Source organism: Leptodactylus fuscus, chromosome 2 (assembly GCF_031893055.1).
Source record: "Leptodactylus fuscus isolate aLepFus1 chromosome 2, aLepFus1.hap2, whole genome shotgun sequence".
Lineage (NCBI taxonomy): Eukaryota > Metazoa > Chordata > Amphibia > Anura > Leptodactylidae > Leptodactylus > Leptodactylus fuscus.
The window spans coordinates 69,681,488-69,753,576 of NC_134266.1; the positions used below are offsets into that span (position 1 = coordinate 69,681,488).

General features: G+C 43.3%; 1 protein-coding gene across 1 annotated transcript; it reads left to right on the forward strand.

Moving 5' to 3' along the window:
• Positions 1-304: 304 nt before the first annotated feature.
• On the forward strand, positions 305-40,173 carry CLCN4 (chloride voltage-gated channel 4). Its single transcript, XM_075263961.1, has 13 exons — positions 305-419; positions 2,778-2,913; positions 3,786-3,937; positions 5,031-5,130; positions 7,424-7,611; positions 9,969-10,091; positions 12,225-12,431; positions 12,520-12,600; positions 15,645-16,190; positions 26,678-26,864; positions 30,701-31,099; positions 37,441-37,657; positions 39,941-40,173. Exons 3-13 carry the CDS (start codon positions 3,794-3,796, stop codon positions 40,029-40,031), a joined length of 2,283 nt encoding a protein of 760 aa, XP_075120062.1. The 5' UTR covers positions 305-419; positions 2,778-2,913; positions 3,786-3,793; the 3' UTR covers positions 40,032-40,173.
• Positions 40,174-72,089: the final 31,916 nt, after the last annotated feature.

Consider the following 72,089-nt stretch of genomic DNA (forward strand, 5'->3'; position numbering starts at 1 on the left):
AATGTAATAACATCATTGACCATTTGTTTTGTAGAAAAAAGAGCCATTGCATTGTAAATAAATATACTTATGATAAGTTTTATATATTATGGAATAAGTGAAGATACTAAACAGCTTCTAGTTGTGTTCATGAATGAAAGGCGACAGAAGCTGCGGATCTGCTTGTACATGCATCTGATATTTCACTTGCAGTAAGAATCACACAAGCATATCAACACTTCAGAGAATAGGACATTGTCCCTTTAAATCAGCTCTTGATGGATGGAGCCAGGTTGCCTTCTGAATAAGGAGATTTAGGTCACATGATTTCTGCTTCCTCTGCCTGACATCATTGCTTCTGCAGCTTTAGTCCCCACAGGAAGGATGCTGTTCTCTTCTATGGGCCTTGGCTGAGTGATGTTGCAGTGCAGGCTTTACAGGTAAGTGCATCTTCTATAGAAATCCTCAGTCGGGCTGTTTCCAATAATAACAGTGCTGCATTTCTACAAGCGACGGACCTCACGGATGCTGCCATATGGGGCTAGGAAGCTGAAGGCCTATTGTCCAAGTATGAGGATAACAGCCCTTTGTTACTGGATGCTTGGCTGCATACATAATATATGTACAGTCATTGGAATGCAGCAAACAAAGGGACACACACCCTTCTAATCTGAAATCAGTGACCACGTAACATGACAGCAGGATCATTAACAGTCTTGTGTCTCGTATAGAGTTAGAGATCAGCGATAGTGAAAATGTTGGTAGAAATGTATGTAAATATATATGTAGTGAAAATGTAAATATATAGATAGCACCTTCCAAATGCTAAAACTGTGTATTACACACATGTACGACCCTATAACGTATATAAGGAGCAGTCAAATGTCAAATAAAATGTCAAATGAGGGAGACTAAAGCAAGGGAAAGGATGAGAAGGTGAAAGCATACAAGCCCCCTTCACTATAGTAGGTACCAGTGGCGTAACTACCGCCATAGCAGCAGTGGCAGCTGCCACAGGGCCCGGGACATTAGGGGCCCGGTGACAGCCGCTACCGCTGCTATCATTATACTCGGGGGTCCGAAAAGATCGGCGGCCCGGGAGAGGTAAGAAACATAAAAAACACTGTTACTTACCTTTCCACGATCCGGGCAGGCTTCGGCCTAGTCGTCTGACATCTCATGACCCCGGCATGCGTCCCGGGTCATGTGACGTCTGATGTCATTGAAGATGGACTACTTCGGAGGCCGACATCGTAGGAGCCGGGAGATCGGTGACACAGAGTTTTTTTTAATGTTTTTCTCAACCTGTGGGTGTCCACAGTGGGACATAATACTGTGTGCAGGGGCCATTATGGGGTATAATACTAGGAATGCGTAGGAGGGGGTCGGTCAAGGGTTTCGGTGTCGGTCGGGGGGGGGGTCATGTCAAAGGTTCGCCACAGGGTCCCGCCATTCCTAGTTAAGCCACTGGTAGGTACCCCTGAGTACTAGAAGCTGAAATCTTACTGGTAATGTGTAACACCTCCACCATTCCATACATGATATATGTTAATGTTAGGGCTCAGGTTCTAGATCTTTATTTAGTGGCACCTATCACATAGTGACTTCTGCTGCCTGGAACCTCCTAGAAAGATTCATTATAGTAACGTCAGGGTATAATAATTGCCCCATTGTCAACATGTCCCTAATATGTTAAGCCAATTCTGAATATTTTAAACAATCCTGGCAAATTCACGCCCTAAAAGGGAGCAAAGGCTATATAATCCCCTGCCCATAAGGTGACACTCAATTTGGGGGGTCCCAGGGGCAGACAGGATATAAACATCCTTGTTTTACCTATGTAAATATTGGCAATATGTAAATATATTATTAATAAGCTTGCTTATTCATTCAGAATACAAGGGCTGTAAAATAATAAGTATTTAGTAAACTAAATCTCCCTCTCTGCAGCGTCCATTGTCACTGCATGTAAAGACTATATTGTACACTGCAGAAGCTATACAGCTGCTGCAGAGATCACATAAAGGATGTAAGGGACAATCTATTTTTCTTAAATGTAACAATCCACTATAAGGGTAAGTTCAGATGCAGATTTTTGGACCGGAACCTGAGGCGGAGGCCACCTCAGGTTCTGGTCCAAAAGCTGGGTAGCTGCGACTGAAAACCGGTGCAGTGCATCGGCATCCAGTCACGCACTCCGCTCCGGATTAGGTCCAATGAATGGGCCTAGTCTGGAGGAGGGTGTGTGTTCAGGCAGAATCGCGAGGCGAAACAGCCTGAAGAATGAGCATCTTGCTCCTGAGCGGCTCCCATTTATTTCAATGGGAGTGTTTTTTTTCGTCAGGATTTTGAGGCAGATTCGGCCTCAGAATCCTGACCAAAAAAACTCTGTGTGAACTTACCCTAAGGGTCCATTCATTGAAGTCAATGGTAGGCTTTTTTTTCAGCGTGAAAAATTCAGCGCCAAATAAAGCGGCATTTTCCTTCATGTGAATGGACCCTAAAGCCATCTTTACACCTGTCTATCATAATGTGGGAATTGGGAGCTCTATAGGAAGAAACTGCTACAAGTGGCTTATGCTTTGTCATTTGGTACAGTTTTAAGAAATGTCACATAGAAACAATTGTTGTATGAATTGTCAAATACAACGACAGCTATGGAAACCACAGTCGGGGTCTTTACATGGAGTTTTCCATACAGCAATTCAGCTATTGGGGAAAATGGAGAAAGCTACAACTAAACTGAACAGCATGCTATCCAATGGCACTGTATGATATGTTCTGTTTTTTTTCCACAGCCCAATCCTCCGTGATATGGGAACACGAGCCATATCTGTGCTGCAGCTCTTCATATACATTCTTGTATCTTTGTAACTACAGCGAGTATTTCACCAACAACAAGAAGAAAACCTTACGACAGGTCACCAAGAAAAGGTAAAGTTCTTCTCCTCAGACCACCTGTAAAAGGAAAGAATATACACTAGGTAATACCCCCTACACCACAGTCTTAGCCAAGGATGCATATGGATATATGGTATGGATCGGTCAGTATGAAGAACACTGGGGATCCTTTCTAGATATTCCCGCTATGCACTCTAGTCTTGCAGAGAGATATATGTCAGACCGGTCAGGTTCCGTTTCTCTGTCCAGATTTGGATGCTGGTGGAACACATAACCCTGTCATTGCCTCTTTGCACTCCTTTTATATGGCAAGTGTGACCTGTGACCACTGAAGGTGAGCGATTGATAGAGATCAGATGCCTTGTAGGAAATATAGCCCTATTGGCAGCCATTTTCATTATGCTTACATTTTTCATACATAGAGTAGATCATTCTAGTCTAGGACATTGTGACTGCCATTTTATACTTGTTGTCTAGTGAGTCTCCTTTTAGTGTATCAAATACACTATAATACATAAATATAAAATACATAAATACGCTATAATACACTATAATATTAATTGTAATAAAACGCTGGCTTTAGGCCTGTCCTATAGACTGACAACATGCAGAAATTCTTACATTGACTTTTGACACACCCCAGGACTCCTTTATATATTATGCTATTATAAAGTACTACTCAGAATCCAGAATACTCATTTATTATATATAATGTATTTCATGTGCTTGGCTTCATTGTCTTCCAATAATTATTTCCAAGATTTCTTTCTTATGGTCAAGATGTTTTATCTAGGCCTGGAATGTATGCCACTAACTACACATCAAAGGATGTACATATAATAATACTAATATACATGGAAGAGCGCTGCTTATATGGGGATATTGATAATCTTGTTTTATTATAGAAGCCAGCATGGTTAATACTGGAGAGATAAATGGTTCCAGCAACCTGATGGATTTCCTTGATGAACCCATTCCAGATGTTGGGACGTATGAGGATTTCCACACCATTGACTGGTTAAGGGAGAAGTCACGGGATACTGACAGACATAGAAAGGCAAGGATGCATTATACATATGCATGATGAATTGTATATCTAATTTTAAATATAGAACTGGTGGTCGTCCCCATCTCTACCGGTAACACCAAACTAGCAACATCAGCAAGAAGAAGAAAGTGATTGGTTAGACTGCTAAGGATTTAGTGTTGCATTACATACATTACATTACATTACTATACAAATCCACAATCTAAGAACAACTGATCCAGCCCTGCAGAGTTTATGGATATATATTTTGATATGTGAGGATTGCTATACAGTTCAGACTTAGTTACAAAGGAGTACACAGTTTACAGATACATCTCCAGGTATCTATATATGTATCCTTTTATATGTGGGAGACTTCCGGGGCTGGCTTTAGGTTTCAAGGTGCCCAGTGACCCCTCACTTATGGTATATGATGTACCATGTAGTGTCTACATAATACATACCGTGTGCATGATTACTGCAGTGTAGCAGGGCCCAAATAACACCGCCAGGTAGTTCTCTAAGGCTGGAGCTATATGATAACATTTGTCGCACATCAATAAGACACACAAAAGTTGCTTGACAGGTTGCAAGTCATATAACTTGTATTTATCATGGATCTTAATGAAGATTGCATGCGACTGCGACTCATATGTAACATGTCTGTGACTTGAGAGTGTTTTTACAGCCAAATCTGTAAAGAAAATAAAAAAAGTTCCAGTTTCCCAAAACGTTTGGGCAGTTTGTCTATGACAGTAAGTCACACATAAGCTACATGCTGTATATGGCTTCTGGCAGCCATATCAGGTGATCAGTTTGGGGACTGGGCATTGGACCCCCCCCCCCCCCACTGATCAGTATGCAATATTCTTGAATCCTGGACAACCCCTTTAAGCACTTAGTGATAGCTCCATTGACACTCATATAATTTACAACTGCAGCTCAGAATCATGACAGATCCAAACTAAGAGATGGATATAGATACATTGTGACGTTAATCTACATGGATTAAAAACAGACTACTAGGTAGATTAAGCAACCTGGGATAATATGGTTTCCTTCTAGACAATCCAGTAATTCTTATTGTATATTGACTAATGTTACATTTTATCACATTTGCCAGATTACCAGCAAAAGCAAAGAATCAGTTTGGGAATTCATCAAAGGCCTCCTGGATGCCTGGTCAGGATGGGTTGTCATGCTGCTTATTGGACTGCTGGCAGGTATGGTAGTTCTCATTGCACACTGTCATTACCACTCATACCCGGAGCATGGAGACATAGGGGAATCTATTAAAATAGTTCTGCCAGTTGAAAGTTGCAATTTTTGGCGCATGAAGGATTTTGCACCAAAAACTCTAATTTTTTTTGTGCGCCCAGGATACCACTTTTTCGAAACAATGACCGCGTCAGGTGCTGAGATTTCCAGGAGGCCTAGCAGATTTTTTTTATCATTTATGCCAGACATTGGCATAAATATAACTAAAACCTACACTAGCTCATACCTGGAATAGAGATAAGTTTATGGTACAGTGGTAGGCAATGGATTCTCCTAATTTATTCAGACTTCTATTAAATTAGGCGTATCTTCACTTCTGGACACTAGAGAGAGATTTTTCCGGATGTATCTTCACTACCTTTATTCCTCAGGGTCGTATCTATGATCACAGTCTTAGCTTGTCTATACGCAGATTCGTAAGTGTAGTTTTTACAGTTGTCTTGTGTGTGTTTAGAATGTGGATGCCATACATAATATAGAAGTTCAAACAAAATTTAATGAGCGACACTATATGTATATATATATATATATATATATATATATATATATATATATATATATATATACCGTGTATAAGATACATGTAGTGGCCCTGAATGTACTACTATTGCCTTCCATGCAGAAAGAAGAAAACATTTTGACAGAGTCTGTTTAAGATTAGGATACCCCTTTGCAACATGACATAACAATACTATTATATATGGGGTAATATAGAGTAAGGAAGACATGTTATTCTAACCTTACTATTGTAGACAGTTATTGTTCTCTACAAATGAGTATAAAATGGATCATAAGCAGTGCAATGAAATTGAACAAATGAAAGTGACAATGGATTTCCACTAGGACCAGGGAGTTTTAAGGTGCATGTCTATACATTGCAATACCTGTACTCAATCCAAAAAAACACATTAATGCCTAATTCACAACTGCTATACCAGCACAACAACTCAGGTTTTAAGTTACTGTATCATAGACCTTAATCCATTTAAACAGAATTTGTACTGTGACCATTAACCATAACCACCACTAGATGTCAGTGTTGTCTACACTATTTCCAGTCTCCCACGCATTTGACATGCTACGTGTTTTTATGCTTCATCATTCGCTGAATATTCGCATACGGTCACATCGTGTTTCTTTGTCTTGTCCAAGGTCTATTAAAAATAACTAAATTTTAAAAATCATGCAAACTATTACCTGCCTGGTAGAAGAAAGCAGAATATGTAACATAATGCAGTACATATAATTTACAAACACATAAATCAGATTTTTTTTTCTAAAAGATTAGCCAAAAGTCTAAATAAATTGCATTTACTAGATAGCTCCTGAATATTTTGATGCGTGTAATAAAGCGCCAGGGGTCATTCATATGGCTTTGTTACCGAATCTGAGAGAATTAAAAAAAAAAAATTCTGCTCCATTAGATGCCGTATTATGAAGATATTCCTCCTGGTAGCATTGCTTCTAGGACAGTATCCCGGTTCTTCCCGCAGCACTTTGAACAGCACTCTGACTGTTTCTGTTACAATTATATCTATGGGAAAGCCGCCGGTGTTATTAATTATATAATTGACATGCTGTGATTTTCAAAACCGCAATGGTTTTAGAAATTGCAGTATGTCCGTGCTGCAATTTTTTTCGCAAAGTGGGCATGGGTTTCGCATGAATCCCCTCCACTTTGCAAGTACTGTAAGATGCAGCGATTTTTTACCACGGTGTCTCCAGGTGTCATACTGACCAATAACAAAGTCAATTGGCAGCTGGCAAGATTGTTCTGCTTTAACTGAAGAACACATTGAGCAGAAAATGGACGGATGGTTTTTGTATGGTGATTTGATATGGTCATTTGTTATTTAATATGGTAATTTGTTGTTATAATTGATGGAAAAAGGTTTTTTCTGGGGGGGGGGGAATGGTCTTGAAAAATAATATTCACATCATTGAGCCTCAGGGATTCCTGTTATTTTAGTTACTTATATAGCACCACTATATTGCACAGTCTGAAGTCTCCAGTGGGGCCCAGCTCACCTAGTATTTGGCTAGTGTTACTAGTGCATTGAAAGGGACTAGTCGGTAAAAACTAATGGGGGACCCAGGAAGATTTGTGAAGTGACTATAGCTTTTTTATTTGTCATCCCATTGTGAGGTTATAATATTAAAAAAAACAAAAAAAACACCACCCCGATGTCTATGGTTTATTGCCTCCTTGTAGAGTATGTCTTTTTGTCTCCTTCTTAGGTACTTTAGCAGGTGTTATAGACTTGGCTGTGGACTGGATGACTGATCTAAAAGAGGGAATATGTCTTAAGGGGTTCTGGTACAGTCATGAGCAATGCTGCTGGAAATCCACTGAAACCACCTTTGATGACCGGGATAAGTGTCCTCAATGGCAGAAATGGTCAGAACTGATGATTAATAAAACAGAGGTAAAATATTCACGTTCTTGTTATATTTCATTCTAATGCCTAGCGCGGGTCCCACAGGGGGTGTCACTGTAACCCAACAAGTGGCCACTGAGGCCAATGATTCAATGGTCACCTGAGTCTCTGGGCAGTCCGTGAACCGGAGGGAATGAGGTAGGCGGCGCCTATACCGAGGATCATGGGTAGGTATAGCTTCTTTGTTATTTACCACCCCTGGCCTCCAGCAAGTTTTGCATTTATACTGGAAGACATGAAACTAATTCAGACCAGCACATAAAAAGTTAATAAAAGATTGTTGATTTCTTTATCAGTTAATGACAAATTACTGATACAGCTAAAGGCAGTATATGGAGAAGTAGACATTGAAGGTCATTACCGCTTGTTGTATCCAGAGACCTCAGCTGAAGGAGAGGTGTAAAGTACTTGGCTTGATACAGAGCAAACAGCATTTTGGGTTTTGAGCCAATGTGTTTTCCTCTCTGAAGACTTTGGGAAAATAACACAAGTTTCTCTTAATTTGCCTTGGCAAGTCAATGCATTCCTGCAACACTATATAACACTTTGGTTCACTTTATAGTGTGCAAACTTTTTGGATATGCCTCAGGTATACAGAATGCAGAAAAACCAGACTCCATGACTGATAAGGGCATAGCTATGTGACATTTGGTGTCTGATCCTGCTATTTACCCAGTGCAATGACAACATACATAGTATGTCACATACATGCACAAAGTGTATAGTGAATAGTACAGTATGTTGAGCCTATTAAGGATATAGGTACTACTGGTGACTTAGAAGCTTGTTAGTATTAAAGAAAAACTTACATGTGGTCATGAGTTGCAACTATAGATGCCATTTTGCACATTGCGGAGATTGCGGAGACCTGTCTATGGTGCCTACAAGTTTACCAAAGCGTTTTCTATCCTGAGTATATCTCTCTAACTGTTGCTGTATAGTTTGTGCTACTTGGATAAGGGGAAGGTTTTCCTATAGTGAGGTGAAAATAAACAAGACAAGCTAATGGTTAGAATATCCATCTTTTGGTCGCCATGATTCCAGTGGATGGTACTACATAGGCCAACCAGCTATCATAACACACTTCATTTTTTTAATCTATTTTTCCTTTTACTCTGAGGCCTGAGACTCTGCATTGGTTTCCTTTTGGGGAATCCAGTTGGGGACCCACCCCAAATAAAAACGTATTCCGCATAAAAAAGCGGTTATCTTGGGAAACCCGCAGACCCCATAGACTATAATGGGGTCCGTGTGGTTTCCACACAAGAAATGCGGAGAGAAAAGTGCTGCTTACTGCATGCGGAGAGGGGAACGGAATGGCCCGAGTACAGATGTGAACCAGGTATCTTTTTTCCAAAAAAATAACTTTTCGTCATTTTTTATGCTGAATTGCGGACTATACTTTTTCAGCCTGTGAAGACCTATATGCTTTAAGGACATTACGACATATGTTTGCTCTATACCAAGGCTTAGCTTTGTCACAGGATACACATTTTTATAAATTAAACATATCTTTTAGTTGTTAAATAAGTCGGGGTCGGACAAACTGTACCACTGGTGCGACAACTGCAGAGGTCCTATTACCCTCACTGCAGATTTCTACCATCTATTAGTCACTTACCATGGAATATGTTTATGAATATGTCAGTAATAGTTATGGATTTATTCTCTAGATTTTTCTGTTTCACAATTGCCACAGTACATATACATAATCCACAAATTATTATGGTATCCCCACCATTTGCAGTGTTCTATATTATTAGTGGATGGATTCTACCTACAAGTTCAACTTATATTGTAAATGTAACATCTCTTATTATTGTCAGTGAATGTGAGATGAGCGTATATGAAGATGCTGCTGTACTGTGTATAACACACAATTATTCACATATGTAGACAACATACAGTCCATTAATTATTCAGAATCAGAGACCTCGCAGTGTTCACAGTCTCAAGTATCACATTATGCAGAGTCTGATTATAGAAGGACGAACAGATGGTTTCATTAACAGTTTTAATAGATGATCACAAGCCTATGAGCACTTGTCTCCTGCTCAGTCAACCCTTTCATGGACACTTTATATGTAGGTGGAATGATCTGGATACTTAGTGACACTAGAATTCCACACTCATGTTTTTGTCATATATTTCCTTCTCCCGGTCCCTTCAACCTCCTCCTACGGCGATACGTCATATGTTTGGAACACAAACTCTTACCGTAGTTTTTAGCGTAATTGGCCTATGTTGCCTATTTTAGTCATATCTGTCATACGTTTGCTTTATAAACACCTTATTAAAATGTCTTTTTATATTTTATTTTTGACACATTGTGTGATCTTTTCCAGGGTGCCAGCGCATATATCCTGAACTATTTCCTTTATATTATGTGGGCTTTGACCTTTGCCTTTCTGGCTGTCTCCTTGGTGCGAGTCTTCGCTCCTTATGCATGTGGTTCTGGAATCCCTGAGGTAAGATGTTAGGACGGTTTATCATTTTACAACCATTCTTCTATGATACAGTGTGTAAGGCCTCGTTCACATCTGTGTTGGATTCTGCATGAGGACCATCCGCGAACAGAATACTGAACGCAACTGCACGCAGTGCGCCAGTAAAAGCACATGGACCCCATAGACTATAATGGGGTTCGTATGCTTGCCGCCAGTTCTCCACAGGGATCATGCGGACAGGAAAGTAGTTCACAACCTACTTTCCTGTCCGGATGATTCATGCGGGCAGTGCGCGACAAGCACACGGACCCCATTTTATTTATGGGGTCCTGTGCTTTTACTGCACAGTGCCTGCAATTGCGTTTGGTATTCCGTTTGGGGGGGGGGGGGTCCCATGCGGACTCCCCAGACGGAATATCAACCCACATGTGAACCAAGCATATGTAGTCAGTGCCAACTGTCCCAGACTTACCTGGAGAGTCCCAAAGTTTACAAATCAGGCATGTCCTAGTAGAATCTGTGCAATAATGCTCATAGGGATCTCAATGAAATATGCAGTAAAGATATAAGCATATATTCCAAACACTCAGAAGCCATGGTTTCCAAAATTAGAAAGTGGCCACCGAATATTATATAAAGGTAATGTCTCCGGATATGTGATCACTTCAAGTTCTATAATATATTTTACAGACGTTAAAAAAAGAAATCTAATTCTGGACAGGCACATCTAATACTTACTTTCTCCACCAGTCACGGAAATTACATTTTATTTAAGGAACGGGAAACTTTGGAGCGAGATGGAAGTCTTGACACCTGTGTATATGAAGACGTTGGCTTAGAGAAAATGTAACTTTAAATGGTGTCATGTGTGCTACAAAATTCCAGTTTTATAGTGAAACGAAGCGCAGCTCTATGATTTCTTGCCCATTATAGCTGGAGCAGATCTTCTTGTTTATTTGCACATGCTGCTTGTCTTTAGATACAAGACTCTATAGATTTGTGACTTGGGTGGCTGTGACAGAACTACCTATTATGAGCTCAAGCCACACTTGCTGTACAGATAACTTTTATTGTACCATATGTTAGTGGTAGTCTTCCTCAACTCAAGATGCCTCCTGTAAGAAAAAGGAGTTTTTTTCCCAAGAAACATCTCCACATTTGTCTATGGGCTGTGTTTGGTGTTTCCCCATAGCCTTATTTTTATTAATCACGAACCAACCCTTTAACACCAAAGGTTGAATTTCTAGTTCTGCTACTCTCCAGATTAGCATTTTGTGTACATGGACCCTAAACGTTGACATTGTGACCCAGTAGATAATGCATGTGTCACAATATGGTGCCTTTCTCTGCAGAAAAATAAAAATGACACACATAAAGGTAAGGTATGACCCACTGTACACTATGTATGTGACATAATACGGAATCTGTTTAGGGCATAGGGCCACTTTAACCATTGGGCAAACGGTGCACTTGCATGGGCCCTATGATAGTGGGCGCCCCCTTTAGACAATGGGAAAATCCTGCATTTAGAGTGCTCTCCTGCTTTTCTGGGTTACCCTATGTCCATACTTCTTTGTTTGTACAGTGGGCATCAGGAGGGGCATGAAATTATAGGGCACACTGGAGGAGGGACATGAAACTGTGGGGTCAACTAAAGGGGGATATTATACAATGAGTTCACAAGGAGAGGATCATTATATTGTGAAGGCAACTGGAGGGGGATATTATACTATGAGGGCAACCAGAGGGCTACAGCTTAATGTGTTATGAGCCATTATATTATATGGGGCTACTGCAGGGGCATTATATTGTGTGAGGGCCATTGACAGGGCGTTATAATTTGGGTGGGTCAGTTATGTGTAAGTGGTGGTGATAGGGGTCACTCATCAAACCTTTGCTTTGGGCACACTGATGTGTTAAAAAGACCCTGCATGTTCTGTTAGGCCCTGCAAGTGAATTTATGGCTCTTTACTTTATGGCCAACACTACAGTTATCCCTTTCAATTCATAGATGTAAACATGGTTAGTATAGCAAATGATGATCCTATTGGGTTATGTATGTTGTCATCTTCCAAAAAGATTGAAGTGTATGACCAAATGGGACAGTCTTTTCTCAAAGTAACATTCTAAAACCTTTCCTTTTTTATGTTCTAGATAAAAACCATCCTCAGCGGTTTTATAATAAGGGGCTATCTTGGAAAGTGGACACTGTTGATAAAAACAGTGACGTTAGTGCTGGTGGTTTCTTCAGGATTGAGTCTTGGAAAAGAAGGACCGTCAGTCCATGTCGCGTGTTGCTGCGGCAACCTTTTTAGCAGCCTGTTGTCCAAGTACAGTAAGAATGAAGGGAAGAGGAGGGAAGTAAGTAAAGCAGGTTGAAAAATAAAATAGACAACTTAATGCATTGACCAATATGTGTCTACTTTACCCTGCAATGTTTATGTTACAGGTGCTTTCAGCAGCCGCTGCAGTTGGAGTCTCTGTGGCTTTTGGAGCCCCAATTGGTGGGGTGCTATTCAGTTTGGAAGAGGTACTCTGCTTTATATATAAAGTTTAATCCATTGTGAGAATGTTTGTGATGATATATATTCGCTTCCATTGTTATTACACCATGATTCTTTTACCAATATTAACTGCAACCATTTATATAATTTATTAGTATCAAATAATATAACAAGTATTGAAGGGCAATCAGTGAAATGAATAGACAAGAATTACATTTTTATTAATTAATTAATTAATATTAATTTATTAATATTTAATAAAAGCAATTTATTAACTTACAATTTAATGTTTATTTAAATATTATATATTCATTTTGTTCAAATTGGTTCTTGCACCAATGTAGACAGCGCCAAGAGTTTATCCTCAACCCTTACACTCCCAGTCTCACCTTTGTTTGCCATGAGATTGCCAGAATAGGGTATTCTCTGGATAGATCATCAGTATGGGAACTCCGTTTGAGACTGGAAACCCACTTTAAGCTTAAATAAAGGTATAAAGATATGTAGAAGTTTATTATAAGATTAAGTCTAAGGAGGAATGATCTTTAACCTACATAACATAACTTACTAATGCCAATAACTTTTCGGAAGTACTGTTTTGTACATTGATCTGCAGAATCAATCAGCTTTACTTACTATATAGAAACTAAGGAAAAGATTAACAAATAATTAATAGCCAGAGTCAAAAAAGGTCAAAAAACTAAACTGCCAATACCAGTTCAACAATTGTCGACTGAGATATTGCTGGTAAAACCACAAGAACTTTTATAGCTTGAAATTCCCCCTTCAGACAGAGAAAGGAAATTAAAATATTGAAAAAATGGTTTTTGGTATCATAGCATATATGTATAGTTATGTATATTTCCTTATGTATCACATGGTTCTTGGTTATGGGTTTGATTTCTTCTTGGCCCATCAGGACTCCTGACACTATGTTATTCCAGTTCAATATAAAGTACTTAGTGCACAGTTTTCTAGACCAATGATAAAATCTTTAAAGATTTTATAGTTATTATCTGTCTTGGCCTACGATGAACAAAATAAAAATTTTACAACAGTACTGCATAGGCACATGGTAAGCAATGTGTATTTATATCTTCATTACTTAAGTCTTCATTACTGAATTATCCTTAGTATGTACCGGTATGTGGTCTGCATTGCCAAAACATGCTAAGTTTCTAATCTCCCTTTATTATTATTATTATTATTATTATTTATTTATATAGCACCATTAATTCCATGGTGCTTTACATTTGGGGGTTACATACAATTCACAAAATATACAGGTACATATCATACTAACAGTGATCGGCTGGCACAGTGGGGTAGAGGGCCCTGCCCGCGAGGGCTTACAATCTATGAGGGAAGGGGGTAGAGACAGAAGGAGAGGGGGAGACTGTACAGATGGCAGTGCGGTGATAGTGTTATTGGAGGTTGTAGGCCTTCCTGAATAGGTGAGTCTTCAGGGCCTTCTTGAATCCTGTGATTGTGGGGGGTTAGAAATGCCAATCTTGTAACATCAGTTTGTATTTCCTGGAGTTATCCAAGACTCTAATATTAATGACCCATTCCTTAGGACATGTAATTAATATGAAATCGGTTGGGGTCTCACGCCTGCAACCCTTACTGATCAGCTATTCTCTGTAATGTGTACATTGGAGGCAGATGCTTGGAGCCAGACCCCCACATATTTAATATCAATGACCTATACTAAGAATAAGTAATTAATATTGCATCAGAGTCCATTCCTGAAGATGGTCACCAATGACATTCCATTTTTGAGATGTTTTCTAATCTCAAGATTTCAGCTGCCCTCCTCTCTTACCTCCTTTCCACTTGCTGGTTTTCAGCTCATTCAAGCATGGGGCTTGCACAGTTATGTCTGGACTTACTTACACAGATAACAGCCCTTCAAGCCCGTATCAGTTCTCAAAGAAGAAATCCATATGTAGAGAGAGGGAGAGACAGGAATCTAAGGAGCCAGGAGCAGGGAACGTGTCATCATGCTGACCTGTGAGCAGGTCTATAACCCCAGGCAGCCAGCTGTAAACGCTAAGTAGAGAAATTTAGTTGTATCTTGCACACACATTTGCACAGTTTTCATATACCTGCTTTAGGCTGGGGCCCCACAAGGCGCAAATGCAGCTGTTTGGCCGTGGCGGTTTACAGTCTCTGTAAAGTTGATGGGATTCTACCGAATCTCATCCACACAATGGGGGAAAGTGCAAACATGCTGCGATTTCCTAAGCCGTTGCAGTTTTGGAAATCGCAGCATATCAATTACACCTACAGATATACGCCAGCGGTTTTCGTATAAATTGAAGCAGAAAGCAGTTTTTCCCACAGCACATTTTGCTTAGCGATAGGCAAATACATTATTACAACATGGTCTTCATTATTTATGCAGCATGAATTACAGACCGATCTGTCCGCCCGCACATTTTTTGACTGGAGATGTCCAGAGATGGTTACCACAAAATGACCAGATTTCTAAACAACATAATTATTAGAGATGAGCGAGTACTGTTCGGATCAGCCGATCCAAACAGCACGCTCCATAGAAATGAATGGATGCACCTGGTACTTTCGCTTTGACGTTGGCCGGTCGCTTAACCCCCCACGTGCCGGCTACGTCCATTCATTTCTATGCGAGCGTGCTGTTCGGATCGGCTGATCCGAACAGTACTCGCTCATCTCTAATAATTATGTGATACTCTGATGTCCAATGGGACTATGTGTGGCCCCCTATTGGTAGTGTTGCAAATTGCAAGCTTGCAAGACTCTTTCTTACATGTTGAAATATTGTATTGAATTGGGTCCATGAGAAATTGACGTCCTTATGCAAATTCAAGGGTGGACACATCTATATTTCAGATTGTCAAATTATGATCACTCAATCCATTTAATTAAATCTGTAAAAGATGAATAATGCCGACTCATTTCTCTCTATTCCTAGTGAAATCTAGTTTCCAGTTATAGTGCATGAGGAAATGTATAAGCTATCTCTAATTTGTCTAATTAGATAAATGTTTGTCCGTATATGTTCATTAATCATTTTATTTTTTTGTAGGTCAGTTACTATTTTCCTCTAAAAACCCTATGGCGTTCCTTTTTTGCTGCTCTTGTGGCCGCATTTACTCTGAGATCAATTAACCCATTTGGGAACAGTCGTTTGGTTCTCTTTTATGTGGAATATCATACACCTTGGTACATGGCTGAGCTATTTCCTTTCATTCTCCTGGGAGTTTTTGGAGGACTTTGGGGAACTCTATTTATTCGTTGCAACATTGCTTGGTGCCGTAGACGCAAGACCACCAGCCTTGGCAAGTACCCAGTACTGGAAGTTATTGTGGTCACAGCAATAACAGCCATTATAGCATACCCAAACCCTTACACACGGAGAAGCACTAGTGAACTTATCTCTGAGCTTTTCAATGACTGCGGAGCTCTTGAGTCTTCTCAACTTTGTGACTACATTAATGATGTTAACATGACCAGACCTGTGGATGACATCCCGGATCGCCCAGCCGGTCCAGGAGTTTACACTGCTATGTGGCAATTGGCCTTAGCTCTTGTTTTTAAGATTATAATCACTATTTTTACATTTGGAATGAAGGTAAGTGCACAAGATAAAGTTGTTATACTAAAATATAACACATTGCTTTCTCTCCTATTCTAGTTCTAGGGTAGTGAACTCTGGGTCAGGATAAATCCATCCACATAAGATTAACCATTTCACGATGGGAACATTTTCCTTGGTACAGGAGTGGATACCACGTCTTTCACATTTTCATGTATTTTTAATAAAATGCTACAAAAGTGTTATAAAATAGATTTCCCTCTCCATTCTGGTTATGTTTTTGTAGGTGACACATATTGTTGTGTCATCAGGGACCAGGGAACCTGAATTTTAAGACACTCTATCATCAGAACAATTGAAATAAGGTAATGACAGAACAATAAAATTGCTGGTTTATTCATATGCAGATAAGGTGAAAAGTGCTTTTGGGGTATTACTTCCCCAGGATTTACTCTGCACCATAGACAACCTCCCCTAACTGCTGCTCAGATGTCCCAAGGGGAGAGCAATCAATCATAGAAGGGTGGGTGGACCTGGGAGACAGGGGAAAGTAATCTATAGCATAGAGTGAAGCCTGCGGAGGATAAGAAATGCTCCAGAAGCACTACAATTTTCTCAGCAATGTTGAATAACAAAGGCATATTTGGAAAGTATGTAAAGATCACTACAAGGTACTGTCATTACTTTATGATTTTACAGATGATAGACTCTCTTTAACATTACTTTTTCCCCAATTTCCACTGATACATTAGCTCAGTTATAGAAAGAATACAGCCCCTGAGCAACACCACAGCTCTCGGGAGATGTGTCCAGCAGCGGGTTAATCCTTTCTTCCCAGTGAGTACACATACACTTAGCTGATCTCACAGAGCGTGTGCTTTTGACCAGCAGTTACTGAAAATGTATGGGCCCCATTTAGCGACATTTAATGGGATTTGTAAAGGTACAGGACAAAACATGGGCATTCTCAGTTTGAGATGACTTGAATTAAGCCCCACCCCCTTGTATATTATCTAATTAATTCAGGAAAATATTGTGTGATTGGTTTTCAACTTTACACCCTCAAGATACCTGACCAGAGTGCACATATAAGTAGACCAATGAACTTAACCAACTATACATTGTTCTAAGAGTCTTGTGATCTAGATGGAAAAACTTCACATACAATAAAACGTAACAGTTTTATATAAAAGACAAAAAGCTTCCTTGCTCATTAGCACTTTGTGAACAGAAACGACCACCTTGGAGAATTAATACAAACACTAAAGTTTTTTTTATAATGATGTCTCCTGTTCAGAGTCTTCAGATCTTGCCATGGTAAAAACCACGCTGCAATGAAAAATACATCAAGCTCTAAAGATATACCCAGAGAAACTCCGGAGATGACAATGAATAATGTAACGTGAAATGTATAATATATCAGTATCACGTTCCTTTTAACCCTATAGACAGCACATCACTATCTGTTCAGCTAAACAAGTCCTTCAAATGGAATGTCTGACTGGTCTAGTCTTTTAAGAAGAGCTGCGGCCCAATGGTATTAAAGGGATTCTACCACTAAACCAACATTTTTTCTAATTACCACGTCGGAATAGCCTTAAGAAAGGCTTTTCGTCTCTTATCTTTAGACATGGTCTCCGCGGCGCCGTTCCTTAGAAATACCGGTTTTAACCGGTATGAAAATGAGTTTTCCACAGGAATGAGGGTGGGCCCCAGCGCTCAAACGGCGACGGCTATTTTTGGGAGGCTGCTCATGCTCTTGTAGTTCGATACAGGAGCGTACTGCGCAGGCATGGACCGAGACGGAAGACAGAAGAGGTGGGGTTGCAGCTGAAAATGGAGGTGTCGCTGGAGTGAGCTCTCGGGCAGCAGTAGGGACGCCCCCATCGCTGTTTGAGCGCTGGGGCCCGCCCTCATTGCTGCGGAGAACTCATTTGAATACCAGTTAAAACCGGTATTTTTAAGGAACGGCGCCGCGGAGACCACGTCTAAAGCTAAGAGACGAATAGCCTTTCTTAAGGCTATTCCGACGTGGTAATTAAAAAAAATGTTGGTTTAGTGGTAGAATCCCTTTAAGAGCTGTGTACAATGGTATTCGCTTGGTGTCTTTATATATAGAAACATATGAGAGTTTCTGATCACAGAGAAGATATAGGTTGGCACCTGGGACTCTCCTAACTGCTTATTACTACAGTATTGGCACAAGGTGCATTTCAGATGCCAGCAGTTTACCCCTGCCACTTTCACAGATATTTTATTAAAGCACTATTAACATCTGGAGAGCTGTACACATGAAATATAGGAGGGTTTAAGTATACAACATGAACACATGATACATGCAAGTACAATAAACATGAATTTATTAATTTAGAAACTGGCACAGGAGGTAAGAGGGTTCTGCCTGCCGGGGCCAACAGTCTATAAGGAGAATGACACGATAAGGGCGAAGCTGCTTATATAGTTGTGTAGTGGAGTGCTGGGTGTCCGTTTTTGTGTTTGAAGAGGTTAGACGGATAGTCGGATATGTCATGGTACAAAATTGAATAAGATTAGGACAGAGATATGTGAAGGAGACACTGTGGGCTCTCTTGTATATCATTGTTAGGCCCGGTTCACATCAGCTTTCGGGTTTCCGTTTGGAGAGTCCGCAAGCGGCACAGGTTTCATGTGGAAACCATGCGGACCTCATTATAGTCTATGGGTTCTGTGTGAGTTCTTAGATAACCTCTTTTTAATTTGTAAAGGTTTTCGTTTGGGAGGTCCCCAAGAGGACTCCCCGAACTGAAACTCGAATGCTGATGTAAACTGGGCCTTAGCACTGAAGGGACAGGGGAGTGAGCAAAGAGGAGCAAGTGGATTAAGGGGAAATGTGGATTAAAGGGTTATCTAGTTTCTAATATTGATGGCCTATTCTTAGGATATTAGATCTGTGAGGGTCCAACTGCCAAGACCCCTGCAGATCATCTGTTCGGGGACAGCAAGGCTCCCTATATTGTCTATGCTCACTCACCATACGATTTGTAGTACCAGGAACACCTACTGATGTCTATTGGGCAGCACTGCAATACCAAAACCTGCCACTACAAATAATATGTTGAATGAGCAGTGCGGCTTCCGACTTATGACAATATCAGGAGACAGTCTAGCTCCAAACAGATGATCTGTAAGGGTCCTGGCAGTTGGACCCTCACAGATCTAATACTTTCACATATATTTTATTAAAGCAGTGTTAACATCTGGAGAACAGTACACATGAAATACAGGATATCCTAAATCTAAATATCCTAATTATAACCCTCTAACAAGGCAACAGCATTGAGGATGGATTGAAAAGGGGTAAGAGGTTTGTTCCTCCAGTAGTCTAAGATGTAAGAACATGTACAAGCATTTTGGCCCTTTGAAAAATGTTATTGTAAAGGTAGTAAGGGCTTGAAATTTTGGTCTGAAAGTCAGGTAAGAATCTTAGGTTATCCCTAGGGTGTGAGTCTGCACGGCTGGGGGAAGGGTAACTGTGATAGATGTGCCGTCAATATTTTATTTTATCACAATTTATTTTAATGTCTCCATCTTCAAACTTACTTTTATCCACATTGGTCCTAGATATATTCCAAACTACAGTACAGTGATATCACCAAAAATAATCCTGTCAACCCTGATATATTACTTCTAGTAAATTGCCTACTTAGATTAATTGATCAATTATTCAACGTGTTTTTTTGCATCAGAAATTCTTTCTCCTTTATGTTAGCCAGTAGACATTTTGCAGGTGTCTTTCTTGTTTCATGAATATTTACAAGCTGTTTTAATAAGAGAGACCACCAAGAGTCTCTACACAAGGAGCCCTTGTCTAAATATTTCAAGAACCTACCATAATTATAGAAAATCACTGATACTGTAAGTCTTTTACATTAAGACATTTTGTGCATGTGTATTCCCTCTTATGCAGTCTATTAAGTCTATTAATATAATTTCTATGTATATTATTATTATTATTAAGTCTAGAAAATCACACAAATATCATGAATGGAATAAAAGGTGTTAGAAAGCATAGATTCATACTAAAACATATAAAATATATATACTTTTATGAATTGTACTATTTTAAAATAGTCTAAAATTAAAAATATCAGTAACTAGCTTGTACCCGCGACTTCGTCTGCGGTCATGTAACAATTGGGCCCGACACTGATGTGTGAAACTGTGAGAGTACTTTAAAAATGTGGATGTGATAGAACATGTGATATTTTGTATTGTGTATGTAGTAACACAGGCACTTTTTTGGTATTTATAGTGAAAGTTTATTTGTAATTTGTCTGGTATATGGTAAAGTTGAAATGTACATACTGTGTTTGGGAGAGAGGTATTTTAAGTTAATATACTTCTATATACCAATGGGAGTTGTAGTTTTGCAACAGCTGCAAGGCCACATTGACAGGTGACCCTGCAGCTGTACGGGGACACATAGAGTGTTTTTTTTTTTTTTTGCGGGTCCAGATGTACTTTTTAGTTATACCATTTTGGGGAATGTCTATTGGTTAGATCACCTTGTATTGAAAAAAAACCCGGCGGTTTAGTACTTGTGATTTTGACGTTCACTGTACAGGAAAACTATTAGTAGACTGGGCATTTTTCGGACACAGGGATACCTAATGTGTATGTGTTTGACATATGATTTTCTACATTTATATATATTCTAGGGAAAGGAGGTGATTTAGAACTTTTATTTATTTCATTTTTTCATTATATGTTTTTAAATTTTTTTTTTTTTTTACTATTTTATTCCTCCCCGGGGGCTTGAGCCTGCAGTCACCTGGTTGCAAGTCCCATAGACGGCAATACAACTGTATTGCCGTCTGTGGGACATTTTGTATATTAGTATTACGGCTGGTCATAGACTCAGCCGCAATACTAATATAGCAGTGACAGGCCTGGGAGCCTCATTAGGCTCCCGGCTCTCACCCGAACAGGTCGGCTCCTGCGATATCGCCGCACAGGAACCGGCCTGCAACTTTACAGGTATGGGGTTGGTGGGGACCGGCCCCGGGGGAGAAGGGGCCGCCAATACAGACCCGGCATCCGCTGTAATAGAGAGGCGGATGCTGGCGAGGGATAGACGCCGGCACAGGTGCCGGGGCCTGAGACATCGCTACGCTCCTCTGCCCTGCATGAAGCCAGCGGCGGGGGGACGGAGGAGCGGAATAGCATCACTCCTCCCGCTGCTGGCTTCATGCAGGGCAGAGGAGCGTAGCGATGTCTCAGGCCCCCGCACCTGTGCCGGCATCTATCCCTCGCCGGCATTCGCCTCTCTATTACAGCGGGTGCCGGGCGGCCACATTCGGACTATAAGAAGTCACGTGTAGGCAGGAAGTGTGCGTGTGGCCTCCCAGTGTAGTTTGTGTGACTGCCCAAGCGGTGTTGTGGGTTGGCGCTTGTGCTCGGCACACATGGAGGTCTCGGAGCGGGGGCTTGGTAGGCTGCTGGGGTTTATTAGCGTAAAGTGACTGTGGGGTGAGGGTTAAACCTGAGGCGGCCAGCTAGTTGGTGGCTGGCAATGTGAGGACGTGTGTGTGAGTGTAAGTGTGTGTGATTCTCCACCTGGGGTTTGGACTCTTGGGTTTGTGAGTAGAGATGAGCGAACAGTGTTCTATCGAACACATGTTCGATCGGATATCAGGGTGTTCGCCATGTTCGAATCGAATCGAACACCACGTGGTAAAGTGCGCCAAAATTCGATTCCCCTCCCACCTTCCCTGGCGCCTTTTTTGCACCAATAACAGCGCAGGGGAGGTGGGACAGGAACTACGACACCGGGGGCATTGAAAAAAATTGGAAAAAGTCATTGGCTGCCGAAATCAGGTGACCTCCATTTTAGACGAATAGTGGATTTCAAATCCGGGTCATATGAGAATGTGAACTTTGTGACTATGAGACAGGGATAGCTGTACAGGCAGGGATAGCTAGGGATAACCTTTATTTAGGGGGGAATGTTATTAAAAATAACTTTTTGGGGCTCTATCGGGTGTGTAATTGTGATTTTTGTGAGATAAACTTTTTCCCATAGGGATGCATTGGCCAGCGCTGATTGGCCGAATTCCGTACTCTGGCCAATCAGTGCTGGCCAATGCATTCTATTAGCTTGATGAAGCAGAGTGTGCACAAGGGTTCAAGCGCACCCTCGGCTCTGATGTAGCAGAGCCGAGGCTGCACAAGGGTTCAAGCGCACCCTCGGCTCTGATGTAGGAGAGCCGAGGGTGCACTTGAACCCTTGTGCACCCTCAGCTCTGCTACATCAGAGCCGAGGGTGCGCTTGAACCCTTGTGCACACTCTGCTTCATCAAGCTAATAGAATGCATTGGCCAGCGCTGATTGGCCAATGTATTCTATTAGCCTGATGAAGTAGAGCTGAATGTGTGTGCTAAGCACACACATTCAGCTCTACTTCATCGGGCTAATAGAATGCATTGGCCAGCGCTGATTGGCCAGAGTACGGAACTCGACCAATCAGCGCTGGCTCTGCTGGAGGAGGCGGAGTCTAAGATCGCTCCACACCAGTCTCCATTCAGGTCCGACCTTAGACTCCGCCTCCTCCGGCAGAGCCAGCGCTGATTGGCCGAAGGCTGGCCAATGCATTCGTATGCGAATGCAGACTTAGCAGTGCTGAGTCAGTTTTGCTCAACTACACATCTGATGCACACTCGGCACTGCTACATCAGATGTAGCAATCTGATGTAGCAGAGCCGAGGGTGCACTAGAACCCCTGTGCAAACTCAGTTCACGCTAATAGAATGCATTGGCCAGCGCTGATTGGCCAATGCATTCTATTAGCCCGATGAAGTAGAGCTGAATGTGTGTGCTAAGCACACACATTCAGCACTGCTTCATCACGCCAATACAATGCATTAGCCAGTGCTGATTGGCCAGAGTACGGAATTCGGCCAATCAGCGCTGGCTCTGCTGGAGGAGGCGGAGTCTAATGTCGGACCTGAATGGAGACTGGTGTGGAGCGATCTTAGACTCCGCCTCCTCCAGCAGAGCCAGCGCTGATTGGTCGAGTTCCGTACTCTGGCCAATCAGCGCTGGCCAATGCATTCTATTAGCCCGATGAAGTAGAGCTGAATGTGTGTGCTTAGCACACACATTCAGCTCTACTTCATCAGGCTAATAGAATACATTGGCCAATCAGCGCTGGCCAATGCATTCTATTAGCTTGATGAAGCAGAGTGTGCACAAGGGTTCAAGCGCACCCTCGGCTCTGATGTAGCAGAGCTGAGGGTGCACAAGGGTTCAAGTGCACCCTCGGCTCTCCTACATCAGAGCCGAGGGTGCGCTTGAACCCTTGTGCAGCCTCAGCTCTGCTACATCAGAGCCGAGGGTGCGCTTGAACCCTTGTGCACACTCTGCTTCATCAAGCTAATAGAATGCATTGGCCAGCGCTGATTGGCCAGAGTACGGAATTCGGCCAATCAGCGCTGGCTCTGCTGGAGGAGGCGGAGTCTAAGATCGCTCCACACCAGTCTCCATTCAGGTCCGACCTTAGACTCCGCCTCCTCCAGCAGAGCCAGCGCTGATTGGCCGAATTCCGTACTCTGGCCAATCAGCACTGGCTAATGCATTGTATTGGCGTGATGAAGCAGTGCTGAATGTGTGTGCTTAGCACACACATTCAGCTCTACTTCATCGGGCTAATAGAATGCATTGGCCAATCAGCGCTGGCCAATGCATTCTATTAGCGTGAACTGAGTTTGCACAGGGGTTCTAGTGCACCCTCGGCTCTGCTACATCAGATTGCTACATCTGATGTAGCAGTGCCGAGTGTGCATCAGATGTGTAGTTGAGCAAAACTGACTCAGCACTGCTAAGTCTGCATTCGCATAGGAATGCATTGGCCAGCCTTCGGCCAATCAGCGCTGGCTCTGCCGGAGGAGGCGGAGTCTAAGGTCGGACCTGAATGGAGACTGGTGTGGAGCGATCTTAGACTCCGCCTCCTCCAGCAGAGCCAGCGCTGATTGGCCGAATTCCGTACTCTGGCCAATCAGCGCTGGCCAATGCATTCTATTAGCTTGATGAAGCAGAGTGTGCACAAGGGTTCAAGCGCACCCTCGGCTCTGATGTAGCAGAGCTGAGGCAGCACAAGGGTTCAAGCGCACCCTCGGCTCTGATGTAGGAGAGCCGAGGGTGCACTTGAACCCTTGTGCACCCTCAGCTCTGCTACATCAGAGCCGAGGGTGCGCTTGAACCCTTGTGCACACTCTGCTTCATCAAGCTAATAGAATGCATTGGCCAGCGCTGATTGGCCAATGTATTCTATTAGCCTGATGAAGTAGAGCTGAATGTGTGTGCTAAGCACACACATTCAGCTCTACTTCATCGGGCTAATAGAATGCATTGGCCAATCAGCGCTGGCCAATGCATTCTATTAGCGTGAACTGAGTTTGCACAGGGGTTCTAGTGCACCCTCGGCTCTGCTACATCAGATTGCTACATCTGATGTAGCAGTGCCGAGTGTGCATCAGATGTGTAGTTGAGCAAAACTGACTCAGCACTGCTAAGTCTGCATTCGCATAGGAATGCATTGGCCAGCCTTCGGCCAATCAGCGCTGGCTCTGCCGGAGGAGGCGGAGTCTAAGGTCGGACCTGAATGGAGACTGGTGTGGAGCGATCTTAGACTCCGCCTCCTCCAGCAGAGCCAGCGCTGATTGGCCGAATTCCGTACTCTGGCCAATCAGCACTGGCTAATGCATTGTATTGGCGTGATGAAGCAGTGCTGAATGTGTGTGCTTAGCACACACATTCAGCTCTACTTCATCGGGCTAATAGAATGCATTGGCCAGCGCTGATTGGCCAGAGTACGGAATTCGGCCAATCAGCGCTGGCTCTGCTGGAGGAGGCGGAGTCTAAGATCGCTCCACACCAGTCTCCATTCAGGTCCGACCTTAGACTCCGCCTCCTCCAGCAGAGCCAGCGCTGATTGGCCGAATTCCGTACTCTGGCCAATCAGCACTGGCTAATGCATTGTATTTGCGTGATGAAGCAGTGCTGAATGTGTGTGCTTAGCACACACATTCAGCTCTACTTCATCGGGCTAATAGAATGCATTGGCCAGCGCTGATTGGCCGAATTCCGTACTCTGGCCAATCAGCACTGGCTAATGCATTGTATTGGCGTGATGAAGCAGTGCTGAATGAGTGTGCTTAGCACACACATTCAGCTCTACTTCATCGGGCTAATAGAATGCATTGGCCAATCAGCGCTGGCCAATGCATTCTATTAGCGTGAACTGAGTTTGCACAGGGGTTCTAGTGCACCCTCGGCTCTGCTACATCAGATTGCTACATCTGATGTAGCAGTGCCGAGTGTGCATCAGATGTGTAGTTGAGCAAAACTGACTCAGCACTGCTAAGTCTGCATTCGCATAGGAATGCATTGGCCAGCCTTCGGCCAATCAGCGCTGGCTCTGCCGGAGGAGGCGGAGTCTAAGGTCGGACCTGAATGGAGACTGGTGTGGAGCTATCTTAGACTCCGCCTCCTCCAGCAGAGCCAGCGCTGATTGGTCGAGTTCCGTACTCTGGCCAATCAGCACTGGCCAATGCATTTCTATGGGGAAAAGTTAGCTTGCGAAAATCGCAAACTGACAGGGATTTCCATGAAATAAAGTGACTTTTATGCCCCCAGACATGCTTCCCCTGCTGTCCCAGTGTCATTCCAGGGTGTTGGTATCATTTCCTGGGGTGTCATAGTGGACTTGGTGACCCTCCAGACACGAATTTGGGTTTCCCCCTTAACGAGTTTATGTTCCCCATAGACTATAATGGGGTTCGAAACCCATTCGAACACTCGAACAGTGAGCGGCTGTTCGAATCGAATTTCGAACCTCGAACATTTTAGTGTTCGCTCATCTCTATTTGTGAGTGTTCTGGCAAGAAGCCATGTATGTTAGCCACAGCAAAAGTAGCCTATGTTTCAATCCCAAGTGATAACTATGTTTGTGGAAAATTTGAGGCGTTTTAGCGTGATTGAGGAACAAACATCCAAACATCCAAGGATTAAAATGAAGTAGAAACCGGACGGTCTCAGAGTCATTACATATCCCAACAAAGTACCGTGCCGCCCCACTATTAGTAATGCTATTAGTAATGCTGCACGTCCATTATGGTTAGTAATGTAAATCGTGCCCTTCACTTGCTCATCCTATTGACTCCATATCATATTTGCAATTTTTTTTCTTTAATATCATATTATGGTAATCATATGTATATAAATATTGGATTTCCCTATCTCAAACCACACACTACAGTCAATATTGTAGGAAGTCAATGTCAATCCCAATTTTCTTTTCTTCTACCGAACCTTTCAGGCCTATTATTGTGTCAGCTTCTGGATTCACTGGAGCATTTGTGAAAAATGTCTTGGTTGTAACTACTACCTGGCTCCTGGGATTTACTTAGCCTTATTCTCAGTCATATATTATTAATTTATTATATGTTGTATTTTATCTAAGCAACTGATTTTCTTTACTTGTGTAGATCCCATCTGGATTGTTTATTCCAAGTATAGCAGTTGGAGCTATAGCTGGTCGCATAGTCGGTGTTGGAGTTGAGCAGCTCGCCTATCACCATCATGACTGGATCATCTTTAGGAATTGGTGCAGACCAGGAGCAGATTGTGTCACTCCAGGACTCTATGCTATGGTGGGAGCTGCAGCTTGCCTAGGTACATGCCTGTACAGTATTGCTAGTTTAGTTATTACTCTGTACCTATCACCCTTTACCCTGCTCTGTATTCTATCCTTATATATTGTAACATCCTACATGATGGACACATAGGTGCACAGCTCGTTTCAGTCACAGCACAATAATCAGACCTGCCTGGTAACGAGCTGTCCATGGACTGTATATCACATAACCATGGACAGTACATCAGATGACCATGGACTGTATATCACATGACCATGGACTGTATATCACATGACTATGGATTGTACATCAGATAACCATGGACTGCAAATCAGATGACCAGGGACTGTTCATCAGATGACCATGGACTGTACATCAGATGACTATGGACTGTACATCAGATGACCATGGACTGCACATCAGATGACCATGAACTGTACATCAGATGACCATGGACTGTATACCACATGACCATGGACTGTATATCACATGACCATGGACTGTACATAAGATAACCATGGACGGTACATCAGATGACCATGGACAGTATATCACATGACTATGGATTGTACATCACATGACCATGGATTGTACATCACATAACCATGGACTGTACATCACATGACCATGGACTGTACATCACATGACCGTGGACTGTACATCAGATGACCATGGACTGTATATCACATGACCATGGACTGTATATCACATGACTATGGATTGTACATCACATGACCATGGATTGTACATCACATGACCATGGATTGTACATCACATGACCATGGACTGTACATCACATGACCATGGACTGTACATAAGATAACCATGGACGGTACATCACATGACCATGGACTGTACATCAGATGACCATGGACAGTATATCACATGACTATGGATTGTACATCACATGACCATGGATTGTACATCACATGACCATGGACTGTACATCACATGACCATGGACTGTACATCACATGATCATGGACTGTACATCAGATGACCATGGACTGTACATCAGATGACCATGGACTATACATCACATGACCATGGACTGTATATCACATGACCATGGACTGTATATCACATGACCATGGACTGTATATCACATGACCATGGACTGTACATCACATGACCGTGGACTGTACATCAGATGACCATGGACTGTACATCAGATGACCATGGACTGTATATCACATGTCCAGTGACTGTATATCACATAACTATGGACTATACATCACATGACCATGGTCCGATTTTTTTAACCAGTAAAAATAAGCAGAATTAATAAAAGCAAGCAGAGATCTAGAAATCCATGAGGAATTGGTACAGAAAGTATCCTGTAAAATTGTAGAACTTTTTATTATACAAACATTTGTCTATCAGTATTGGTCTGAAAGTAGCCAATACCTTTTACATTATTCATCACTTGCCCAAACCTGCCATTGTACTAGTGTATCAGTCAGTGCCTGAACCAGTTACTAGAATAAATGGTAATGAATGATATTGGGCATATGATGGTGCTCAACACCTTATATAACTGAGTGACAGAAATCCGGCTTAGGGGTGACTTCTGATCTGCTTTAATACTGATGTTGAAATGTCTGTAAAGCAAAACATGTTTTTTCAAGCCAAAGTAGAATTGGTGACTCTTCCTGGTGTTATGTTATATTCATAATGTCACGTCATGCTGGGTTTTCTCTGTTTTGGTAATTCAGTTCCCTGAGTGTAAAGTAGATATTGCAGATGGCGAAAAGAGAAAGTGTGAAACAATAAAAGAAGTGAACAAGGGGAAATCAATACCCAGACCGTAGTATAACTGTAACTCTAAACAATAGACGCATTGAGTAACATAATATACTCGAGGTTTATTTTGGACCTACTGTACAGTGTACTGCGCCTACAACGCACAAAGGTATACTCAAAAAGCTATTCCTCACTTTACTGTTATTAGAATGGCTTCTCTAGCTACACAAGAAATCTGATAGAGATATATAAGGCTGTCTGTTGAAGTAGAATCTGTAAGACTTTCTTCCTGCCTGATTTATATCCCTCAACTGCAGCCAATAGTATATAAAGTAATGCAAGAAATTGCCAAATAAATTCTGAAGTGTAGATCCTAAATTAAATCTGTTTCCTAGGACTAAGCAGACAAAACAGAGATGTAACTTGAAATTCCAAGGAAAGTTCCCCCAACTCGACTTAGCAATTATAATAGCTTAGTTGTCATTCTTGCCTAGGGTGCTCCAAAGCTCCAGTTGATATGATGCTCTAATGTGTGGTTGATACATTTGCACCGCCTATAGCTATGCCGGGGTGTTGGAATACATTCCCTCATTATAACAGCAAAGTGAAATAAGATTGACATACCCAGATTATTCCCTCAAAAGCTTTAATGTGCAGAGCAAGACCCTTTGCACTGCAATTTTATTTGCAGTGTGTGTGGGATTTGTATAAATACTATTCACTATATTACTACTGTATATCACAGGGGGTTAGTCACCAGTGATTCGTCCCACAGCTAACCCACTGTGAACTCGCCCTGTTGCTCCCCGTGCTGAAATTGTTCCTACAGATTCAGATATGTGCATTGTTTATGCTGAAGCAGTTCCAACAAACGTGTGACACTAATACAGGAACTGAAAACACATAATTCATGCATATCTTTTCTGAACCCATGTTAACCTGTCTTATTACAATCCCTTAGGGCAGAGATCCCTAACAGGGGTGCCTTGGAAACCCTTCAGAGGGCCACAGCACTCTAGTTAAGAAGATGACACCGTGTTTTTATTCAACATTTGAGTCCTTAGGAAGTATTTTGCCTCGTGTTAAATATTATTTGGTAGGGATACGTTGAAGAAATTGAAAAAGTTGGAAAACACTTTTCAGACCTCAGAGTATAGTGATTGGAGACCCAGGGGAGGTGAAGAAAAATAAAAAATTTTGTTACTTACCTCTCCTGCACTCTGGAAGTCTTCAGGCCTCTTTGGTCACGTCCCAAATGTCACGTGGTCCATGCCAGTGTCATTATGTGTAGCAATGCTGGCCTTGGTTACGTGACGCCTGTACCAACATTTTGTAGCGTAGTGTGTGTGCAGGGACCATGGTGGGACATAATAGTGTGTGCAAGGGCCCTGGTGGGACATTATATTGTGTGTGTGGGGCACTATGGGACATTATACTGTTTGGAGGCCACTTGGGTCATTATAGTGTGTAAATGGGGTGTAATACTGTGTGGGGTCCAGGAAAGGGGAAGCTATGCCGTTGGGGGCCCAAATCTGGGGGAGGGGGGCAGTCTTTACTAGTTATGCCACTGAGGAGGACCCTGTTACAATAGATCTTGCATTGGAGCCCATGAGCTTCAAGTTACACCTCTATAACCACTGTTTGTGTGTTCCACTTAGTATGCCTCTGTAGGATGCATAGAACCCAGTCTACCAGAATGGTTGGCTACCATTTAATTTTACTTTTCTTAACTGTACATTAAAGTTGTGTGATACACCAGTATACGGTCCAGCTTAGACAATAGGAAACATTTGAAGATCACTCAAAAAAATCACAAAGATTGAAGAAAAAATATCAGCAATAATGGGAAACCATATGCCTTGTCAGCTATGTGAAATGTGTGTGCTACGGATTATTAGAATATAGTTTGCCAGTTGTAATGTAGCCACAATGAAAAAAATATCTGTGTGTTGTATTAGGCCATTAGAAAGTAGAGTAGTTAGTAGAAATACTGCCCTTTGGTATCTGGGGAGCACTGTACAATATAGCCTTTGCTTATCATATGTTGTATTACGCCATTGGAAAACAATGATCAGTCTTTCATGCAGATATCACACGATTTCCCATACCCATTTTTTTTTTTCGCTTATAGGTGGAGTCACTAGGATGACGGTTTCCTTGGTTGTTATCATGTTCGAGTTGACAGGCGGTCTGGAGTACATAGTACCATTAATGGCGGCTGCAGTAACAAGTAAATGGGTTGCAGATGCATTTGGGAAAGAAGGAATTTATGAGGCGCACATTCACTTAAATGGATACCCATTCTTGGATGTAAAGGATGAATTTACCCACAGAACTCTAGCAACAGATGTCATGAGACCTCGCCGTGGTGAGCCGCCGCTCTCTGTTCTTACTCAGGACAATATGACAGTAGAAGATGTGGAAACTCTAATCAAAGACACAGATTACAATGGTTTCCCAGTTGTGGTATCCAGAGACTCAGAACGTCTGATTGGCTTTGCCCAAAGAAGAGAACTGATAATTGCGATCAGTAAGTTTGGCATTTATAATCTTAGAAGCTTTTTTCATACGGCATATTTCTTGTATATAGAATTTTTATCATTGTCCGACCATTTAGGCAAATCCAGATTTGTATTATTTGTATTATAATTTTTGTCTTCATACAAGTGGTCTAAAACTTATCATAACCTTTGAATATCATTTTACATTTCACAGATTGACCGGAGTACGTTATATGGAGGGCAGTAAATGCAATGGCTACCTCTAACTTTTCTCTACTTCTTTCTTCACATGGTAATAGTACAGAAAAACACGAACATTGACCACAGTTCAGTGGCTTAACTAGGAATGGCGGGGCCCCGTGGCGAACTATTGACATGGGGCCCCCTCCAAGAGGGGAACATGGGCGTGCAGGCTGTTTGTGAATAAGAGGGTGACGTGGGGTGCAGGGTGTGTATAAGCAAGAGGGGAAATGGGGGTGCAAGCTGTGTGTGCAATCTGGAGGGGTGAACTCCCCATTCCACCACACTCTTGCTCACCCACAGCCTGCACCCCACGTCACCTTTCTCACACACAGCCTGTGCCCCTAGGTCACCCTCTTTGCTCACACACAGCCTGCATGCCCATGTACCCCTCTTGCTCACACACAGCCTACACCACCCAATCCCTCCTCGTGATCACACAGGGCAGAATAGGGGGTTGCAGAATGTGAGTAGGAGGGGTACATAGGTATGCAGGCTGTATGTGAGAAAGGAAGGAATGGGGGGTGAAGACTTTCTCACACACAGCCTGCACACCCATGTACCCCTCTTCCTCACAGCCTATAACCCATTCCCTCCATTGTACACTGACCTGTACAATCCTGGTAGCTCCGCCCACAAAAGACACTGAGTCTATGTTAGTAGATTAAAGGACCTTTCAGGCATCCATCTTCAGACAGCCCCCGGCACTGCAGTAAATAGGGCCCGTTACATGCTGGAGTTACTCCAGCAGGTAATGGCCTATTTAAAAAAAAAATAAAAATCTGCAGCAGTAGCAGTTGTCACCGGGCCCCCTAGTGTCCCGGGCCCTGTGGCAGCTGCCTCCGCTGCTACCACGGTAGTTACGCCCCTGCCACAGTTTAAGCATTCCTCTGAGAACATAATGTTATATAACAAAAAAGGTAATATATATTATCACTAGGGGTTAGAGTTCCAATCTCCTGCTAACTAGTTATGTGGTATGTTAATGTGCAATGAAACTGTATACCTGATGTGACCCCGGGGAATTTATATAGAAAATCTAGGGCACAAGAGGAACATTAGATTTTGCCAGTTTCTTTCAAAAACTTTGCAAAAAATTTGCAAAAATATCTACATTTCATTTTTTTTCCTGTCAAGATGGGGTGCTGAATGTACATTAATGAGAAATAAGATGAACTTTTTGGCTTTTAGCAAATAACTGCAATGAAACAGAGAGAAAAATTTAAAGGGGTTTGAATACTGTCCGTACCCACTGTATCTCTCAAATGAACAAAGCATGAGGCATGTTAAAATCCAACATGTTGAACCTTGTTTCCCAAACAGACATAAGGGACCGTAAGGCTCTAATACACATTATTATCAAGATCCAGTTATGTAAGTGAAACTAGGAAGATAAACGCTGCTAAATCTTTTGCCAATGGGGCTCCACCAGCCCTGATATAGACCTGATCCAAATAGTTCCCAGTTTATCCCACTTTCACCATATAAATAACATTCCTCTAGAACAAAACCAAATGGTCTTGCTTTCCAAAACTAAGTGGCCATGGTTTAGGCTGGTCATGCATATTGCACAGCTGTCAAACATACCCATGCTTGGCTGATAGCTAGTCACTCTGACACCTTGCCCCGTATACATGCTTGCTTGGCTTAGCCTATTGCATTGACTCTACTGGTGATGGTTTATCTAGGTTAGTACAAGAGAAAGGGGGCATGTTAAAATCCAACATGGCTTTTCGGTCCTCTGATGGACCAGACGAATGGAAATGCAAGTGTGAACCTATAGTTATGTGTATAGCCTTCTTCATATGTACCGTAGACTGCTAATCTTAATAATCTTCTTTGTTTATTGTGTTAACAAATGGTTAAAAATGAAAATTTGTTATTTCAGTATGAACCCATGCCATAAAAAATCTAAACTATTCCTGAAAGAAACTGGCAAAATGTAATGTTCCTCTTGTGCCCTAGATTTTCTATATAAATTCCCTGGGGTCACATCAGGTATAGAGTTTCATTGCACAATAACATACCACAATCAAAGAGAAAAAAACACCAAACATTTAAAACATTTTAACCATTTTTTCCAAATGTATTATAATTTTCTAAACATACACAAGAAACCACTTGATCCCAGACGCGGCTGCCAGTAATTCTTTTCTGAAATCCTTTTAATCAGGACCTTTAGTGTTTACAGAGTAGATCGGGTTCAATTGAATAACATTGCTTACACCGCAAATCTCAAATGTTAGTAAACAAAAATTTTTAGAAGCATTTTTGTCATTCAGAGTACTTTATAAAAATCAATAGCTTTATGTTAGAATTTCTTGCTATGTAGTATTAGGCCGCGGCTCTAACAGTGACCAGTAAAGTACCGTATATACTCGAGTATAAGCCGAGTTTTTCAGCACAGTTTTTGTGCTGAAAAGTCCGCCTCGGCTTATACTCGAGTCATTACGGTATTTCAGCAATATTTATAGTTACAGACCCGGCATCTGGACCCGGCATACAGGCACCGGGACGGGTGCCGGGCCGCAGCATCGCCACGGTCTTAGCAGGAGCGTGGCGATGCTGCTCATTTCAAACTGAAGAAGTATTTACGGTACTTTTGCTTGCAGGCCCGGAACGCAGACCCCCCCCCCCCCACTCCATCACACGCTGGGTGACATGGCCACGTAACCTCAGGCCTGCACCCGGTGTGTATCTGCGGCCTGCTAGCAGAAGTACCGTAAGTACTTCTGCAGTTTGAAATGAGCCTCATCGCTACGCTTCCACTATGAACGTGGCGATAATGCGGCCCGGCACCTGTCCCGGTGTCTGTATGCCGGGTCCAGATGCCGGGTCTGTAACTATAATGGCGCCGCTCTGCTCCAGCAGAGCTTTTACAGAGCTTTTACTTTTACAGCTCTGACATCTCCGCTGTAAGTGTCATCTCCAATGATGTCCCAGTCTGAGGGGAACCAGCAGGCGCCGCCATGCTGCTGGTGGGAGGAGGGTGCAGGCGTGACCGCTCTCTCAAGGGAGATCCTGAAGATAGAAACTGCAGCCAGCCACCGACAGAAGCACTTCCCCTCAGCACTCCTGACGACTTTTCAAGCGGACAGAAAAAACCTACATGTCGGGTTTTGCCGTCCGCTTGAAAAGTCGGACATCTTTACAAACGGACAGCTAAGGACAGGCACGGAGTGCAAAAGAACGCACCCGATCGCCATTTAAATGAATGAAAAGTGTCACGGACACAGGTAGTGTCCGCTGCTAATGTCCGTGTGAGATTTTGAACGGACACTAGGAGCGGACACTACCTGTCGGACAATGACGGTAGTGTGAACGCCCCCTTAGCTGTTTTTTTTCTTCTATTTTTTATATTTCTCAGATAGCTGGTTGACAAACATTAATGGTACAGTTATGACTTAATATGACGCTCCTCTGTTTTATTCACTTTTACATTCTCTTTAAACATAGTAGGGAAGATCTGCTAAGGGCGGGTTCACACCTGCGCCCGATCTCCAATTTAGCTATTAGCAATTTAGTAATTAGCTATTAGTAATTTAGTTTCCATCTTCTGCCCCGAGAAAGTCAGACATGCAGGACTTTGTGTTCGGTTAAGAAAAAATGGTGCGAAGAGGCAGAAGACTCACACGAGCGGTCACTTTGCAAACCCATTCAAGTGAATGGGTTTGAAAACTGACCGCGGGGTTTCTGTTCTCTGACTAGTTTCACGGGGCAGAAGACGGTAACCTGCTGGATTGGCTAAAGCGAAGACTGGGCGCTAATGTGAACCCGCCCTAAGCTAAATGTAGCCAGATGCTAGTTCAATTTACATTAAAACTGGAGTACATTTAGGGTGCCACTTATTATAGACACTGGTAAATTTATTAATACTGGCATATCATACTCCAGTCTTAAAGAGGACCTTTCACCTCCTATGGCACATGCGGTTTTATATACTGTAAGAAAGCCGACAGTGCGCTGAATTCAGCGCACTATCAAATTTCACTTTCTGTGCCCCCGGTGAAGAGCTATCGGTGCCGGTACCGTCGCTCTTCACTGTCAGAAGGGCGTTTCTGACAGTCAGTCAGGCACGCTCTTCCTCACAGCAGCGTCTATAGCGCTGTACTGTGAGAGAGGGGAGGAACGCCTTCCCCCCTCCTGATAGTACTTGTCCATAGACGAGTACAGGGGGTCGTTCCTCACAGCTCAGCATCATCGCTAGGCGGTAAGGAACACCCCCTCTCATAGTACAGCGCTATACTGTAGACGCTACTGTGAGGAAGGCGTTCCTGACTGACTGTCATAAAAGGCCTTCTGACAGTGAAGAGTTACGGTACCGGCCGGCACCGATAGCTCTTCACCTGGGGCACAGAATGGGGCGCTGATAGTGCGCTGAATTCATCGGCTTTCTAGCGGTGTATTACACCACATGTGCCCCAGGAGGTGAAAGGTCCTCTTTAATTAATGGCCCAATTGGCTGCAGCATCTTCATGATTATGTCAGGAGTCCCATCGCCAGTATGGAAACACTTGCCAAGTAGGAACTGGCATAAATTTCCTTTCTAAGGGGGCGTTTACACTTGCTCCCCTGTCAGCCTTTTGGGTTTCCGTCCTAATCCACGGAAAAACTGCTTAGGCGACGGCTTGCTGGAGTTCAGTGTTAAAACCCATTCATTTGAATGGGTTTTTAAAGCAAACCGCTGGTGTCCGTATGCAACCTATCTGTGAAGAAACTGGTTTTTTTTGCATGAGCACAAAGTCCTGCATGTCTGACTTTGTGTCCATGCTAAAAAAAAACAAAACGGTTTCACCGCAGACAGACTGCATATGGTCACCGGCGGTTTGCTTTAACAACCCCTTCAAATTAATGGGTTTTAAAACTGACCATGACCTGGCTGACAATACTGTCTTTGATGGTTGGGCTTTACGAAAACAGCATAGCTGAGTCACAGCTATGGGAGTTATGGAAATAGTGTAGAACAGTGAGTCACATGGTTTTTTGAGATAGGTACGAATCTCAGAGGTGGAAACTGCATTTATCAGACATTTAAGGCATATAAACTGGGTATGGCATAAATGTAATTCATCGGAAACATTGAAATGCCTCAATGTTTGCCAATATTGCAAAAGCATTTTTGCGCAAACTAGCACTAGGTTCACACTAATTCCGGATCTCTGTCATTCGGGTCTATCAGGGGACCCAAACAACGAAGAGTCAGACCACTAAAACAATGGTTATACACAGAGACTGGTGGACCTCATTGACTACAATGGAGTTGGGTGTCCGCCATGTCTTCACAACATGAAGCAGAAGCCTTCTCAGGTGACTCTTCTCAGTGAGTCAGCCATGGACACGGGGATTTGAGATTTCACTGTTTTCCATAAGACATTTTTTCTGTATTTAACTGGTCACAGACTTTAACATTTTATTCTCGACACGTACACCAAGCATTCAGGTCTGTAGAATAAAATTATTAATAATCTGTCTCCCAAAAGGAGAAAAAGTTTGTGAGGCAGGAAAGTCGGTGACTAAGCTCTCCTGCAGCTGGTGAGCAGAAAAGGTTCACAACCTTATTTTTCTAGTCCTGATAAGCAGAAAAATGTAATTATTGATGTTTTTTCTCCGACATCTTTCACATCTGCTGCAGTATCAATCACAATGCTGAGAAAAGGCCAATTTTTATGCCTGGTCAATCTCATCTATCAAACTATTAATTGACTTTTTTATGAAGGCTTACATAGACTACCTGCAGTCAGATCAGATTAGGTTAATAGACGTGATTGTGTACATGATACTGGAAAGGTTTCCTAATGTAAAGGGGAAAATCTCTCCAAGCTCTTTACACTTTAGAGTAAAAATCTGATTAATAGCTGTGTTATTACTCAGATTTTCCCCAAAAATGCGTTGACCCTGATTAAACAGAGGTGAAATGCCCCTTTTCCAACCATAACATACTTAGGTATGGGATAGCAGAGGGGAAATAATGTTTATTTTACTTCCCGAGCACTTAGAAGGTTCATTACTGATGTTACATCTGGATTCTTACCATGACATGAAGAATAGGCCTTACAATAACTCACTTGGTTAGGGGTTCATTAATATTACCAGTAAATGATGCTCACAAGATGATGTGTTTATTTCCTAGAGAATGCCAGACAGAGGCAAGATGGAGTGGTGAGCAACTCGATAGTATATTTTACGGAAGACCCACCAGAACTTCCAGCTAATAGCCCCCATCCTCTGAAACTGAGACGGATCCTAAACCTAAGTCCATTCACTGTCACTGACCACACACCCATGGAGACTGTGGTGGACATCTTTAGAAAACTTGGCCTAAGACAATGTCTTGTCACTCGCAGTGGGTAAGAATTATTTTAAGTGGCTTTTGTGTTCCTGATTTAATTTATAATATGGATTATATTTTACCTCTTTCTTCATCCATATCCTTCTCTTTCCTGTGGTTGAGACATTATCTATCTATCTATCTATCTATCTATCTATCTATCTATCTATCTATCTATCTATCCATCCATCCATCCATCCATCCATCCATCCATCCATCCATCTATCTTATTTCAACACTACTTTTGACTACAAACAAGACACTGGATATATTAGTTCTAAAGATGATTAGGGCAGCCATCATATCACACAAAGGCAGTTCCTAACAAATAGTAATCAAATACATAACAAAATGAAACAACATCTGTACCATTAAAGTTCAGTTCACATGATCTCATTTTTGCTTCCCTGTCAGAGGTATACATATGGCGTTTTCCCCAAAGTATACCTCTGATAGGAGGCTGAGATGTATGCTACTTCATAGGCAGACAGTGTCATATGTCTCCCATATGTATCTCTCTCTATAGGAAAGTTCAGCAGTTTATATTTAAAGATATACCATATGTTCTGTTAGATGAGTAGGTGTTATAAACATACTTAACTATAGACTACAGTTATCAAGGAGTTGTGCACTCGTCTGTCTTATCTGATATCAGGTGTAGGGAGACGTATGCGCCTGCTGAACTGCTGCCTAGACAATTGTTCGATAACTAGTGATGCGTAGGTCCGATTCTAATAAGTATAACCCATAAATGATGGGACCCATGTCTTGGTAAATCTCCCACCTAGCAGCAGGGGTGAACCTGGCCTATTTGCTGCCCGAGGCGGACGACAGAAAGCCGCCCCCTTCCCTGGAGGAGGGGGTGGAGCGAAGGGGGCGGGATGAAGCGAGGGGCGGGGCTTAGCAGCGTTCGCAGGCAGGGAGAGGACCTGCTCTCTGCCTGAGCGTGAGGGGAGGCTGCTGGAGCAGCGCTGCTGCATCGGCCTACCCAATCCCCCGCTCGGTGCTAAGCCAGTCCAGGACAGCTTGTCCTGGACTGGCTTAGGTAAGCAAAAATGCCGCCCTCCCTGGGGCCCTGGCATAGCGCCGCCTGAAGCGGTCGCTTCAGGTCGCCTCATGGGAGGTGCGGCGCTGCCTAGCAGGCCATTGCTTTTCTCCACGCCTGATGTCAGATCGGGAGGGGGAGAGTATGTTTGCTTTTTCCCTTTGTTCACTTAATGATGATCTAAAAAGTTGTCTAAGAGTCTCAAACTAAATTTTGGGTTCCCAGATATAATCATTCCATCATTCTGTTATGAAATTTATAAATCTGTAATAAATTCATGTATTTAAGGTCAGGCTAGAGACTCACATCTGTGTTAAGAATTCTATTTTCTGTTCCGTCTGAGAAGCGGAAAAAAACGGAAGTCAGTATGTTACAACTTCATCATATCATGGAAAATGGTGGCTCCCAGATGGACCACAGTGACTTATAATGGGCTTCATCTTTGTGTCTGTCATTTGACAAAATAGTACAGCATGCTGCGTACGCTATGTTCCTCTGATCTGTATCAGAGACTTTGAGCAGAACCTCCAATGCAGATGTGAACGTAGTCTAAAATAGAACATAAAACATTTTTTCGTTTCATAAATCTAGCCCGAAGTCAGCAAATTTGGAAACAGAATTTTTTCCCGTTACGCTTGATTTCGTCTATTTCTTTCTTCCAGGTGTGCGTATTCTTATAGTGCCCTCTCTCATTCATGGTGTGAGGTTCCATCGGATGTTATATAGAGGAAACTTTCTGTATACTCAGAAATAAGAACGCTGCTTCTTAAAGTATCTTGTGCTTGTATTTCACATAGCAAAATGCTAATAAGAAGCTTCAATTAAAAAAGGAGGCGGCTGAATTTCCTAAATGCTTCAGCACATTTCTCGTACAAAGTATTAACACCTAGGTTACTGTGAAACATGCCAACCTTCACATGCCCTTGGGAGCCATCTTAATTAAAAAACAATATTTTTTTTCATAAGGTTGCAGAAAACGCAGTGTATGACCTGCCATGTAAAAGTGTTGATTGTAAGAAAGCACAGCAGCTCCAATGCGCCCGGTCCTTTTAGCACCACATCTGCTCAGATTTCCCCAGTCCAAATGGAAATGAACAAATAACACATCATGTCTTTTTCTTCTTGTTTCGCACTGTTTTATGGAAGCGCAGAGACAGATTTTGTGTGATTTATTGGGGCCACGTGCACAGTAAAATGAAATGTAGTGAACTGTTTTCTAATGATCTTTTATGTCTTGTTCCTGCTTCTTTCCTGCAGGAGGCTTCTGGGTATTATAACGAAAAAGGATGTTTTAAGACACATGGCTCAGATGGCGAACCAAGACCCAGAATCCATTATGTTCAACTAGACTGTACCTTGTGTATGTGAGGAGTCATTCACTAAAGTCCCGGATGAATCTGGAAGCGTTTCTCATATTTTGACAAGGCAGAGGAGCAAAAGTTGATATTTTACTCTAAGAAACTGTAACATGACTCACCCAGTCTCTAAAATAGACAAACATATGAGCGGATGCCTAACAGTGGTGTAAAATACTCCCTCAATAGCGGTCTTTGAAATCTGCACGTCTCTCCAGATGCTGCGCGGTGGCTTACGTATACTGCATGTATGTGAGTGAATGTGAACTCTCACGTTAAGAAGCTCAAAGTATTTTTTAATGAAACAAAACTATTACAAACAGATGACATATTTGTGTTAGATCTGCACTTAAAGGGGTTCTTCACTTTGGACAATCTCCCTGCTGAGACCCCCCCCCCAGCGATCAGCAGTAGTTTGTGGCGAAATAGGGCAGCAAGAGTTCAGTTTCTCTGCAGCGCCATCACAAGGAACATGAAGCTTTACATGTAATTCAGGATAGGGCAGGTCCTCCGAAACAAGAGACACTATTTGTAACCACTTTCCACTCTGTCCAAAGATTGAGGACTTATTTAGGCTGAAGCTCCACATTCCAGAAACGCAGCTTCTTTTGTTGCAGATTTTGCTGCTTTTTCTTTAGCCAAACCTAGAAGTGGCTAAAAAAGGAATGGGAAAGATATAGAAAGTCCTTCTACTTCTACTCAATCCACTCCTGACTTTGGCTCAAAAAAATGCAACAAAGTCTACAACAAAAAATGCTGCGTTTCTGCAACGTGGGACCTCAGCCTTAGTCAGAATTCCCTAACATATTGTGTGAAAATGTATTTTATAAACTGGAAAACCCCTTTATGCCGGGGCCCTACGGACCGGAAATGCCGCGATTTGCCCGCAGTGGAGACGCTGCGGGAAAAATCGCGGCGTTGTACAGTGCAGGCAAAGTGGATGGGATTCATGCGAATCCTATCCCCACTTTGCAGAAAAGATTGCAGTGCGGACACGCTGCGATTTGCAAAGCCGTTGCGGCTTTGCAAATCGCAGCATGTCAATTATATCTACGGAAACGCCGGCGGCTTTCCCGTAGATATAATGTTAAGAGAAAGTCCGCAGAGGAAAACTCTGTGAACTTTCTCTTAAAAGCACTGCGGAAAGAACCGCAATGAGTCCACGCAGCAGTTCTTCCCGCAGCGCTTTAATGCTGTGGATACGGCCCATGGGGCCTTAGCCTTTGACTAAGGCCCCACTTTGCGGAAATGCCGCTCTTTTTGTTGCAGATTTTGCAGCGTTTTTTGGAGGAAAAGCCAGGATTGGATTAAGCAAACGGTAGCCATTCTTGGCTTTGGCGCTAAAAAACGCAGCAAAATCTGCAACAAAAAAGCTGTGTTTCTGCAACGTGGGGCCTCAGTTTTAAACCTTAAGATTATGTTAAATATACTACAAGGGAATAGCAGCCACTATATAAATTCTCTGTCCACCAGTCAGTAATACAACAGTACATTACATTAAACATTTTTATAATTAATAGAAAAGAGCAGAGTTTGTGTCGGATGTTCACATTGAGCTAAATGGACTGTGTATTATTTTTAGGAATATTTTAATCTCTGGCATTCATTTGCATCATGTTTAACAGAGGACCTTTCATGACCTCCACCAACCCCAAGTCTATGAATCCTTGAACAGGTGCTGCTCCACTGATTCAGGCACAGTTGGAATTTTTCTGTAGCCCTCACCAGCAATCAGTGCTGTTAATTTCAGCAGCCAATATGCTAATTAGGCTCTCTGCTGTCAGGTGAGCAAATTATCTGTTCAAGCCTAAGACCTCCCCCCTGACAGTAGAAAGCCTAATTAGCATATTGGGTGCTGAAATTAACAGTATTGATTGCTCAGGAATGGCGGGAGCTAGAGAAAAAATTCCAGCTTTGCAGAAATTAGTGTAGTGGAAAAGTTGTTGGAGGTGGTGAAAGGTCCTCTTTTAGGACCTTCTCAGTATTTAGCGAAGACAAAATAATCTCATGTGAGAAAAATGGAGACAAGTAGGTCAGAGTCTAGGTGTCTGCCTGCTTCCAACTAGTATAATATTGTCACCCCCTAGCAGTATAAGGGCTAGTTCACACGTAAATTACGTAAATTGGTCCGGAAAAAAAAGCTTCCTAATTAGGAAGTGGTTTTTGGACCTTGACGCATTTTTGGAGTTTTCTGGAGCAGTTTTTGGTAAAAACCGATTCAGAAAACGCCAGGTGGTTTTCCCCTCCCCTAAAGTGAATGGACAGTAAAAAAAAAACGCGACACATTTTTCGCCTCCCATTCACTTCTATTGCTTTCCTCAGACAGAAACCGCCTGAAGAAAGGTAATGTCGCTTCTTTTTTCTGCTAGCAGCAAAAAACTGCTAGCAGAAAAACGAAAGCTAGCGGTCTCCATAGACCACTATTGTATGACGGCAGATTTTGAGGTGAAATCCGCTGTCAAAATCAACCTCATTGCCCCCGTGTGAACTAGCCCTATGACTGCTGACACACTTGGATTTACCAGTGCTTTCATACAGTAAATTGATCTGACTGTAAGTCCACAATGTACTCACACAATGGTATTATCTGCCATATTATTCAGTAGTTTTGTGAACATTCTAGAAAAGGAAGAAAGTAATATTTTAAAAAATCACAAAGTGTTCCAATGGGTCCATAGCACTCCATAAAATTATATTCATGGTGCCATCATTATGACATCTACAGTGTCCTGATAACAGAGGAGGAAAAGTTCCAATAGATCAAATAAAAGCCACAGGACCTCATACTGAACCAGGCACAGTGCCGCCATAACTGAACCACTCAAAGTGTCCCCAGTTACAGTACTCGCAGGTTGTGGTCATGAACATTGCATGGCTTGGGTGACTAGTTGAGCACCATCTCAGTATATACCGTTGTAAACCTCTCTGTCAACAAAAGAGCGTTGTATTAGGTCCCGCACTGTAGGGAACAAGAAAGAGGAAAAGGAATCATGTTCCACTGGGATAAATGAATATAGGCTTTAATGTAACAGTAAATGAAAGTGGATAAGTATGTAGGCTGTAGGACAATAGCTCTGTATTCTTCACTGTAAAATGAAAAGTCTCTATATAAAGTATGTGGCTAGAATAGTCAACACCAGTGACTTTGTACATCAGAGGTCCCCAACCACTGGGCCATGGATCACCTGGTATTGGGCCACAGACTCCCTCAGATGATACCCAACTCTCACCCCCACCCTACTCTGATACGTACACTTATTCTTCTTACAGATCAATGATGGGACGTGTAGCATCTCCTCTTGTATACAACCTGTGCATATTCTATATCTATTATAATAATTATACAGTACAACTGAGCTTTGAATGTTATGTGGGTGAGGGGGACTATTACCTGTGGGGGGCACTGTTAGGCTACTATTACTGTAATAGTATCCCCCAACAGCTTAATAGCATCACTTATGTGAGGGGAGGGAACTGTTACCTATGGGGGTGCTTTTAGTACACTACTAGCTGGTACCCGCGACTTCGTCTGCGGTGATTATAGAAGTGGGTATATACAGGCGTGGGTAAGGTTTTTGTAGTGTGTATAAGGTATGGGATATGAAATGTAAGTTTGTATCTTGTTTTTTCTGTAATTCTGAGAATACGTGAGATTTTTGTGTTGAAGTTACTTTGTATTTGAGCTGCTATACGGTGTTGTGAGAAACTTTACATAGTGACTTTGGGACAGAAGTATTTGAAGTTAACCCTTTCCCACCGATGGCATTTTTTGATTTTTGTTTTTCGTTTTTGACTCCCCTCCTTCTAAACCCCATAACTTTTTTATTTCTCCGCTTCCAGAGTCATATGAGGTCTTAATTTTTGCGGGACAAATTTTTCTTCATGATGCCACCATTATTTATTCTATATAATGTACTGGGAAGCAGGGAAAATATTCAGAATGGGGTGGATTGGACGAAAAAATGCAGTTCTGTGACTTTCTTGCGGGCTTCGGTTTTACGGCGTTCACTGGGCAACCAAAATGACATGTCCCCTGTATTCTGTGTTTCGTTACGATGCTGGGGATACCAAATTTATATGGTTTTATTTACATTTTGACCCCTTAAAAAAATCCAAAACTGTGTTTAAAAATTTTTTTTTTGAAAAGTCATATTCCGACAGCCGTAACTTTTTTATACGTGTGTGTACGGGGATGTATAGGGCGTCTTTTTTTGCGGGACCGGGTGTACTTTGTTGTTCTACCATTTTCGGGAAATGTTATTGCTTTGATCACTTTTTATTCAAATTTTTATCAGAATCAAAACAGTGAAAAAACGGTGGTTTGGCACTTTTGACCATTTTTCCCGGTACGGCGTTTACCGAACAGGAAAAATATTTGTATAACTTTGTAGAGCGGGCGATTTCGGACACAGGGATACCTAACATGTATGTGTTTCACAGTTTTTCACTACTTTTATATGTGTTCTAGGGAGAGGGGGGTGATTTGAAGTTTTAATCATTTTTATTTGTTTTTATATTTTTTTTACTTTTTTAAAAAACATTTTTTTTGCATTTATTAGACGGCCTAGGGGTATTGACATGGGTGGGCGGTGTCGCGGATTGTCAGAGCGGTGGGGGTCGGCAAACATGGCTGCTCCGGAGCGTTAAAAAGAACCTCCCGGAGTATCGTTAAGGTGAGGGGCAAAGTGGTAAAGTATATGTATATGTGATTGTGTGGGGTTAGGGGCGAGGCTGTAGAGGGCAATATGAATTTTGTGGCTTGCTATGGTCCAAAGTGTGTGAGATTGCAGAGATAGTGATGTGAGTTTGGGTTTTGTGGGGGTCCTGGCACAAACGTATGTGCGCTATTGTGACGAAAAGTAGCCTATTGCGCAATCGAGTGTAGTGACTATGTTTGTGGAAAATTTCAGCCAAATCGGTGCAGCGGGTTTTGCGTGATTGAGGAACAAACATCCGAACATCCAAACACACACAAACTCACAAACCCACAAACTTTCACATTTATAATATTAATAGGATTACAGTAATAGTGCCACCCCCACATTACTTATGTGTGTGTGTGTGTCTTTTACTTATAGAGGGGGCACTGTTACCTGTGGTGTAATGCTTCAGCCCAAACCCTGCCCCAACCAGCTATATTCCCACCCCCAGCTAGACTACAGATGAAAGTGGTCCTTGGTGCAGAAATGGTTGGGGACTGCTGGTATACATCAAGACTCCAGCATACGCATACAGTGTACAGAAGTAGGTGCATACTGTAATTTGCTCTTCACTGTATCCATAAGCTTATCCTACACTTGATTGATCTCTGATGTTTTTAATATTTCATTGTATGTTGTCTATCCTGTACTGGAAAGATTTATGTTCTGCCTATTTACACTAACTCCAAAACAGATGATATGATCGAAACATTACCAATAAAGATGCAGTGTGGAGTCCCCATGCTCTAAAATGTCTGTAGCCTGCATATTATTGATATGGTGCCCTGCAGAAATGAATGCCTGCTCGTATGTTACTTTACCACATAGGTGCGTACAGAAGTACAACAGAATTAAAGAGGCGCACAGTAAGTAGAGGACCCTGCTACATATTTTACTTTCTGCTCTACCGTCATGGACCACTGGCCAGCTGATCAGATTTTCTTCCTTACAAGCTTATCATCTCTGAGATCAAAAAGTAACATCCGTACTAGCGGTAATAAGCTCTAGTACCACCTATACCACCTTCTACGGATGTGTGTATAGCTAGATTCATAGATTTGTGTGTGTTTGTGTATACAGTATTTTCATTCTTTGTATGTATGTACCAGTACCATAAACATGTTCTATGGAGTACCTAAATTATTTTTCAAGCTTTCACCTCTACGATCTAGTGTATACAAGTCTACTGTCCTTACATACAGAAGATGGAACCATTGTAATTGATGGTTGGAAACAATTATCTAATTGAGACCATTTTAGCTATCAAAAAAGTTGTGAGGGTGGGCCAAGCTGAACTTTAACACTAGGCCCATGATCCTTTAGTTAAGCCCCTGTGTAAGGTGTATTTTACTTTTATGTTTCTTTCTTTCTCTTAATAGACTGCCTATAAAAGTAAACATATATTATGTAATATATTTTTCCAACAAAAAATGAGGAACCATTAAAGGTGTGAACATTATAAACCTATTTATAAGAAAATGGTATATTATTAAGCATATATTAAGCATTACTAAAAACTAAGAATGTCTTACCTGCCAGCCAGTCTTCCAGACATTGGAACATGGTATCTATGAATGTGGGACACCTTATGAATTACAGATATATAGTAGCATCTAATAATGATCATTCACTGAAAAGTCAGCCTCTGAGTAATGCTTCTTTTCAGAGCTGAATTTGGTGGAGTGTTTGGAGTAGAACCACCTTAGAATATGTTTACACGCCATAATTGGACCTGATTGTAATGAGATTCTAAATTCCATCTGGATTCTGCCTCCCAGTGTTTTCAATGGGAAGTAGCGGCGAAAACGTCTTTTTTCAGCGTGATGAAAATGGAAGCGTCCTGCTCAAATTTTCCACTGAAATTGCGGCTGATTCAGAACCTGCAGAGCAAAATCCCATTTATCTGAGGCGAAGCAAAGCCAAGAAAGTGGAGCGAATCTGAGACAGAAGTCTTAAATTTCTCCTGTTCCTCTGTTGGTGTGGCACAAGGCCTGTAGCCTCGCAGGATGAAGTGAGTTACAACTTTCCTTCATTTCTTGTTGCCCCTCTAAAGCCTATTATTTGGCAACCTTGCAGCAGTAGTATACTTGTTGTATCTCAGGGAGATAGAGCAAGTTTGGACAGAAAGCAGTCCTGGCACTATCCCCCATACAAAGTTCTGACCGCTATATGCTTTAAGCGAAGTTGACTATTTTTGTGGCCCATTGAGGCATATTTTATTAACAATAAATAAAAGTGAAGTTTTATACAGCGTGCAGCTAATGTTTACCCCTTTTTGGAGTATATACCCTATCTGAGATTTAAATATATAAGGCACTTATTCCAATTTATGACTCAAAGGTTAATCCTATTAATATTATAAATGTGAAAGTTTGTGAGTTTGTGGGTTTGTGGGTTTGTGTGTTTGGATGTTCGGATGTTTGTTCCTCAATCACGGAAAAACCGCTCCACCGATTTGGCTGAAATTTTCCACAAACATAGTCATTACACTCGATTAAACAATAGGCTACTTTTCGTCACAATAGCGCACATACGTTTGTGCCAGGACCCCCACAAAACTCAAACTCACACCACCATCTCTGCAATCTCACACACTTTGGACCATAGCAAGCCACAAAATTCATATTGCCCTCTACAGCCTAGCCCCTAACCCCACACAATCACATATACATATACTTTACCACTTTGCCCCTCACCTTAACGATACTCCAGGAGGCGCTCTTTAACACTCCGGAGCAGCCATGTTTGCCGACCCCCACCACTCTGACAATCCGCGACACCACCCACCCATGTCAATACCCCTAGGCGGTCTAATAAATGCAAAAAAAAAGTTTAAAAAAAGTAAAAAAAAATATAAAAAAATAAATAAAAAGGATAAAAAATTCAAATCACCCCCCTTTCCCTAGAACACATATAAAAGTAGTTAAAAACTGTGAAACACATACAAGTTAGGTATCCGCGCGTCCTAAATTGCCCGCTCTACAAAGTTATACAAATATTTTTCCTGTTCAGTAAACGCCGTAGCGGGAAAAATGGTCAAAAGTGCCAAACCGCCATTTTCTCACTGTTTTGATTCTGCTAAAAATTTGAATAAAAAGTGATCAAAGCAATAACATTTCCCGAAAAAGGTAGAACTACAAAGTACAACCGTTCCCGCAAAAAAAGACGCCCTATACATCCCCGTATACGCATGTATAAAAAAGTTACGGCTGTCGGAATATGGCGACTTTTCAAAAAATAATTTTTTAACACAGTTTTGGATTTTTTTTTAAGGGGTCAAAATGTAAATAAAACCATATAAATTTGGTATCCCCGGAATCGTAACGAAGCACAGAATACAGGGGACATGTCATTTTGGTTGCACAGTGAACGCCGTAAAACCAAAGCCCGTAAGAAAGTCGCAGAAATTCATTTTTTCTTCAAATCCACCCCATTCTGCATTTTTTCCCTGCTTCCCAGTACATTATATAGAATAAATAATGGTGGCATCATGAAGAAAAATTTGTCCCAGGAAAAATTAAGACCTCATATGGCTCTGGGAGCGGAGAAATAAAAAAGTTATGGGGTTTAGAAGGAGGGGAGTCAAAAACGAAAATCAAAAAATACCATCGGCGGGAAAGGGTTAACTTCAAATACTTCTGTCCCAAAGTCACTATGTAAAGTTTCTCACAACACCGTATATATAGCAGCTCAAATACAAATTAACTTCAACACAAGTCTCATGTATTCTCTGTATATGTATCTATGTATATATATATATATATATATATATATATCTATGTATAGCAACAACAAGATACAAAGTTACATTTCATATCCCATACCTTATACACGCTACGAAAACCTTACCCACGCCTGTATATACCCACTTCTACAATCACCGCAGACGAAGTCGCGGGTACCAGCTAGTAAGTTATAAAATAGACAGGATATAATTTACCTGCTTACAAGGTTTTTATATATTTTCATTTTAGCAACCAAATGAGTTTTTGCCTGTTTTTACTTGTGGTATATTTGGCTCTATTGATACATAACCCTGGTGGAAGTATAATAGGGGTAAGAGAGGTTGCATACTCCCTGGTATGGAGCTACTTGACCTTTGTTTTATTAGGTGCCGTATTTATGAAGATGTTCTCCTCTAAACCATTGCTTTAAAGGGCGAAGACCTACAGTATTTACGTGGAGGGAACATCCCGTGATTGTTCTTCTCCTTCAGATTCTGAAATCAGAAACACTTGGAGGTACAGAAGACGCCCCATAGACTTATGTGCAAGCCTGATTATGGCTCAGCAGAAAATGGAACTGTAATATGGCTATATGCCATTAATCCTGCCCCTACTCTAGTATGGCTATATGCCATTAACACTGCCCCTACTATAGTATGGCTATATGCCATTAATCCTGCCCCTACTCTAGTATGGCTGTATGCCATTAATCCTGCCCCTACTATAGTATGGCTATAGGCCATTAATCCTGCCCCTACTATAGTATGGCTATATGCCATTAATCTTTCCCCTACTATAGTATGGCTATATGCCATTAATCCTGCCCCTACTATAGTATGGCTATATGCCATTAATCCTGCCCCTACTATAGTATAGCTATATGCCATTAATCCTGCCCCTACTAAAGTATGGCTATATGCCATTAATCCTGCCCCTACTATAGTATGGCTATATGCCATTAATCCTGCCCCTACTATAGTATGGCTATATGCCATTAATCCTGCCCCTACTATAGTATGGCTATATGCCATTAATCCTGCCCCTACTAAAGTATGGCTATATGCCATTAATCCTAGTATGGCTATATGCCATTAATCTTGCCCCTACTATAGTATGGCTATAATCCTGCCCCTGGTTATATAGTATGGCTATATAGTATGCCCCTGGCTATATAGTATGGCTATAATCTTGCCATTAATCCTGCCCCTACTATAGTATGGCTATATGCCATGAATCCTGGAGCGCCCTGACTTTTTCTTCTCTCTAGTGCAAGGCTTTCCATTTCTGCACAGTGATGATAGTATTCCGTGATGTCATCCTAGTGCTAAGAACAAGCAATACATTGTAGAAATCACAAGAAAGTGAGCAGCAGGCAGTTTATATTACTTATAATGCATTTAACTACTTTAACATAATCTTGTTCTTCTATAGGAAGCTGTTTTATGTATGGGACAGTTTATTCTGTATTAGTGTATGGGCTGATGTCACTGGATCCAATTACTTAATGGGATCCTAAAATCCACGTGCAGTAACAGCCACCCAGGGCTTATAATCCATATGAGCATGACTCAATGGAAACGAAAGAGAAGATGACATGTTAAAGCCTCTTAATCTCGCTCGCACATTGTTTTTGGTTGCTGGGAAACAACATATTTATGTATATCACATAATTTACAAGTAATATGTTATTCTTACAGAAAAATGACAAGTGTCACTAGAGAGGAAGCTGTAGTGACGTATATGCTGTATTTCTGTGTAGGCAGCAAATGCTTTGTGGACTATACAACAAAATTTGCATTCTGTTCATATTCGTCTTAATATTGCACACAAATAATAATTCATAGACATTTTTTTTCTTCACCAGTAAATTTTGTCAGTTTACAAATGTGAAAGGAAGTTTACATATCCTTCCAGTCTCACTCTACATTGAAAGACTGGGCTTTTTATTGGAAGTGAAGACATATTGCAATGACCTTGTAAGGAGGTACTGTCTAAGGAATTGCTGGTAACAGTGGGAACCTCACAGAACCACTGCCCCCCCCCCCCCCCCCCTGTAGGTTCCTTGGAGTCTACCAGTGAAGGAAGGACACAAACAACATCTGGCTTGACACTGTGAGTTCCTTCTTTACTGTAACAGATGTTATGGTACAGCAGGTCTTCACAAAGTTATCACACATAGTGGAGTGGGGTGAGCAGGGACAATGTACAGGCCCCCAGACTGCGATATTTCCACTGTGACCTAGGATGCTCTGTCCATGACTACAAAACCCTGCACACCAGGTGTTTGCTGCGATACAACAGATCACAGATCCGGCTGACATCTAGGCAGGTTTGTCCTCTGTCCTCTTCACATGGCTCTTCTAGCTTGCCTTTTGTAAATAGATGTTGCCTACTCCAATCTGTCCTGAAACAGTAAGATGTCCTCTTGCAAAACTTCTTGTCTCATCTATAGAGCCAAGCAGCCTCCGTTATATATTGGCCATCTCTGTCCCTAGATAGCCTGGGCATCACCTGCTGTCAGTAGGTCAGGCCTTAGGAAAGTAATGTGGTGCAACTAATAGGTATAACTTTGTTTCACTTTTAAGGACCATTGCACAATACAGCTTCCAAAAAATGTTATGCCAAATTGTGGCACACTCATTTTCTAGCACTACACTTCCAGGGATCTTGGGACAGAGGTTTAATCCTGCCCCCACCTTCCATTTTATAATAACAAATTTTATTCATTTAGGTCAAACATACATTGTCTACCAATAAGTATTTGGACAACCATGAAAATGCAAATGAAGATATCTGCAGTCATGATGTACGTCACACCTTCCGCAGTTAAATGTCGTGTAGGAAACAGCATTGGCATTAGTTGCATGCAAGATGCCACGAAGTGCAGAATTGTCCGATTTCAAGAAAGGGGTAATTGTCGGGTACCACAGAAATGGTCGATCCATAAAGGACATACCAAGCGTATTGAATTACCCAAAATCAACAGTGACCTATGTGATTACGAAGTGGAAGGTGACGGTGATTGTCGGAATGTGCCCCGAGTCAACAGACCCCAAAACTGCAGCCGTCCAAAATTGGTGAAAGAACTTACCTGTCTTCTCCAAATTGAATGGAATAAAATATCACTAGCCGTCATATAAGGACTTGTGGAAAGCATGCCCCGGAGAGTTAAGGCTGTAATTGCTGCTCGTGGAGGCTCTACCAACTATTGAATATGAATAAATGTTGTTTTTCTATTCTACCACAGGTGGCCAAATACTTATTGGTAGACAGTGTATTCCACAGCACTGTACAATTTGTAGGGTCAAGTACAGACAAAATGAGACATTACAGAGTAATAAGTCAATTTACCCAATGGGTGGTTACAGCTTGGTTCCTTATCAATATCCTTAACATAGATTTTACCTGCATTCTCCCATTTTAAGACCATCTCTAATTTCTTAATTTGTGTTAATAGTGTTGAGATCAGTGATACAAATTGCCTACAAAGCAATAGCATTAAAGGGGTATTCCCATCTCCAGGATCATGTTCTGACTTGTAACTTAAGTGATAAATTTCTGGCTGCTTTTAGCTTTCACAAGAGGGATATTGGTACTATTAATTTTGGCACTAATATCCATCCACTGTCAGGAGGGAGAAATTTGCAGCCTACCAACAGGGGTGAACCTACCCCTTTCGCCGCCCGAGGCAAACTACAGAAAGCCCCCCCCCCCCCGGAGGAGGGGGCGGAGCGGAGGGGGCGTGGTGAAGCAAAGGGGGCGGGCTTAGCGCTGTTCGCAGGCAGAGAGCAGGCATGGAGAGGACCTGCTCTCTGCCTGAGCGTGAGTGGAGGCTGCTGGAGCAGCGCTGCTCCAGTGGCCTCCCTAAATCACTGCTCGGTGCTAAGCTTACTGCTAAGCTTACTGGCTTAGGTAAGCAAAAATGCCGCCCTCCCTGGGGGCCCTGGCATAGCGCCGCCTGAAGCGGTCGCTTCAGGTCGCCTCATGGGAGGTGCGGCGCTGCCAATGATACTAAGCTATAAAGTTTGCCCTTCTGAGAGTGAAAACTAATGGCACCAATATCTCTGGCATCCAGGTGCATAATGGTGAAGCTAAGAGTACGCTGTATTCAGCTTTCTAGTGGTATATAATACCACCAATCTCTGAGGATATGAAAGGCACTCCTTAAAAAGTGCTGTGCTAAGTTGTTTTAATTTAAACAAATCTCCTATATACTTTTAATACAATTTTTCCTTAAAAAACTTTGTACTTGGTTGTACTTCACATTGTTTTACATAGCACAGCTTCCAGTTCTGTGCAATTGTCGGCTGCTTCATTTGTCAAAAAATAAAGGGAGATATAATAACAGACACGGGAAGAGGGGGGAGGAGGGAAGCTGAAGTACCTTGTACATAGAGACAGTGTAAAGAAAAAATGTGTGCACCACTTCTTTACACTGTTCGCCCCAGCTGTCTGCTGCATGCTTATATTCAAAAATGCGCTCCAGCTTTTCCAAGCTTGACGTTCTCCCTGCTCAACGTGTCTGGCCATTCTCCTCCTCTCTCAAACCTGTTACTTCAAAGGATGGACTGAAATTAGGTCATATGACCAAGATGGCGCCAAAATTGTACAGCAAACATATAGCAAACTTGCATGTGTGAGCATAAAATGTGTTTATCCTGGGCAACCCCTTTCAGTCGGACATGCATGTGTGGCCCCCAAAAAAATGGTTTCCTCGCGGAGAGGCTTCATACGGACATTGGCGGTGTGCTTTTAAAACCCATAATAGTTGCCCACCCAACTATTATGCCCCATAGTTGCACACCCATGAACTATTATTATACTCTGAGTTCTTTTCAGACCCCCAAGTATAATAATCGGAGCCCCAGGGGAGGTGAGGGAACATAATAAACAGTGTTACTCACCTCGCCTGGATCCGATGTTAATCCTACCAGGCTTCAGGCCTGTATGGTAATGTCCCAGATGTCACGTGGTATGGGATATTACCATGTAGGCTCAAAGTCTGTGCTAGCAGTACCATACAGGCCCAAAGCCTGTGCTAGCAGTAAGACGTCTGCGTCTCAGCCCATGCAGCGTGATGACGGCGCCTGCGCTAAGGCACAGAGGTCTAAACCAGCGCAGTAGAGGGCCGCTCAGGTTTTTTTTCAGAGCGGCCTTCTCCTGCGCTAGTTTAGGGAGAAAAAAAAGTAAAAAAAGAAAAAAAAATTGCTTCGGCTGCTGCCCCCTCCAGAGTACTGCCTGAGGCCGCCACCTCACCTTGCCTCATTAGAGGTGGGGCACTGGGTACTTCATAATGTCCTGTCCATCAAATAGTCAAAGCGTGCCCACCAGCTTGTTGAGGAATACAAGAGGTGAGAAGAATAGATTGCAGGAAAAGCTAGTGAAAGAGGGAGATGGGAGAACCCCTTTAACATCACTCATTTCCTTTTATTTACTCATCTCTGTCAACACACAGAAAGTATTGCTCAGCCAATAACCGGCAGAAACAAATCACCACTATAGGCAGTGATGGGCTGAGTAGTCATTTCCTGTGAGTGTGATTAATGTTTATTATACATATAACCCAATTCTTCCTTTTTTTTCTTAAAAAAAAAAAAATTCTACCTCGGTGCTGAGAATTTGGAGCCCTGTAACATTAAAAAAGGATCCATAGCAACATGGGTGTAAAGCTACATGACTGTAAGTGTTGGCACCCTGAATTTTTTTTCCAAAAAACACTATTTCTCCCAGAAAATTTTTGCAATTACACATTTTGTTATATACATGTTTATTTTCTTTGTGTGTACTAGAACATCACCAAAAAAAACTGAAAAAAAGAGGGCAACACGGTGTCTCAGTGATTACCACTGCAGCCTTGCAGCACTAGAGTCCTAGTTTGGAACCAAGCAAAGGACAACATCTGCAAGGAGTTTGTATGTTCTCTTCGTGTTTTCATGGGTTCCCCCCATGTACTCCGATTTCCTCACACACTCCAAAGATGTACTGATAGGGAAATGTGGATAGTGAGCCCTATATGGGACAGTGATGGACAATGTCTGTAAAAAGCGCTGCAGAATATGTTAGCGCTGTATAAGTAAGCAAATAAATAAAACAAAAAATGATATAACTCTAAAAATCGACCAGACAAAATTATTGGCACCCTGAATATTTGGTTGCACATCCTTTGGAAAAAATAACTGAAATCAATCGCTTCCTATAACCATCATCAAGCTTCTTACACCTCTCAATTGGAATTTTGGATCACTGTTCTTTTGGAAACTGCTCCAGGTCTCTCATATTTTAAGGGTGCCTCCTCCTAACAGCAATTTTAAAATCTCTTCACTGATGTTCAATGGGATTTAGGTCCGGACTCATAACTAATCACTTCGGAACTCTCCAGTGCTTTGTTTCCATACATTTCTGGATGCATTTTGAAGTAAGTTTGGGGTCATTGTCCTACTGGAAGACCCATGACGTAAACCCAGCTTTCTGACATTGGGCCCTACATTGCAACCCAAAATCCTCTGGTAATCTTCAAATTTCATGATGCCTTGCACACAGTCAAGACACCCAGTGCCAGAGACAGAAGAACAACCCCAAAACATCTTTGATCTTCCACCATATTTGACTGTTGGCACTGTCTTCTTTTCTTTGTAGGCCTCAATGAGGGGTGCCAACACTTAAGGCCATAATTCAGGGGCGTAACTAGGAATGGTGGGGCCCCCCGACCGACACTGATGCTGAAGACCTCAACCGACCCCCTCCTACGCATTCCTGCACGCTCTATTATCCCCCATAGTGGCCCTTGCACACAGAATTACACCCCATAGTGGCCCCTGCACACAGTATTATGTCCCTCAGTGGCCCCTCCACACAGTATTGTACCCCGTAGTGGTCCCTGCACACAGTATTATGTCCCACTGTGGACACCCATAAACAATTATTATACTCTGGGATCTTTTCACACCCCAGAGTATAATAATCGGAGACCCAGGGGGAGAAAAACATTAAAAAAAAATCTGTTGCTCATCTATCTCCCGTCTCCTACGCTGTTGGCCTCTGAAGTAGTCCATCTTCAATGACATCAGACGTCACATGACCCGAGATGCAGGCCGGGGTCATGATATGTCAGATGACTAGGCCGAAGCCTGCCCGGATTGTGGGGAGGTAAGTAACAGTGTTTTTTATGTTTCTTACCTCTCCTGGGCCGCCGATCATTATACTCAGGGGTCCGAGAAGTCCCCTGAGTATAATGATAGCAGCGGTAGCAGCTGTCACCGGGCCCTGTGGCAGCTGCCTCTGCTGCTATGGCGGTAGTTACGCCACTGCCATGATTGTATCTTAGTAAAATGAATTAGCAGTTAACATTAGACCTAATCACATGATCACAATAAATGTTATCTCCAGCACTTTGATAAATCTGGCTAAGTTTATGACTAAAGAGAAGAGAAAGATCGGCATCACTCCGGGGACGTAAATAAGTTTATGACTGTTTAGTCCAACTTTGAACTCTCTAATTTTTAGACTGTCAGTAAATCTGCCCCAGTAAGAATTAAAATGAATATGATATAATGCAAAAGAAGCTGAGCATATAGATTTATAGTTTGGTGAGAAAAGGTTCAGTATAATCTGTCATTCATTTATTTCTCTATTTTTTCTATATTTAGGACAAGTTGACTCCAGTGGTCCAAACAGTGAGCGGCAGTGGTCCATACAGTACATAGAAAACTAATAAACTACTGAAGGTAATAGGTACCAGGTCCAACCCCAAAGTCTATTCAGTATCTGTCTGGGTCTGAAATAACATATTAAATGTTAAATATTTACTTTGGAACAAATTTATGATTTTGACAAAGTAATTGCTAGCGAAAAGCTGATCTAATTTTTAAAGCCTGTCGAAAAGCATTAGAGGGGTCAAAAGAGTTTCATTTGATTCTAGATCAATGGCATAGTGAAAATACCTGCCAGGGGGCAAACTTCTTGCCAAGAAAATAACTTTTAGGCTAAGGCTCCATATAGCAAGCTGCGGCCAGAAAACACTGCGGAAAAGACTGCGTTGGAAAAGTATCACATTATACCTATACGGAAAATCAATTTTTTGTAGGTATAATTGACATGCTGCACTTTACAAAAATGCAATGAATGCAATGAGTTCCGCTGTGGATTTTTTTCTGCAATGTCTGAATGGGATTTGCCAGAATCCCGTCAACTTTGTCAACTTTTTGTTGCAGCATTTCTTCCATAGCCAAAACTTTGTCTATTCGCAACATGGGGCCCGGCCTCAATCAGTATTCAAATTAGTTTTTTGGGGCTTTTTTTTTGCCTCTGGCATGTCCATGCCTGAACCCGTCACCACTCTGCACTGCCCATTATCATTAAGATTGACAGGTTCCACTGTGTGGCAAAAATGGGTGCTATCTATCTATCTATCTATCTATCTATCTATCTATCTATCTATCTATCTATGTTTTTTTAATCTGTCCTATAGATAGTACAATGCAAAGGCAGAGCAGGCATATACAGTAGCCACAGGGATCCACCAAAATCGTCAGGTTCAGCTAACTTTTCTAATGCGTATGGGGACCTGATTAAGAATGACCCCTTAGTGACTCACAACTAATTGGGTATTGAGTTTATATATCCAATGCCTTTGTATAGGACCTGTCAGCATGTCTATTTAAGTAAAAACTTATATGTCTATCTATCTATCTATCTATCTATCTATCTATCTGTCTGTCTGTCTGTCTGTCTGTCTGTCTGTCTGTCTGTCTGTCTGTCTGTCTTTTTATCTGTCCTTTAGATGGAACAATGCAAAGGCAGAGCAGGCACATACAGTAAGCACAGGGTAGATGGTCACAGATGATCATTGAAACTTTATTGCCCTGTATGTTGAACCTGCATTAAAACTATCCCTATAATAACAGCACTTGTGTTCTGTGCCTAAAAACACTTCATCATTGGCTACTTGTAGAGCCCTTTTTATTATCATGCTTTTTATTTGGTCATAAATGCATTTTCTGTTTATTCATGTGACTGGTAAAGCTGAAAAGGTGTTTATGACCATAGAAAGTACATTCATAAAAGCTTACGTGTATAGCCAGCTTATTCCATAATGATTTATAGACATCTGAAGAATAGGAAGAGGCACCTGAAATCTCAGTAGCTACTCCATTTATTCTCCATTACTTGCATTACAAGCACAGGTAATATATGCTAAGGCCCCATGTAAGAAATGAAGCAAAAAAAGCTGCAGAAAAAATACGGCAGAAATGCGTACATTTATTTCAGCCATAAATTCAAAATCTGCAATAAAAAAATGACAATTTCAGGAGGGTTTATGCAACTTTATTGTGACTATTAAATGCGTCTAAAACACATGATACATATGGTAGGAGGCATGCTAAATATTTAGTCAGTATACCAGTGGCGGATCCAGGGTTTGCGGGGCCCTGGGCAATTGACTTTGGCGGGGCCCTACTTACTGGGGGTCTCACACTTCTAACCTGTACTTCCCAACTGTTGAAGACTAGAAAGCAGCAAATTAGGCCCCGCCAACTTTTATGTTGACTCCACCCATTCTCATTCAATTTTCATGTGACTCCACACAGTATAATCCTCCTACAGTCACCCGTAAATTATATCTCCCCCCCATTTTCATATACACCCTTCATCTACCCCTAGTTTCATGTCCCCCCCTCTATCTCTGTCCCCAGTTTCATGCCATTCTCCCCCCTTCATCTGCCCCAGTGTCATGCCGTTCTCCCCCCTTCATCTGCCCCAATGTCATGCCATTTCCCCCCCTTCATCTGCCCTAGTGTCATGCCGTTCTCCCCCTCCATCTGCCCCAGTGTCATGCTGTTCTCCCCCCTTCATCTGCCCCAGTGTCATGCTGTTCTCTCCCCCTCTATCTGCCCCAGTGTCATGCCATTCTCCCCCCTCCATCTGCCCCAGTGTCATGCTGTTCTTCCCCCCTTCATCTGCCCCAGTGCCATGCCATTCTCCCCCCTCCATCTGCCCTAGTGTCATTCTGTTCTTCCCCCCTTCATCTGCCCCAGTGTCATGCCATTCTCCCCCTCCATCTGCCCCAGTGTCATGCTGTTCTCTCCCCCTCTATCTGCCCCAGTGTCATGCTATTCTCCCCCCTCCATCTGCCCCAGTGTCATGCCATTCTCCCCCCTCCATCTGCCCCAGTGTCATGCCATTCTCCCCCCTCCATCTGCCCCAGTGTCATGCTGTTCTTCCCCTTCATCTGCCCCAGTGCCATGCCATTCTCCCCCCTCCATCTGCCCCAGTGTCATGCCGTTCTCCCCCCTTCATCTGCCCCAATGTCATGCCATTCCCCCCCTTCATCTGCCCTAGTGTCATGCCGTTCTCCCCCTCCATCTGCCCCAGTGTCATGCTGTTCTCCCCCCTTCATCTGCCCCAGTGTCATGCTGTTCTCCCCCCCTCCATCTGCCCCAGTGTCATGCTGTTCTCCCCCCCTCCATCTGCCCCAGTGTCATGCCGTTCTCCCCCCTCCATCTGCCCCAGTGTCATGCCGTTCTCCCCCCTCCATCTGCCCCAGTGTCATACTGTTCTCTCCCCCTCTATCTGCCCCAGTGTCATGCCATTCTCCCCCCTCCATCTGCCCCAGTGTCATGCCATTCTCCCCCCTCCATCTGCCCCAGTGTCATGCCGTTCTCCCCCCTCCATCTGCCCCAGTGTCATACTGTTCTCTCCCCCTCTATCTGCCCCAGTGTCATGCCATTCTCCCCCCTCCATCTGCCCCAATGTCATGCCATTCCCCCCTTCATCTGCCCTAGTGTCATGCCGTTCTCCCCCTCCATCTGCCCCAGTGTCATGCTGTTCTCCCCCCTCCATCTGCCCCAGTGTCATGCTGTTCTTCCCCCCTTCATCTGCCCCAGTGCCATGCCATTCTCCCCCCTCCATCTGCCCTAGTGTCATTCTGTTCTTCCCCCTCCATCTGCCCCAGTGTCATGCCATTCTCCCCCTCCATCTGCCCCAGTGTCATGCTGTTCTTCCTCCTTCATCTGCCCCAGTGCCATGCCATTCTCCCCCCTCCATCTGCCCCAGTGTCATGCCATTCTCCCCCCTCCATCTGCCCCAGTGTCATGCCATTCTCCCCCCTCCATCTGCCCCAGTGTCATGCTGTTCTTCCCCCTTCATCTGCCCCAGTGCCATGCCATTCTCCCCCCTTCATCTGCCCTAGTGTCATGCTGTTCTTCCCCCCTTCATCTGCCCCAGTGTCATGCCATTCTCCCCCTCCATCTGCCCCAGTGTCATGCTGTTCTCTCCCCCTCTTCATCTGCCCCAGTGTCATGCCGTTCTCCCCCTTCATCTGCCCCAGTGTCATGCCGTTCTCCCCCTTCATCTGCCCCAGTGTCATGCCATTCTCCCCCTCCATCTGCCCCAGTGTCATGCTGTTCTCTCCCCCTCTATCTGCCCCAGTGTCATGCTATTCTCCCCCCTCCATCTGCCCCAGTGTCATGCCATTCTCCCCCCTCCATCTGCCCCAGTGTCATGCCATTCTCCCCCCTCCATCTGCCCCAGTGTCATGCTGTTCTTCCCCCCTTCATCTGCCCCAGTGCCATGCCATTCTCCCCCCTCCATCTGCCCCAGTGTCATGCCATTCTCCCCCCTCCATCTGCCCCAGTGTCATGCCATTCTCCCCCCTCCATCTGCCCCAGTGTCATGCTGTTCTTCCCCCCTTCATCTGCCCCAGTGCCATGCCATTCTCCCCCCTTCATCTGCCCTAGTGTCATGCTGTTCTTCCCCCCTTCATCTGCCCCAGTGTCATGCCATTCTCCCCCCTCCATCTGCCCCAGTGTCATGCTGTTCTCTCCCCCTCTTCATCTGCCCCAGTGTCATGCCGTTCTCCCCCTTCATCTGCCCCAGTGTCATGCCGTTCTCCCCCTCCATCTGCCCCAGTGTTATGCCGTTCTCCCCCTCCATCTGCCCCAGTGTCATGCCGTTCTCCCCCTCCATCTGCCCCAGTGTCATGCTGTTCTCCCCCCTCCATCTGCCCCAGTGTCATGCTGTTCTCCCCCCTCCATCTGCCCCAGTGTCATGCCGTTCTCCCCCTTCATCTGCCCCAGTGTCATGCCGTTCTCCCCCTTCATCTGCCCCAGTGTCATGCCATTCTCCCCCTCCATCTGCCCCAGTGTCATGCTGTTCTCTCCCCCTCTATCTGCCCCAGTGTCATGCTATTCTCCCCCCTCCATCTGCCCCAGTGTCATGCCTTTCTCCCCCCTCCATCTGCCCCAGTGTCATGCCATTCTCCCCCCTCCATCTGCCCCAGTGTCATGCTGTTCTTCCCCCCTTCATCTGCCCCAGTGCCATGCCATTCTCCCCCCTCCATCTGCCCCAGTGTCATGCCATTCTCCCCCCTCCATCTGCCCCAGTGTCATGCCATTCTCCCCCCTCCATCTGCCCCAGTGTCATGCTGTTCTTCCCCCCTTCATCTGTCCCAGTGCCATGCCATTCTCCCCCCTTCATCTGCCCTAGTGTCATGCTGTTCTTCCCCCTTCATCTGCCCCAGTGTCATGCCATTCTCCCCCCTCCATCTGCCCCAGTGTCATGCTGTTCTCTCCCCCTCTTCATCTGCCCCAGTGTCATGCCGTTCTCCCCCTTCATCTGCCCCAGTGTCATGCCGTTCTCCCCCTCCATCTGCCCCAGTGTTATGCCGTTCTCCCCCTCCGTCTGCCCCAGTGTCATGCCGTTCTCCCCCTCCATCTGCCCCAGTGTCATGCTGTTCTCCCCCCTCCATCTGCCCCAGTGTCATGCTGTTCTCCCCCCTCCATCTGCCCCAGTGTCATGCCGTTCTCACGATCTCTCACACACACTCACACACTCACCATTCCTCGTTCCCTCGCAGCTCTCTCCCTCATACACATATTGTAGCCGCGATGTGATGACGTCATCACATCGCGGCTACAAATGCCGGAGCTCAGCGTTAAAGCAGGAGCTGAGCTGTGACAGCTCCGGCTTTAAACGCCTATGCATTCAGCTCATTGGCGTCCTACCGCCGATGAGCTGAAATACATAGGCGTTTAAAGCAGGAGCTGTGAGCTCAGCTCCTGCTTTAACGCTGAGCTCAGTTGGAGTCGGGACATGCCGACCGGGACCATTTTGTTAGGTCCCGGCCGCGCCGCGGGGCCCCGCTAAGCTCGCCCGGCCCTGGATCCGCCCCTGCAGTATACTAATACTACTATTATCCATTGTGGAGATCATAGTGCAGAGAATTTATTAAGACCAGGAGTTCCTCTGCCAATCTTAATTCATTCCCCCACTCATAAAAGAATTTCTTACATTTTTAGAAGTCTCTAACCTCTTAATAATTGTGGCGCAAAAGTGGCGAGCAAGCCACAAATGAAAAAAAAAAAATTTGTGCATTTTTGGTGCTTTTTTTTTTTTTTTTACACAAATTAACATTGAACAAAAATGCACCACTTTTTGTCAGAAATGTAGGATAAACTCCCTCCAGCATAACGTATTTTTCCTGACCATGACAATGTTATAGAACTAATTCTATTAGAATGTGAAAGGAAACATATCCAAACCCTGGAACCCAATGTACAGATACTAAAATACAACCAAACCCAATACACACTGGTGCAAGAGTGTGCAGATAATAAACACACACCTCATATAAATGGAAAACCATACAATACTGTATATAGTATTACCATGCCTGTTTACCTCCCAGTCCATTTGCACAGGTTAGAGATTGACCCAAAATATTTGAGGAATGTCACTACCCTAGATGAGGAATACTGTAGTTCCCTGCAATTACAAGATCCGTGTAGAATGCCATCGGGCAGGGTGCTGCCACTACCAGGGAACCCTCTCCATATTAATAGAGATGAGCGAACAGTGTTCTATCGAACACATGTTCGATCGGATATCAGGGTGTTCGCCATGTTCGAATCGAATCGAACACCACGTGGTAAAGTGCGCCAAAATTCGATTCCCCTCCCACCTTCCCTGGCGCCTTTTTTGCACCAATAACAGCGCAGGGGAGGTGGGACAGGAACTACGACACTGGGGGCATTGAAAAAAATTGGAAAAAGTCATTGGCTGCCGAAATCAGGTGACCTCCATTTTAGACGAATAGTGGATTTCAAATCCGGGTCATATGAGAATGTGAACTTTGTGACTATGAGACAGGGATAGCTGTACAGGCAGGGATAGCTAGGGATAACCTTTATTTAGGGGGGAATGTTATTAAAAATAACTTTTTGGGGCTCTATCGGGTGTTTAATTGTGATTTTTGTGAGATAAACTTTTTCCCATAGGGATGCATTGGCCAGCGCTGATTGGCCGAATTCCGTACTCTGGCCAATCAGTGCTGGCCAATGCATTCTATTAGCTTGATGAAGCAGAGTGTGCACAAGGGTTCAAGCGCACCCTCGGCTCTGATGTAGCAGAGCCGAGGCTGCACAAGGGTTCAAGCGCACCCTCGGCTCTGATGTAGGAGAGCCGAGGGTGCACTTGAACCCTTGTGCACCCTCAGCTCTGCTACATCAGAGCCGAGGGTGCGCTTGAACCCTTGTGCACACTCTGCTTCATCAAGCTAATAGAATGCATTGGCCAGCGCTGATTGGCCAATGTATTCTATTAGCCTGATGAAGTAGAGCTGAATGTGTGTGCTAAGCACACACATTCAGCTCTACTTCATCGGGCTAATAGAATGCATTGGCCAGCGCTGATTGGCCAGAGTACGGAACTCGACCAATCAGCGCTGGCTCTGCTGGAGGAGGCGGAGTCTAAGATCGCTCCACACCAGTCTCCATTCAGGTCCGACCTTAGACTCCGCCTCCTCCGGCAGAGCCAGCGCTGATTGGCCGAAGGCTGGCCAATGCATTCCTATGCGAATGCAGAGACTTAGCAGTGCTGAGTCAGTTTTGCTCAACTACACATCTGATGCACACTCGGCACTGCTACATCAGATGTAGCAATCTGATGTAGCAGAGCCGAGGGTGCACTAGAACCCCTGTGCAAACTCAGTTCACGCTAATAGAATGCATTGGCCAGCGCTGATTGGCCAATGCATTCTATTAGCCCGATGAAGTAGAGCTGAATGTGTGTGCTAAGCACACACATTCAGCACTGCTTCATCAAGCCAATACAATGCATTAGCCAGTGCTGATTGGCCAGAGTACGGAATTCGGCCAATCAGCGCTGGCTCTGCTGGAGGAGGCGGAGTCTAAGGTCGCTCCACACCAGTCTCCATTCAGGTCCGACCTTAGACTCCGCCTCCTCCGGCAGAGCCAGCGCTGATTGGCCGAAGGCTGGCCAATGCATTCCTATGCGAATGCATACTTAGCAGTGCTGAGTCAGTTTTGCTCAACTACACATCTGATGCACACTCGGCACTGCTACATCAGATGTAGCAATCTGATGTAGCAGAGCCGAGGGTGCACTAGAACCCCTGTGCAAACTCAGTTCACGCTAATAGAATGCATTGGCCAGCGCTGATTGGCCAATGCATTCTATTAGCCCGATGAAGTAGAGCTGAATGTGTGTGCTAAGCACACACATTCAGCACTGCTTCATCAAGCCAATACAATGCATTAGCCAGTGCTGATTGGCCAGAGTACGGAATTCGGCCAATCAGCGCTGGCTCTGCTGGAGGAGGCGGAGTCTAAGGTCGCTCCACACCAGTCTCCATTCAGGTCCGACCTTAGACTCCGCCTCCTCCGGCAGAGCCAGCGCTGATTGGCCGAAGGCTGGCCAATGCATTCCTATGCGAATGCATACTTAGCAGTGCTGAGTCAGTTTTGCTCAACTACACATCTGATGCACACTCGGCACTGCTACATCAGATGTAGCAATCTGATGTAGCAGAGCCGAGGGTGCACTAGAACCCCTGTGCAAACTCAGTTCACGCTAATAGAATGCATTGGCCAGCGCTGATTGGCCAATGCATTCTATTAGCCCGATGAAGTAGAGCTGAATGTGTGTGCTAAGCACACACATTCAGCACTGCTTCATCAAGCCAATACAATGCATTAGCCAGTGCTGATTGGCCAGAGTACGGAATTCGGCCAATCAGCGCTGGCTCTGCTGGAGGAGGCGGAGTCTAAGGTCGGACCTGAATGGAGACTGGTGTGGAGCGATCTTAGACTCCGCCTCCTCCAGCAGAGCCAGCGCTGATTGGCCGAATTCCGTACTCTGGCCAATCAGCGCTGGCCAATGCATTCTATTAGCCCGATGAAGTAGAGCTGAATGTGTGTGCTTAGCACACACATTCAGCTCTACTTCATCAGGCTAATAGAATACATTGGCCAATCAGCGCTGGCCAATGCATTCTATTAGCTTGATGAAGCAGAGTGTGCACAAGGGTTCAAGCGCACCCTCGGCTCTGATGTAGCAGAGCTGAGGGTGCACAAGGGTTCAAGTGCACCCTCGGCTCTCCTACATCAGAGCCGAGGGTGCGCTTGAACCCTTGTGCACACTCTGCTTCATCAAGCTAATAGAATGCATTGGCCAGCACTGATTGGCCAGAGTACGGAATTCGGCCAATCAGCGCTGGCCAATGCATTCTATTAGCCCGATGAAGTAGAGCTGAATGTGTGTGCTAAGCACACACATTCAGCACTGCTTCATCACGCCAATACAATGCATTAGCCAGTGCTGATTGGCCAGAGTACGGAATTCGGCCAATCAGCGCTGGCTCTGCTGGAGGAGGCGGAGTCTAAGATCGCTCCACACCAGTCTCCATTCAGGTCCGACCTTAGACTCCGCCTCCTCCAGCAGAGCCAGCGCTGATTGGTCGAGTTCCGTACTCTGGCCAATCAGCGCTGGCCAATGCATTCTATTAGCCCGATGAAGTAGAGCTGAATGTGTGTGCTTAGCACACACATTCAGCTCTACTTCATCGGGCTAATAGAATGCATTGGCCAGCGCTGATTGGCCGAATTCCGTACTCTGGCCAATCAGCACTGGCTAATGCATTGTATTGGCTTGATGAAGCAGTGCTGAATGTGTGTGCTTAGCACACACATTCAGCTCTACTTCATCGGGCTAATAGAATGCATTGGCCAATCAGCGCTGGCCAATGCATTCTATTAGCGTGAACTGAGTTTGCACAGGGGTTCTAGTGCACCCTCGGCTCTGCTACATCAGATTGCTACATCTGATGTAGCAGTGCCGAGTGTGCATCAGATGTGTAGTTGAGCAAAACTGACTCAGCACTGCTAAGTCTGCATTCGCATAGGAATGCATTGGCCAGCCTTCGGCCAATCAGCGCTGGCTCTGCCGGAGGAGGCGGAGTCTAAGGTCGGACCTGAATGGAGACTGGTGTGGAGCGACCTTAGACTCCGCCTCCTCCAGCAGAGCCAGCGCTGATTGGCCGAATTCCGTACTCTGGCCAATCAGCACTGGCTAATGCATTGTATTGGCTTGATGAAGCAGTGCTGAATGTGTGTGCTTAGCACACACATTCAGCTCTACTTCATCGGGCTAATAGAATGCATTGGCCAGCGCTGATTGGCCGAATTCCGTACTCTGGCCAATCAGCACTGGCTAATGCATTGTATTGGCTTGATGAAGCAGTGCTGAATGTGTGTGCTTAGCACACACATTCAGCTCTACTTCATCGGGCTAATAGAATGCATTGGCCAATCAGCGCTGGCCAATGCATTCTATTAGCGTGAACTGAGTTTGCACAGGGGTTCTAGTGCACCCTCGGCTCTGCTACATCAGATTGCTACATCTGATGTAGCAGTGCCGAGTGTGCATCAGATGTGTAGTTGAGCAAAACTGACTCAGCACTGCTAAGTCTGCATTCGCATAGGAATGCATTGGCCAGCCTTCGGCCAATCAGCGCTGGCTTTGCCGGAGGAGGCGGAGTCTAAGGTCGGACCTGAATGGAGACTGGTGTGGAGCTATCTTAGACTCCGCCTCCTCCAGCAGAGCCAGCGCTGATTGGTCGAGTTCCGTACTCTGGCCAATCAGCACTGGCCAATGCATTTCTATGGGGAAAAGTTAGCTTGCGAAAATCGCAAACTGACAGGGATTTCCATGAAATAAAGTGACTTTTATGCCCCCAGACATGCTTCCCCTGCTGTCCCAGTGTCATTCCAGGGTGTTGGTATCATTTCCTGGGGTGTCATAGTGGACTTGGTGACCCTCCAGACACGAATTTGGGTTTCCCCCTTAACGAGTTTATGTTCCCCATAGACTATAATGGGGTTCGAAACCCATTCGAACACTCGAACAGTGAGCGGCTGTTCGAATCGAATTTCGAACCTCGAACATTTTAGTGTTCGCTCATCTCTACATATTAACATTCCTTTTCTAGCCACCCAGCTATCTGAGAAGCACAGATTCCAAAGCTTTTCTTTTGGAGTAGAGACACGGAGCAATGCCTCATACTTACAAACATATTTCTGTCGTTTTGCGGCTCCGTCTCGTATTTTCAAATTATATGGTCCATGAAAAACTCAGATGGTACACAGATGTCATGAGTAGGTTAACGCATAAAACCTGTAGGCTTGTCTGTTTTTGCCGTCCCTGTTTTCTAATTTGTGACAATAAAATGTCTATCCATTGCATGTTCTGGAGGGCTGGATTTTTTCTTATTTTTGCTTATAACCAGGGTGATGGCATCGAGCAGCAGCTATAGCGTTGAGGGACTTTTAAAAGCCCTATATAGGTTACTTCTTTATTTTCAACAATTTACAATCCTTGGACATTTTTTGATTCTGAGACAACCTCCTTAAACTGATCTGTCTCTTAAATTTGTTGTCCTTCTCATCTGGCCACTGTGTATACCTGCAGATACACTACACCGCATGGGTTTCAGGTGAAGTAGGTGGAGGCACTTCCCTTATGAACACAGTACCGTTTACTTATAAATCCCCTGTATTATGGACAGCTGCTATAACTATGTTCTTGTGCCTTTTGGAATAATAGTGATATAGACATGTTTCCATGTATTACACTAAAGGGGTTTTTCAGGTAAAAATCATTTTTCAAAAAAGGTCAGTTAGTGCTATTAATAGGTCAAAAAGTGCAACCAAATACCTTTAGTAGTGTTGCGAGTGATTTCTGGTTTTCTCTGTGAGCTACTAGCATCTTCTGCATTCATTTACATGGGTATCTTCCTGTTCTGTTTCCCCACAACTACCACACAACGACGTCTTGGGTCACTCAGGGCTGACTCAGACCTTACTCCCTCCCCCCCCCTCCCATTTCTCACTCACAATGCCTCACTAGCTAGCCCATCCACTACTTTCCTAACTAACTCAGGATCCCCTACCCCATCATACTTACCTGTCTCCAGATCTGGCCAGCAAACGTCAAGAAGAGGAGATGCCTGCCACTCAGAAGAAGTGACACCCTGTGCCCAGAAGGTCTGAACCAGAAGACAGATAAGTATGATGGGCTGGTTTAGTATAGGCGAGGTCCCTTTTCCCTCCTTCTGGAAACAGAATGTTACCGGAAAATAAGAAAAATATGTCTGGGACGGTTACATGACTGCCACGGCAATCTACGTAAATACAGATTTTATAGTAATCTAAGTAATTTAGAAGTTAGGGTAGCTTAGATTAGAAAGATCAGTTTATCCAAGGCAACCTTTTAATAATCATTCTAAAATGGTAGATACAATTAAAAAAAAAAAAAAGTTTTTTTTTTTTTTTTAAATTTATATACATCAATTCCAAAGATAGATTTCTTAGGTAAGACATTAAACCTCCTCAAACACTCCGGGACATAGCTCCCCATAAAGTAAGTGTGCAATATATAAGATAGAATGGGGCGATACAAGAGGTAGGAAGTCAAATAGAAGTACTAGCCACTAGAGATGAGCGAGTAGTGTTCGATCGAGTAGGTGTTCGATCGAATACTACGGTATTCGAGATACTCGTACTCGATCGAACACTACTAGCTGTTCGACGTTTAAGGTTCGATGCAGAACCAGCGTTGATTGGCCGAATGCTATACAGGGCGTTCAGCGCACTCTCGGCTTTCTAGGGGTGTATTAACCCCTTCCTGACATCCGCATGTCGGGTGTGTAACTATGGCGACTGCCCGGGAGCCGGGCGGCCGCCATAGCCGCCGGGTGTCTACTTCTTTAAGCAGTAGACAACTGGCTCTAATGTCTCCGATCAGTCCCCGGACCAATCGGAGGCATTAACCCCTCCGGCGCCACAGTCAAAGGAGCTGGAGGCGCCATTTTACTGGCGGCACATGGGGGTCTGATAAGTGCAAAAAAAATACATTAAAAAAAGTTAAAAAAAAATATAAAAAGTATTAAAAATTCAAATCACCCCCCTTTCCCTAGAACACATATAAAAGTAGTTAAAAGGTATCCCCATGTCTGAAATCGCCCGCTCTACAAATCTATAAAAATATTTTTCCTGTTAGGTAAACGACGTAGTGGGAAAAATAGTCAAAAGTGCCAAACTGCCGTTTTTTTCACTGTTTTGATTTTGATAAAAATTTGAATAAAAAATGATCAAAGCAATAACATTTCCAGAAAATGGTAGAACTAAAAAGTACACTCAGTCCTGCAAAAAAAGACGTCCTATGCATCCCCGTACACTGACGTATAAAAAAAAGTTACAGCTGTCAGAATATAGCGACTTTTAGAAAAAAAATTTTTAACACACTTTTGGATTTTTTTTTAAGGGGTCAAAATGTAAATAAAACCATATAAATTTGGTATCCCTGGAATCGTACCGAAACACAGAATACAGGGGACTTGTCATTTTGGCTGCACAGTGAACGCCGTAAAACCAAAGCCCGTAAGAAAGTCGCAGAAATGCATTTTTTTCTTCAAATCCACCCCATTCTGAATTTTTTTCCAGCTTCCCAGTACATTCTACAGAATAATTCATGGTGGCATCATGAAGAAAAATTTGTCCTGCAAAAATTAAGACCTCATATGGCTCTGGGAGCAGAGAAATAAAAAAGTTATGGGGTTTAGAAGGAGGGGATTCAAAAACGAAAAACAAAAATCAAAAAATGCCATCGGCGGGAAGGGGTTAAACCGCACGTGGCCTCAGATGGTGAAAGGTCCTCTTTAAAAGGTTTTGGCTACAAATACAACCCTATGAATAGGAAATCCACTGTATTCATGGGCAAAGCCCTTTAACGCTAGGTTCACACTAGCGCCCGGAGTCCGTTCTGAGCTTTCTGTCTTCTGTATGCAGAAGACTGAAAGCTGTCAGAGCGGGTCCGGCCTTGTGCGCTGGCGAGCGTTTTATGCTCTCCACCGCGAAACCGTTTTTTTTTCTAAACCAGACACAGAGTACTGCATGTCCGACTTTGTGTCCGATTTAAAAAAAAAACGGTTTCGCGGCTGAGAGCATAAAACACTCACTGGCACTCACGGCCGGACATCTTTCAAACCCATTCAAATGAATGGGTTTGAAAGAGTCCTGCAGGTTTCCGTCTCCTGCTCTGTTTTGTGCAGGGAACGGAAACCTGCATGAACGGAGACCGGGCGCAGATGTGAACGAGCCCTTACTAGGACAGCTTATCCAGGTAACAGATCCGCTTTAATCATAAACATTTTGTACAATTCTATGTGTTATCTCCATCCATAATCCAGTCATGACTTACGATCAGGCAGTGTATGGCCAACTTTAGAGATTCTGGAAAGTTTCATCTTTTGGAAACATACATTAGGCCTTTCAACTATAAATAGTACTATTAGAGTATAAAAATTATATGAGAGATTTAAGGGGTAATTCTAATATGTTTCAAAGTCATCTAAAAGTACTATATGAAGCAGTGCACAACTGCGGGTGCCAAGACAGTGACTCACTTAAATAACTATACAACAGGAACTTTCATTTTGACAATTATGATGAAAAACAGCAACTTTGACATCTGAATTCACACACAGATTAGAGATTTGCTCGCACCCGTCTCAGACATTTATTTTAATCCTGACTTTATTATTTTTCTTTTAACTCTTAAACTTAGTCGATAGAAATTTTCCAGCCTTTGAAACATGTACTAGAGATCCCGTTACATGGGGACCTTGGGTTTACAAGCGAGAGACGCATAATACAGTACACATAAGCCTATAGCGCATACCTTCCTTTCATATGTATTTTAACACATTGGCGGCATGGACATTCTTAAACACTTATACAATGTTGCTTAGGACATTTGGCAGGTTATGAATATGGAACACTTATGTCACAATGTTAACATGGTCTGTAGTTCTGTGTTGTCTAGAAAACTTGTTAATATGTGGATATACAAAAACACTACATATCAAAGACAAGTTTTGTTTATAGTGATCCTTTAGGGCAAGTGAAATGTATTTTATGTATGATTGATAGCATTCAATAGGCCGATGACATTTATTAAATTCAAACTTGAGGATGTTATACAAAGGGACTTCATCTGCACAGGAGAAAATTTTTATGAGGAGCCGAGTATAATGATTGGAGGCCCAGGAGAGGTAAGGAACATAAAAAACACTGTTACTTACCTCTCCACGATCCGGGCAGGCCTCAGGCCTAGTTGTCTGACGTCTCTGATGTTACATGAACCCAGCCTGCGTCCCGGGTCATGTGACGTCCGACGTCATTGAAGAAGGCCGACAGCGTCGGAGCCGGGGGACAGGTAAGTAATAGTGGTTTTTTTATGTTTTTATTCCCCCAGGTCTTTGTTTATTATACTCTGGGGTCTGAAAAGAGTATAATAATTGTTTATGGGTGTCCACAGTGGGGCATAATACTGTGTGCAGGGGCCACTATGGGACATAATACTGTGTGCAGGGGCCACTAAGGGACACAATGCTGTGTGCAGGGGCCACTAAGGGACATAATGCTGTGTGCAGGGGCCACTAAGGGACATAATACTGTATGAAGGGGACACTATGGGGGATAATACTGTGTGCAGGGGCCACTGATGGATATAATACTGTGTGCAGGGGCCTCTAAAGGACATAATACTGTGTGTAGGGGCCACTAAGGGACATAATACTATGTGCAGGGGCCACTAAGGGACATAATACTGTGTTCAGGGGCCACTAAAGGACATAATACTATGTGCAGGGGCCACTAAAGGACATAATACTATGTGCAGGGGCCACTAAGGGACATAATACTGTGTGCAGGGGCCACTAAAGGACATAATACTATGTGCAGGGGCCACTAAGGAGCACAATAGAGCACGCAGGAATGTGGAGGAGGGGGTCAGTCGAGGTCTTCGGCATTGGTTTCGGTCAGGGGGGGGGGGGGGGTGCCCCATGTCAAAAGTTCACCAAGGGGCCCTGCCATTCCTAGTTACGCCACTGCTTTGTTATGTGACCTTTCACCTTTTAACTTTTTTTTTATCTATATATTTTATGACTAAGGTTTAAATAAAGATTGGTTGCACATTACAATATATTTTCCTAATTCTTCCATCCCTTTGTATTTATGGAGAAAAAGAAAAAAAACAAAAAACAATCCTCTTATTATTCAGGGTACTTATTCAAGAATCATAAAAACAATCCGACACAAATATAATACTCCACAAAAACCTTTCCCGAGCACAGCACCTCAGGCAGTTATCTAGGCTACAGTATAATATACATGCAGCAGATCTATTTGATATATAAAGTTTCACAAACTGAATTTTTCATTCGACTCACATGAAACATCTTCCATATTCTTACTGTCTCTGCTTCTTTTGC

What these genes read in the sequence shown, in the direction of transcription:
- CLCN4 (XM_075263961.1), top strand. Translation starts at nt 3,794, where the DNA reads ATGGTTAATACTGGAGAGATAAATGGTTCCAGCAACCTGATGGATTTC. An exon ending in ATACTGACAGACATAGAAAG is followed by an intron (nt 3,938 to 5,030) that starts GCAAGGATGCAT and finishes CACATTTGCCAG; the next exon opens with ATTACCAGCAAAAGCAAAGA. An exon ending in ATGAAGGGAAGAGGAGGGAA is followed by an intron (nt 12,432 to 12,519) that starts GTAAGTAAAGCA and finishes TTTATGTTACAG; the next exon opens with GTGCTTTCAGCAGCCGCTGC.